Source organism: Phytophthora infestans, genomic scaffold (genome assembly GCF_000142945.1).
Source record: "Phytophthora infestans T30-4 supercont1.40 genomic scaffold, whole genome shotgun sequence".
NCBI lineage: Eukaryota > Oomycota > Peronosporomycetes > Peronosporales > Peronosporaceae > Phytophthora > Phytophthora infestans.
Genome location: NW_003303719.1, coordinates 523901 through 595161, shown reverse-complemented (window position 1 = coordinate 595161; position 71261 = coordinate 523901). Strand labels below are relative to the sequence as shown.

Sequence of the window (71261 nt, the reverse complement as noted above, 5' to 3'; positions counted from 1 at the left end):
CGATCCGGTCCAAGACCTCGTCAACGGACCGGACGGTGACATGTTCGCTAATGGAGAACCAGACGAGTCGTATTGGATCCCGGTGTTTAAGCGGAGGTCGTTTGTCGATGATATCTGTTTTGGAGGGGAGGCGTTTGACGCCTGCTTGGAGACACTGGACCGACTACTAGCCCGGTTCACAGAATGTCGAATTAGCATCTGCTTTACCAAGAGTATCTTTGTCCAACCCAAGGTTGATTTCCTGTCGCACGAGATTACGCCGAGTGGCATTCCCGCTGATGCGAAGAAATTAGCCACGATCGCCGAGCTATCCTTTCCGAAATCAAAGAAGGGGATGCAAGCCTTCCTCGGTGCACTTAACTATTACAGACGATTCATCCAGAACTTGGCCGTTTATGGAGCGGTACTCTATCCACTAAAGGACACGGACTTTGGTCCTGGGGGAGACTTGACGTCAGCAAAAGCGTCATTCGCCGAGCTCAAAAAAGGGGTAGCAGAAGCCCCAATTCTTCGCCATTTCGACTCGGCGAAAGAAGTCCACATAATGTTGTACACCAATGACTGGGCACTGAGCAGTACTATGATGCAGCCGCACGACGACAAGCTGCACCCAGTTCGCTTCTGCGGACGCGTACTAAAGGAGAATGAACTCGGCTATCATCCCGCTGAGAAAGAAGTGGTCGCGCTGCTACAATTGCTTAAAGTGTGCTACACTCTCTTGGTGGGAAAGACGCTACACGTCTACACCCGTTTCTCAACGCTGGAATGGGTGTTTAAGTCAAAGTCGTTGTACGGCCGCGCAGTAAGTTTCGCAGTTATGCTGTCGCCCTACGATTTGAAGGTGAAGCGAGTACGTGAACGCGATGTAGACTTCGCCCAGTTGCTCCAGGCGTCGATAACCCCGTTTATCGGACTCGACGATTCCTTGAAGCTCCTTGCACCTCCCTCCAAGAACTCGGCGACAGTTAGAATGAACCCGGAGCTGCTATACGCACGAATACCAGCCGACTTCGCGGGATGTGTACTGTCATTTGATGGCTCAGCGAAGACAGCTAAGTACGGCGGGTATGGAAGTTGTTTGTGGATGCTACGGCGCCTTCCGAATTAGGACGTTGAGATCGCTACGAGTGCGTACCTGTCGTCCACCACGGTCAACATCGCCGAGTATACCGGCATGAACAATGAAGACTTGGCGGCGATTGACCGAGGGATAACTGACTTAATTATCGTGGGAGACCCCCGGTTTGCAATCCAGCAATCCATGGGGGTGATAACATGCAAGAAGGAGACGTTGCAAGTGGAGTTAGCACGACACAAGGATCTCACGAAGCGACTCAACTCGGTCCGGTATCGACACATAGCGCGACACTATAATGCAGCGGCTGATTCTCTCGCTACAGAAGCACTCGTAGCAAAAGCCGGAAGAGTAATTCTCGGGACGGATAGGAAAGCAGAACTGAGAGCGATTAACCGAGTAGCCGAAGAGCTGTACGCCATAGACAGCCCAGCGGAAACCCCGATTGTCACGGCAGTCACTCGTAGCCGAGTACGCCGAGTTCACTTTGAGGATGAGCTGGATGAAGACTCGGCTAGAGCAAGAGGAGGAAGTCAGGATCGTGAAGCCATATCAACAAAACCTGGAGAATCCGCGTTTCATAGCAGTGGAGATGAATTCGAACGAGTCAGTAGGGCGTCGACTTGGTGGACTAACCGCACGACCCCGAATGTTGAAACAGGATCGCAGATGGAGTCAGCCCAGACGGCTCAGAATGCCAACGACATGAATCCAGTGACAGTACAGACTGAAAGGAGACGACGAATCGCGAAGGCACAAGACGAAGAGCTCAGGTGGGCCGATCTGAAGGCGTACCTGAGAGGTTAATTTGAGGCCTTTACACACCGTCGAGCTCAGAATACCGGCAAAGTCGCAGAAGTCTTTGTACTCAGCGAAGACGGCCTGTTATACCGTGAGATGAGACGCGCCGACAAGGCGAACTCGGCGAGCCGAACCTATCGTTGAGATTGATGATTCCGTTAGCTATGGGCGACGAGATACTTCATAACTGTCACAACTCGATCGAAGGAGGGCATCAAGGCATCGTCAGAACTTATCACCGAGTCAAAGCCGACTACTACTGGATTGGTCTTTACGCCGACGTGGTGAAACATGTTAGAGCCTGCGAGGACTGCAGTACCAGTAAGAGCAAGCCACAGTTGAGAGGTTACTCGCCGGGAAATGAGGTGTCAGACCATCCATTCCAAGTCGTGTCAATAGATTTCGTAATTCCCCTACCTCGAACTCAAAATCCGAAAGTACTGGCCGACAAAAGCGTAGAATACGATTTAAGTGGAGCGGTAGGACAACAACACAATACGAGAGGTGAAAAGTTTAGTTTGCTAGATAGACCCCATAAAGAAACGCTTATAAATTAAATTACGTTTAGCCATCCTGGAATCATCGTTACACAATCAAATAAAAACACCGCCGTCAACAATAACAACAGCAAGGCGTCATGGTTTGGCACGAGAAGTGATCAATCTTTAGTTAATTACAAGCTTAAACAGGCACTACAAGCGGGTACTTAGTGGAAACTGGACATGCCATTACTATAACATCCTTTGCATTGATGCGAGCTAAGCTTCATAGCGGCTCAGAAATGGCCTATGATATCGAGCACGACGCAAAGCTTTTAATAATGTGTGGCATTTGTAGACAAGTGCAGGTGATTCTGACAATGATAGCCAACAATATTAAAGGGACTGTGTCAAGATCAATACATGTAGAATAATCTTTTTTAACATGTAAGCATCTTACCCCCCTAGTGGAGTGTGGTGTCCGTCTGTTCGTCCGAACGGTAGGGCTCTAAAATGTAACGCAAATGCGGGCGCTCTACTGGCTGCCGAGCGCAGCGAAGGCGGCCCCCATTGGCTAAAATCGGCATTATGTTTTGTACACACTGTATGTGGACTACACATCGTACTTAAAACCACCGTTTCAATTTCATTTTGCTCTCATTTTCAGCTGTGGTTTGCAAGGCCACGCTAAGGGCGCTGTCTGTGTGCGCGTTAGCTAGCATAAAGGCGCCGATGAGCACATACGTACTATATCGTCGTAGGAGCTGTTGAAAAAAATTGTAGGCTTTGGTGGCTCATATTTCGGCCTCAATCGAAACTTTAGTACTTATTGGTTTTTAGAATGATATTTTAGGCTTCGTAGTATTCTCCTGATAATTACAACTTACAATACTGTTTTGCGTTGTACTATTTTTTTAAGACATTTTATATTTTTGGTTTGCAGTAATTTGTAGTAGTATATCAGTATATTAGCGTTAGATAATAAATCACAATTGTATTACTATAATTAATAATGTGAAAACTTTAAATATGACTATTGTGGCTTACACCCCTGCACCCCCCAAGCTGCCTCCGGGAGGAATATAATCTTCCTTTGTATTTGCGCGCGTAGTGTGTGACCTTAAGAGATTGTGTGAGCTTTCCAGCAATATATGTTGCGTAAATGAAACAAAATCAGAACAGCGTTTGTGATTAATTTAGCGTGGAGGCACGTGACTCAGCAAGAACACGAAACCCAGAGTAACACCGAGCCAGACTATGTATACGATGGTATACAACGAACAACACAAAGCACGGAAAACCGCGAACGATAAAAGGAGACTGAACCAATACAGGCTACAAAATTGTATGCAAAGCACGAACCACGGAACCAAACTCGCAGCCATGAAAAGCACGGAAGAAATGAAATGAAGAAAGCGTATGCGAGCTAACGAAATGACACCCCACTTACGAAGAAGCACGGACCACGGCAGAACACACACGTTTACAGCCACGGAAGAGCACGTAGAGTGAACGAACAGGAATTATTTCATACCACCACGGACGAGCAATGGAGAACGGTCGACGAATCAAACGTGAAGCCGAGGCGGACTATATATAGAAGATCACCGAGCATTGGAACACGATATTAGGGTAGAACCGGAGCCCCTCGATACCCACAGTACGATACTACGGTAGCTAGCGAAAGCACGGACGACAGACCAACCGTGACACCACGAGATAGCACGATAGCATGGACTGTGCCACCAAGCCATGGGGGAACACAGCCGTGGAGCTACAGACGAAATCATTGAGCTACAGACGGGAAATCATCGAGTTGCGAAGCGCGATACCAGTGTAGAACATGAGTTTACCGAGCCACGTAGGACAGTAGTACATTAGAACTCGATTGCACGAACGGCGGACCAGCCACGAAATAAACGAGAGGGCGCTTGGAGTGACCACGATTGCACACCTTGGAGCACGAAGCCATTAAAAAACACGATAACTTGGGCAACGCAGGTGCATCACGCGAGCACAAGACCACAGACAGCATTAACGCACCGCGATTGTACGATAGCGTGATAACGCGGTCCACCAGGAGAGCACGATACACGGGCGACGGAACAACACGACTGCGTGGGGGCACCAAACCACCGAATAGCACCCTTCAGGTAGAATACCGGCGATGGGAGGCCAACGGCCACGAAATACCAGCTATTACGAGCCCACGTAAACGTTTGAGAGCCAGAAATAGTTAGCAGCCACGAAATCGGCCATACTAAACTGAATGAACCCAAAAGAGAGGGCACATAACTACTAAGCAGCATGGACCACGGGTAAGCAGGGAGCCACGAAGCCAGGAAGATCACGGAAGAGCGCCGGCCACTGTAGGGCATGACATCCAACCTGTAGTACGGGGTAACGGAAGCGTACCAAACTACGATATTATACGGGTCCACATGAGACTACGGAATAGTAAGTGGTTAAGTACACGAAGCCAAGGCCTACTGGGGTGAACGACGCTAACAAAGTACGCGACACCAAGAAGCACTTAAATTTGCGGCCACCGCATCTCCAACAAACCATGCCACTCCGCCGCGTAGCGGCGGCGAACAGCTAGTCCTAAAGTATCAAGGTTAGCACGGTGTTCGTCCGTCCGTCACACGAAACGCTAAGATTTTGGAGCCTTCCCATTGGCTGCCGAGCGGAGCGAAGGTGGCTTCGATTGGTTAAAACGGAATTATTTAGCTTACATCAGTAAATTCATGTGGTTCACAGAGAACATATGGAGATTTGCACAGACTATCCATTATCCGATGGCGGCATCGTTTAAATACTACGAAGTTTTAATTTGTACTAATTTAATATGGGAAGTTGCTATTAATATTTGAGTTCTACTTATTTTCAGATGAAATAGCCCCAAAAGACGCTTCCTATGCTGCAAGGTGATTAGCGTACACGTAGTAATGCGTGTTTTCGAGGCCATACTATAATATACGTAATACTATGTTCTTAATAGTTTCTGCAAGTTACTAAAATAATAGCTACGACTGTTTTGTTGTAGAAATATTAAGAACATATCTGAGTGTGAGGTAACTGATTGAGCTGTCAAATAGTAGTACATGTACAACAGAAGCTGGCCGTAAGAACAACGCTGTGCCAATAAATGTTGTCACCTGATCCATAAAGATACATAGTTTTAGATTGAATAGAATGAACTCATATGTGTTACTGCTGTAACCATTGTTTTCTAAGAGACTGCTGTAAGCCATTGTTTTCTAAGAGCTGTTAGGCAGCAAAATCCGATACTACTTAGCTGGCGGACGGGTCGTCGACAGGGGCGTAGGATACCCGTATAAATGGAGCGGCAATACAACAGCAAAACACGAGAGGTGTTAATTATAGTTGGCTAAGTAGACGCCATAAGGAAACGTTAATAAATTTGGAGCCTAAATGACGTCCAGTAATCCTTGAATCATCGTTAAATTATCAAATAGAAAACACTACCGTCAACAGCAACAGCAGCAAGGCGTCTTGCGACACAATATCTAAGTGCTTCAATCATAACTGGCACAGATTCGAGTGCTAATTCTGAATCAGCACAAAACATACATTAAAAAAAGTAAAATTCGAATATTTTGTTTTAGCTTTCATATAAAAAAATCGATTTAGTGTACACATGGGTTCAGCGTTTTTTTTCAATAGTTATCCCGCCGAACAGGGGTTAATAGTACCGCCAAAAAGGCGGTAGCACTATTACCGGTAATGCTAGGCCATTTTTTTCCCGGTAATACTAATAATAGTATTGAAATCTCATCACGGTATTAATATTAGTACTATTATTACTAATAGTCAAAGTACTATTCTACCGCTTTCGAAGAGTCACGCGACTTGCGCGCGTCTTGCTTCATCATCACAATCTCGTTCCTGTTGTGCCGCAGTAGTAGCTGCTTCTCCGATCGCCTGCTATCTGTTCTGGTACGAAGCGGCCCCATAATTATTCCCCCCGTAGAAAACACTCGCTCTTGAAACGCCGACGATGAGATCTTGCCGAGATGAATACGTGCAAGCAGCGCGATTGAAGGGTATTGGCTCTCGCCTTCGTCGCGAAACCATTGCAGGACGTCTACGTGTTGGTACAACCCCAGCAGCGACCAGCACATACCCGTCCGACTGTCCGTTATCATTGCAGAGGACAGATCTTCCTTCTTGGTCTCAGGGTTTTAGCGCTGTGCAATCTCGAGCCACTCAGGCTCCATCTCGAGCCACTCGTTCTTGATACTGTCCGCTCTTGCATTTAACTCCGACTCCTTGACCTCCTCCCTGGTCTTACTTGTACGAATAAGTGCCCCGAGCAAGAGCTCGTCTTCGTCGTCCCAGCCTGTCGATGATGGAGAAGAGAGCGGGGAATTCAAGTCCTGGCTGAGTAGGCTGCTCTGCGATGAAGTCTGCGATAATGGCATCTTGCCCACCTTCGCCATCTGCGCAAACACTTTTTGATGCTCGTCTCGAAGGAATTCCAGACCATTTTTGTAAGTGGCCTTCTCCTCTTTGCGGGAGACGTTGCCAACCGCAGCAATTTTCTTGGCGCTGGACTTAGTACGAGGGTCCAGTAATATACACACCATAGCCTCCCTCGTCACTTTTGGGAACCGTGACTGCAGTTGTAGAAGAGTACTTCGCAGGCACGATTTCCCAGCTACTGTGAACTGGTCAAGCTTTCTCACTACCCGTCGATGACTTGCCTCGTTCCCATCCTTTGCTCGAGGGGCTTCAATAACCATAGTGTCAAACTTGAACGATTTCAGCTTCTTCTCGGCAAGTCTCCGGAATACTACCATGTATGAAGATACTAGATTCTCGCTTTGCACCTCAACCAATGCCAAGTTGGCGATAAAGTGCGTTACCGCTTCCATCTTGCCTGTTGCCGCACGCATCATCTCCTCGAAGGGGCCTGACCTGCATGCCGGATGAGGAATTCCTTGCGTAATTAGCCACTTCGAAATCAGCACGTGTAGCGTCTTCTCATCCGCCTTGAAGAAACGTTTCGCCAAAGACTTATTCCCCGCAGACGAACCAGTAGTAATAGGCGCAGAAGTAGTAGCATCATTCTCACCACCACAAGTCAAGTCTAAAACGACTCGGGTGTCATCTTCCGCACTCATGACATCGTCTTTCGCCTTTTGAGCTGTTGTCTGTTCTGCTAAAATCGCCAAAGGATGGTCCGCATGTCTCGACTTGATATGCTCCTTGGTGTTGCTCGTATTCTTCGTGCTGCGTAAGGCATCCTCCCAGCTGTAGGACGTGGTATTCTTCCGTGCCTTAATCTCCTCACAGCACAGCAGACAAATGTTGCGGTACACTTGGGTGGAAGGCTTCCACGGATTTCGCTTTCTGTAGGGTTTATCCAATACATGAATTAGGTCCCAGACAGAATCAGTAGTACCAACCTTCCTTGAGTGTGTCAATGAAAGCGGGACCCCTAAGTCAGAAACAGGAGAGGCCGGGGGAGGAGGCAGCACACTACGTAGGTTACCATCCAGAGGAGGTTTAATGGCCTTCACCTTGGCCACTTTCCCTTTCGCCGCAACCTTCCGACGCTTCACTGGTCGCACAACCGCAGTATCCGATGCCACGGCGACTTCAGGAGACGACACGAAATCGGAGTCGGATCCAGCCCAGATATTCCCCGACGCAGAAGAAGATGTAGCGGCGGGGACCGTCGAAGAGGTCGTCACGGCTGGTGTAGAGTCCTTAGCGGTCGGGTAAATCTTCTCTACACATGGTTGACTGCAGAATCTGCGTATCAACAGAGAAGAGGGTTAGACGTGGAAATAAGACACAACAATAAGCAAATTACATTTCATTCAACGACGACGTGTCTCCTTCAAATACCCCGATTGCACACAGGTGGTGAGTGGGCTTTCCGCATACGGTGCAAGGGTCTGTCTTGAGCTCAGGACCTTCCACACAGCCATGAACTGCACAAGGCATCTTCAGCCGTCGAATCCTGGTCGATCGCAATGGCGGTATCCAGTTCTTTTCTGAAATGGCAAACGACGCAGGACAGCCACAGGTTCGATGAGTGCTCAATGAGGGGCAGTTGCTTGTTCACTGGCTTTCTGGTAAAATAGTACTGTTCAGAGTACTATAGTATCGCCTCACCTGAGTAATACTAATACTAATAGTGAATACCACACTATACGGTATTAATAGCACTAATACTCAAATAGCATTAGTATTATTATTACTTTAGATTACTAGTTTGTCAAATACCCTTAACCCTCGCCGCCGAAGGCGGGGAGGGCAAACCGTGTAGAACTAAACCTAATTTACCGTTGCGTAGCGGCGGCGCTCGGCTAGTGGGATAAATATGATGCTAGGGCTCAAGTTTTTGTAGGAATAATTGCACGGCTTACTTGGAGCTCAGCATTGTGTAGCGAATGATCTAAATTAAACCCAGATTTATGGAATTAAAGAGGTCGATTTAGGCACATAGGGGTTCGGAGAGATTTTGGAACCTCAGAGGCGGAAAGGCATTGATCTTGAATAAAATCTAAACTACCGCCGCGTAGCGGCAGCGCTCGGCTCGTTAATATTAATATTAGATATTGATGCAGTAATATTGAGCTACATGTACTTTGAACTTTCTAAAAGAGGATTGCTACAGTAAACTAACATGTTCATGTGTAAAAAATACGAGACAATGAGTCGCAAATACGCAAATACGCCACGTTGGATAATCCCGAATACGCCAATGAACCTTAAACGAAAAGGATCACTACTGTAGACGGAGCATAGTGAATGACCATTGCTCAATGCTGCAAGTAGATGCTTTCGTTCGAGGCAAAAGGTCACCCCTGACGAGATCTCAACAAAACCTGTGACGTGTGACAGAAACTCAAGGAGCCCACTTCGATTTATGACGTACTGTCCGTCCGATCATGCTTCCTTTCGCTCGTGCGGTATCCACAGGTACACGAAACGATGGGTTTCCTCGCTTTTGGCATGACAAAATACTGAGCAGGGGCAATACCTTCCTTGCCTCTTCGACGTTGCAATGAAATTCCAGCTTGTGTTAAAAGCTTTCACGAAGAGCGAGGAGATTCAATTGATTGCCAAGTGGTCGCCTGTTGCATGTTGCAATGATTGTAAACGAACTTGGCGAAACGACGGCACAACCTCTCAAACCCGATCCCGACTTGCGTGGTAAACGTGGGGCTTCGTCACATTTGCGAGTCAGTTTTAGTGCGCGTGGAGGAAAGACCAGGTGGTTTCGAGGTTCATTCCTGCTACATGTATAAAGGTACATGTAGCCAAGAATGCAACGAATGACAAGGACCAACGACGTCGGTGGCAAACTTGCCCAAGTCGCCCTACTGTACTTTGCCACGCTCATTGCCGCAACCTCTTTGCATACATCCTACATGCACCTTTCCAACACCACCAATTTCGATGCCTTTGTGGATTGTCATGTTGCCCGGGCTATTCGCTGGTGTGGCGTGCGTAGAGGTTCTAAGATAGAAATTCAAGGTTTGAGCACCCGATCCCTCCGATTTAGCGTTTCGTAAAATTCTTTGGCGAAGAGCCTTTGCACATGCGACGCTGGCTCCTTTTGCTTCATGCTGTTTCTCGCGTCGCAGTGTACATGTACCAATTCGTATCGCAACCACTATGGATACGACTTCACATCTCCGCCACTTACCTGATGCAAGTCGTTGCCACCCTCCCCCCTGGCAGCTTGCCAGGGGGGGGAAACGTTGGCACCCCGATTGCCTTTGGTAAACAGCAAGGCGCACATTACCGGTATCAGAGATGGAGGTGGAGTACCAAGATAACCGAACTGGTCACACCTGCTGATTGGCTGGTTGCTCCGACCAGTTGTTTTGTGGGCCAGCGTTTTCCCTACTCCTACAGAGAGAGCGCCTATCTTACACACTATCCTCTACCGACGCTGGCTCTCACCACTCAGTCTGTCAATCGCACCGCTCTGTAGAGACAGCCACAGGAAGGAAGGCAAACGGGATCTCGCAACAGGAAACCATAGCAGCGAGCGAGCGTCGAGTTTTGGGAGGCGTGAGCGAGTGTGTGTATTAGCCTAAAGCGACAGGATACGAATTCTCGATTTTCCTACCCACGCAGGATCGGCAACAGGTTTTGCGCGGAGTATTAAGGCGTCACTTTAGGTGAAACACCAAAAGGCAACAAAAATGCGAGTGTATGTAGCGGCAATTGCAGCCGCCACCGCGTGGACTGTCGCAGCAGCGCAGACGACCCAGACAACTTCGACGGTGTTGACTTCATCGGGCAGTGGCACCATTTCGGCCAGTGCCGATTCGGTGCCATGTGTGTTCCGGTACTCGCTGCCGACAGGCACTAACCTGCCAAGCAGCGTGACCACCACGAAGTCGTCGACGTCTTCAGGCAGTGACTCGGACGACAAGCCCGACACATCTTCCGACATGTCTGGCAGTGTCGGCGACGGGTCGGACGACAACCCGGGCACGGTCGGGGTCGGTTCTGACGACTCAAGCGAGGCAAAAGACACCGGCTCGAGCGACGAGACTCAGGACACTTCTTCGGACACTTCCGGATCGACCACTATGACACCCACTACCAAGACGCCGACGTCCACGACGAAGACACCAACGTCCACGACGAAGACTCCATCGGCCACTACCAAGACACCTCCAGCAGCAACCAACCCGCCGAGCACGTCGACCGGGTCAACTACTTCGGAGGGATCTGCGGCCACTACGCTGGTTACTGTCGCTCCATCCGTTGAGACAACCTTAGGTTCGGACGATGGCCGTCGTCTTATGGGTGAGGCCGGCGAGGCCGGCGGAACCACGACGACTGCCGGAACTGCCGGCGTGTCGACAGCGGTATCGACGGAAGCTTCGGGCTCCACCGGCATGACTACGACGGCTACCACTGCGCCGACAGCTACCACAGCCACGCCTCCGACGGCCAAGACGCCGACGTCGACACCTAAGACGCCAAGCTCGAATGCTAGCACGACAACAACAGCAACAATGGCACCGATTATGACCGGGTCGTCGTCAATGACCGGAACGGCAGGTGTGGTAGGAACTAACACTACGACAACTACCACGACGATTGAGTTTAGTTGTGACTCTACTTTCTACAGTGCATGGTCTACAATGGGTCTCACGTGTGGAGGTACCCAACTGGATGTGACGTCCGCTGCTGCGTCCGCTGAGTGTTTAATCTACTCCGGCACTTCGTCCGGCACGGAGATATCGGACTTGGCTACATGCATGTCGGTGTGCCGGTTCCCGGCCTGCAACAACGGCACGTGGGACTACACAGCATCGGACGGTATTAACTCGGAGATTTACGCAGGGTTAGACTTCCTAACTCTCATGAGTAACGCCGGCACCCAAGCGGCCGCGTCTGTCGCTACTGCAGTGCAGCAGCCGTTTTCGAACCTCACGTTTGCTGCTACTACTGAGTGTGACTACACTAGTGACAATTCCTTCAGCTCCTGTCAATGTGCCGGTGTGTCGAGCTACACACCGTCGTCTGGTGCCGGCGGTACCGGCACGGCATCCAACTCGCAGTATTCGGTGCCGGCAAACAAGGGTCTGGAAGACGCGAACCACTGGCCTGACGGTACGGCCAAGTCAAATGTTGACAAAGCCGGTATTGCCTCGACTACGATCGGTAGCAGTGCCGCAACAGTGTCGGTAGTAGCCGGTGGTGTCATGTCGGTCGCTAGTGGCATCGTTGGCGGCACCTCTGCCGGTGTGGCCTCCGGTGTGTCGGCCGCAGCCAGTGTCGGCATCACAATGGCTGCTGTGGATATCTGCCAGTTCTCTATCATGCTTAACCAGATGAACGTGGACGCTCGGCCTCGTTTCATGGAGAACATGGGCAAGAAGATGGCTCCAGCAGCCTTCACCTTCCTCCCGTTCGGCAAGAACAACGCTTCGTCGTCGGATGACCACTCGACGGACCAGTCCCGGCGTCTGCTTACCGGCAGTAGCTCGAGTGGCAGCTCCGGCTCGGGCTCTTCGACGTCGACTACCGGTGTGCAGGGCATGGAGAAGTACGCGTCTCTTATCGGCGTGGACCCGGACATGTTGTTCTACTTGGCCGTGGCCGGCATTGCCTGCATGGTCGGCGTCCTGTTCGGTGCGTACGCGCTGGCAATGGGCGTCTGCTTCTTCTTGGTGCAGGACTTCCCCACGTTCAGTAAGAAATGGCTGGATAAAGCCATCGGCGTGCTCATGATGATCCTCATTCTGTCCGAGTATGTGGTCGGCGCCACGGCCATGTACCAGATCTGCTACTGCCTGGACCACGACTCGGTGGACGTGAGTTTCTTCCTGGCGATCCTGGCGCTGCTGGGTCTGGCCTTTGGGACGATTCTGTACGGCGTCGTGGTCATCAAGAACAACGAGGACGAGCTGCGGGACTTGGGGACCAAAGACCATTTCGACAAGAAGTTCCACGCGCGCTACGGGCCGCTGTACGACGAGCACAGCTTCGAAGGCCGCTTCTTCTTCGCGCCCAAGCTGCTGCTGGCTCTGCTGTGTGGCATGACCACGGGCATGGTCTGGATCCAGGGCTTGTGGCAGATTATCGTGCTCATCGCGCTGCACATCGCCTTCCTCCTGTACCTGGAGATCAAGCAGCCGTACCCGACGGCGTTCGTGCAGAAGACGTCGAGCTTCGTCATCATCATCAAGATCTCGGCGCTCTTCCTCAGCTTCTTCCTGCTCTCGAGCGCCACGAGCTTCACCGAGAGCATCCCGGACGATCTTCGGGAGGGCGTGGCCTTTGCGATTGTCGGCTTGCAGGTGCTCGTGCTCGTGTGTCTCATGATCCGCCAAGTGTACATCTTCTACCGCACGTGGAAGCTCAAGCGGGACGGCGCGGACGACAAGACGGTCACGGTGCAGACCACCAACGCACGGGAAGGCTCCGAGGCCTTCTTCGCACTGGGGGGCGAGCCACAGTACTACAACAATAGCAACAACAACAACCACCACCAGAGTCGAGGAGGCTCCATGGCCGTGCTGGGGGACGACACGACGCCCAAGATGCAGGACCCGCGCCAGTACGCGCAGGAGACCCCGTCCAACGCCAACTACTACGGCAACCGACCGCTAAGAGGGCTGCAGCCACAAGCCAACAACCAGATGCAACGCACCCACTCGGTCGTGCAGCACCAGAGCCACCGCAATAACGAAGTCGACCTGTAGAAAACTGAAGTGGTGCGGACACTAGACGCATGGATATTCGGCGTCCTGTGTTGAGACACCGAGCGAGAGGCTTTTGTTGTTAAGTTTTTGCTTCGTCTAATAAGCACTTTGTGTTCTTCATTTAGTAGTGTCGTGTTGCTTGCTGAAGTAGTATTTTTTTAATTTTACTATTTCAAGTCAACAGCAAAATACGATAAAGTTTTTTTTATCCTGAGCGAAACCCTAAAACAAAGCCCGCAGCGAACCCACTGCCAGCAGGGAGACTGAACTCCAGCACTTTCATCACCGACTTGTACATGGAGTCCAAGTCTTTCGTATCAAACACGCCGTCCTACAAAATATCGCACAATATCAGTCTCTCATCTGCACCAAACCCACGACTGCACTGTATCATACCTTGTTAATATCAAGATAGCTCTTGAAATCCCGCTCCAGTTTCTTGTAGTCGACGTCCACGTATCCAGAGTAACTCGCACATTGCAATAGTACGAACATCGACCCAATCGCCACAGCCCCCAACTTGGATACTTTCTTTAAAGCAAAGCCAGAACACGCGCCCATACAGAAACCCCAGGTGATCTGCCCAGCTTTGCCAGAGACCAGGAACTCGTCCATTTTCTTCTGCAGATTACTGTAATCCTCTGGTAGCAGCTCCGCGAGCTTGGCAATAACGATAGTGGATGCGTCCTGTACCATTTTCTTGGCCTTTTCCACGGGATCTTCGTCCTTATCGTTGCTCTTATTGGACTCACAAGCGGTAGGCTGGAGCGCCAGGGTGCCACACGCTGTGGCTGCCAAGGCCGCGGACTTCCAGTAACTCAGTACATTGCCATTAGCTGCTTGGCGCCACGTACGCTGCGTTTCTCCCAGCTCTAGACCTCTTTAAATCCAGATGTCAGATATAACTTATATAATTTAACATAGGATGTTAGGTTTGTTCACCTGAAGGCAATTACGGCACTGGGACGCGCCGCCTTCGTGTGCACCTTGAGCAGCGGGGCGGTGGGGGTCTGGCTGAAGCGACGAGCCTGCTGGATCACGCGCGTACGCGTCGGCGTGCCGCTGATAAGACCGCGCAGCATATTAATGACAGGGTCTGAAGCGGAGTGAACATGAACCCATAGGCGCTATAGAACACACACCAGAGAATTTTAAAACTACTGTACTGTACATTATTTTGATATTTAAGTAAAGACTTTTGCAAAAATTTAAACTGCCTGAAAGTGCTTGCGCAATTTATAAAAGTTTTGCATTTTTACCTCGAAGTAATTTTAATACCGGTACATTCACAAGTTCTGTAGTAATGGGAAACTTTTACTTCGAAGTAGATTAAATAATTCAAGCAATTTAAAGTTTTACAAGTCATTGCAATTTTCACTTTGCCTTAAGTTGCATCATAGTCCCACCACATTTCAGCTGAAGTTGTATGTTGCGGCAGCGGAAAGTGCCGTGTTCGTCACGCGAGGGGGGGGGGACCTCATGAAAATGGCGTAGGCTCACCACGGGACTAACAACCTCACCGAGAGATGGCTCACAGAGCTGTGTAGTATATATGCTCTACTATACTGTTAGCATTATCATTCGTGTAATCAAGCGTCCGATACCTTGTCGATCGGTTTCTTCTTTCAAAGTGCTGATTTCGCCTGGCTGGTTTGTTGTTAAACAAAACCAACAGACTCGGCAACCAGATATCTGTACTGTATTAATAGCCCCCTCTTGTTCAGTACCGGCTTCGGTGGGTCGCTTTACCGCGACGAAACTCTGTCTCACCGAGTTTCCAACGATCGGTGGTTGTTAGCAACACGGCAGCAACGCGACGGTATTGCTGAAGTGTCGTTCTCACACCATTCCGCCCTACAGGATGCACACAACACTTGTCTACACTGCTGAAGGCGAAGCTAGTAATTGGAGAGGCACCCGTGCATCGTCACATTGAGCGTGGGCAGCTTACATCACCACTGAAAGCTGTACCTGTACAGCACTGTATCATTTCATGTTTTGTGCTTGCTCGCTGTTTTACTTGGATCAAACGCGTGGAGCTCGCACTGAGTACATGTACTAGAGCTTCTGAATCAATTGTCGAGAAGGCGACGACAAGAGCGAACTGCGCTGGATCGCTCGTTGATTGCGGGCATTATCGATGGCCCAACTCAACTTGAGCTTTCCGACATCATGGAGTTGTCTTTCAAAGGCGGCTTCGGGCTTGGTTCTTAACATGGCGTTTTCGCGAAAACAAGAGACACATTTGACGAAGGCTGAGATACCAGGACAGAGAGCAGCGCGTTTTCAAAGAATTTCTTGGGCTTTTTGAGCTCTAAACAAGAAGCTTCACCCAGACAAGTGGCGGCAGGCGACGGTTCTGGACGGAGCGCGCGATCCAGGCGCATTGGATAGTGAGGCCTCCAAGCATTGCGAGCCTGTCAACCCTGAGAGCCTTTCAACTTGTTATCCATCCGTCAGTCGCCACCAGCCTTTCCAAACGAGGTCACGACAGTCGACAGAGACATCTTCGTCCTCGCAAAGAATGGAGTTTCAAGTGCTCCATGCTCGCCTTGAATCCGTCACCTCGTTCTGGAACGAGCTCTAAAGTGTGTGATCGCACCGAATTTTTGCACTGAAGGTTAAGGCACACAAAGACAAAACGTGGAGACGAGGAGCGATCGAACACAGCAGACATTGACCAATTTCTTAGGCGTCAAGAATGCTATCGCTGGCGACAAACTCTGGCGTTCGCACCCACATGAGTGCACATGCAACACTTTGGCCACACTAGTCAAATGAATTCCATGGCATACGCCAAGGTTTGAAGCGTTGCAATCCATTGCTCCTTCCCCCAAACGTCGTTGAAGATACATTTTGCCTAGTCCACCGATAAATCCGCATACTTTTGGCTCTCTATTTGATAAACTCAACTACCGTAGTGGATGAATCTATGTAGTACTATGCGCATCCGTTTATATTGAACTCTAATGGTGGCACCCCCATAGGATAGGTGCCGTTCCAAAGGCATGTTTGGTTCCATTGCGCAATGCAGACAGTGCGCATCGCTGACCCTGTTTATAGTACCGCAACGAGATAAGGGCGATCGATGGGAGCCACGCAGGTTGTATGCAAAAAAGATTCGTTGTCGTCGTGCTCGCACTTCGTCGTCTTCATTTACACAAACGACTCAGAGCCCTTAAGTTGTTCGGTCACTTTGACTAGGGATGGCCAAGTTTAATGTGCATGATGTGGCGTTGCCGGAGCTCAAACTTTCCCCGGAGCGTCAAGCTGCATTGATCGCCGAGGTCGAGGCGGTTGTTCAGAACACGCTCGAGCTGCGATCAGCTTTCGCCGCTGGCGGCCGCCAGCTCGACACGTCGGCGTGGAAGCTCGTGAGGACCAAGGACGATGTGCGCGCGTACCGCTCGCGTCGCGCATTGCACGGCGTGGATCCGTCCGAGACGCGTACGGAGACGTCGGACGCGCTTTCGTCATCGTCGTCTAACAGCTCTCGAACGACTATGAACAAGCTCACTGCTTCTAGCACTTCTTCCCACGACAGCGACCGTCTCCGTGCCAAGAAGTCTGCGCGCCCACCTGCCGTGGTGCTGTCCGGTACCGTCGACGGCACGGCCGAAGATGCCGTTTTGGGTATGCTGGCGGATTCCGAACAGCACTGCATGATGCGCCAGTCGTATCTAGGCACAGAGCTCGAGGACTCCCGTTTGCTGTATGTTTTAGCCCGTCCAACGCCGCAAAACCCGTTCGCGTTCATTGGCATCAAGTGGGGCCGACAGACGTACGGCCGCTTCAGTCAGCCACGAGACTTCGTGTTTCTGGAGTCCACAGGTATCACTAAGGACTCACGTGGCGAGATGGTTGGTTACGGTATCCGCCAGTCGACGGATCTATCGGACGTGCTGACGTTGCCGCGATCTCAAGATGTGCTTCGTGGCCAGTTGTCCGTGTGCCAAACGTTCGCCAACAGTGGCGTTCCCGTTGCCGGTTCGCGTCATCACTCGGCTGAAATGTTCTCTCGAGCGTTTCTACAACTGGACGGCGACGTGCCGGTGAGCGTGGCCGCCTCGGCGTTCGCTGAGAAGCTCATGGCGCTCGTGAACACTATGGAGTGTGCGACCGCCTACAAGCTCACATGGATGATGAGACAGTCTTCTCGTCAGGCTCGTCCGGGCACGAGCGTCCACGGCACAAGTAGCCACTGTGCCAACTGCACGCGCAGTCTCAACAAACTCACTAACCTGCTGCTATCGCGCGGGGGCACGTGCCAGGTCTGCCGTCGCTCTTACTGCGGCAAATGCTCGGTGTACAAGAAGATCTCGATCGGTATCGGTAACGAGGTGATGCAGAAGTCGATGCTCTTCTGTCTCGAGTGTCTCTTGGAGGCGAAGCACATCTCGGCTCGCGAAGTGGCCGTGGACCAGCAAAAGTGGTAGTTATTCCCCCGTAGTTAGACTGAGAGGGTGTAGCTCTCAATGAATGGGCTACACAAAGCTGCTACATTGACCTCGTGGGACGCTTGAGTAAAGTAGTCGTGTAGGGCTCTCTGGATAGATATGAAATTCATAGCAATTTAAAAAAAAACATTTCAGCAGAAAAAGTTTCTTGAAATTGCGTGGTGAAGATACCGGTATAGTCGAGATGAGAACATCGCGAAAGAACCAGCTCTTGGACAAATTGAAGATGCGATGACTGCAGCTCGCTTGAAGTGACCTTCCCCTCGATTTGTATATGTACGCCCATAGACAAACATCCTGCCCTATTAAAGAGTGACCAAAATGCGAGAAGCTGCTTCTTAAAAAAAAAGCAACGTTCGTGACGACTTGAAACCGAAAAGACGACGAAGAAAGTTGCTTGTGCGTGCTGGAACCGGACGCTCAGATTATTTCTCTGGCCCGCGCTGACAAGTAATCGGCCTGTCGGTTTGAGCCGGCGCCGGCTATGAGTGATCACGCGTACGTTTAAAAGTACCGAGAGCACTAACCGTCAAGTATGGTTTCGCGCATTTCGTGTACGAGAATTAGTGTTCGAAAAAAAGCGTTCGTCGCCTTCACAATATCAAACCTGAACTCCGGCCATGCCAGATCCTTTACATAATTTTTCAAATATGTGGCCACTTCAACCAAAGTCATCAAGCAAACTTCAGTGATTCACTTCGATAGAGTTCAAGGTTGCTGAACACTTGTGCTGAATTTATGTTCGGTAGCGCTAGAGATCCCATCTCAAAGCTAAGACCTAGAGGAACCTGTCAGATGCTGCAGATAAATACCACAACCTACAAGGAGCTTACGCTTGAGAAAGTTGGAAAGCAGCAGATGCCTCCATTAGCCTCAGCCAGCTGAAAACCTGGCTGTTTGGTAATGCCTTATGTAAAAAGTTACCAGCGCCACTGGCTGTGAGCTGGTGCCGCCAGCTCACACCAAATCGTGCCGGTCCAACAGAACGACAAGTCTCAGATATGCTATGACGCTCGCGTTCGAGCAACCCGATTTCAAACCTCACGTCAAGTTTGGCTTTGCTTTTCTCAAGGAAATCACTCAAAGATTTTGTCTTTCTTAGATAGCCATGAGTCGGCGTCGATCGACGCTCCAATGTTCAGAACGCCGAGCTTGACACGTGTTGTAGATCCGGGCGTGGACGGTGCGCTCAAGTCTCCACTGACATGCAATTGATATTGACGCACATCGCACTGGCAGCAGGCAAGATAAAGGCGATTGATGTGCCAGCCAGTGCTTTCCACCTGGAGAGTGTTGATGCCTGAACTTCTTCACAGGCACCACGGTCAGAACAGCCCTCATTAAAAGAATCTGCGCGTCGTCGACAAGTGATATTTACGATGCCCAAGTTTAATGTCAAGGAGGTGGATCTGCCCCCGTTCGAGATAACCCCCGAGCGTAGAGTAGCTCTGCTGGCTGAGGTGGACGCAGTCGTGCAAAATACTCTCGAGCTGCGAAGTGCCTTTGCAGCGGGCGGACGGCAGCTTGACACGTCCGCTTGGAAGCTCGTCAAAACCATGGACGACGTCCGCGCGTACCGCTCGCGTCGCGCACTGCACGGCATCGCGGATAATACCGATTCACGCGCCGACACGGCTGACGTCGTCTCGAGATCTTCCTCGTCAAACTCCAGCTCGCAGCGATCAACTATGGACAAGATTGCTAGCCTCGTGTCGTCTACCTCATCAGGTAGCGAAAACCAGTTCCGCAAACAGAAGAAGTCGGCCCGACCACCTGCCGTCGTCATCTCCGGTGTCATTGATGGGACGGCGGAGGACGCGGCGTTGGGTATGCTCGCCGACACGGAGATGAACGCCAAGATGCGCGAGTCATATCTGGGCACGGAGCTCGAAGACGCGCGTCTGCTTGCTGTGCTAATACGCCCGACACCTGAGCACCCACTCAACTTCATCGGCCTCAAGTGGGGCTTGCAGTCGTATGGCCGTTTCAGTCAGGCCCGCGACTTCGTGTTTCTGGAGGGCTCCGCTCTCACGACCGATGCCAAGGGGGAGGTCGTGGCGTACGGCATCCGCCAGTCTGTCGACGTGTCCGACATCATTAATCTGCCGCGTCCGCCGAACACTATTCGTGGCAACATGTCCGGCTGTCAGACGTTCGGAAACAGGACTGAGACGAGTGCTTCGCGTCACAACACGGTCGAGCAGTTCTCACGTGCGTTCCTTGAGATGGATGGCGACCTCCCTGTCAGCGTGGCGGCTGCTGCGTATGCGGAGAAGCTCATGGCCCTTTCCATCAGTATGGAGTGCGCCAATGGTCACAAACTTACGTGGTTGATGAAGCAGGCAACGAAACAGGTGCGTCCCGGCACCGGCAGCGTTTTGAGCCGCATGACAACAACCAGCCATTGCGCTAACTGCACACGCAGCCTGAGCAAGTTCAGTACGCTGGTGCTGCAGCGTGGCGGCACGTGTCAGATCTGCCGCCGTGTGCTCTGTAGCAAGTGCTCCGTGAGTAAGAAGATCTGTGTGGGGCTTGGCACTGAAGTTCTGCAGAGGTCGATGCTCTTCTGCCTGTCGTGTCTGCTGGAGGCCAAGTCCCTCCCAGCACGGAATGTGGCCATCGATAAGCTCAACTGGTAAACTCGTCGCTAACGTGTGCCAGCACCTGTGTAGATAGATATTGAATCCAGCTCCAAACGAATATGAATGTCGTGAATGCTCGCATTCCTCGTTATTGATACGAAATACGACAGCATGGATGCCGTTTTATCATTTTGACCAAGTACGCGAAGAGCTCACGACTCGTTGTTGAAGAGCTCTAATGGTCAAGTTGTTGAGCAAGGCGTTTCTGCAACACAGAAGCAGCAATCTCGGCGAGAAACAAGCCAAACAGGTGTAGAGGTGGAGCGAGCGAATCCTGCTCAACGCCGGGACGAAAGGTTGTGAGCTTCACCATGAAGAAAAGGCCTTTTGAGCGTCGATTATAAGCTCGAAATCTGTTGCACGGCACTCGTAACGATATTGCTCTAGATCCGCTACCCGCAGGATAATTAAAGTTATCCTGCGTCTCTGTTGAGTCCAATTGACAACACTTTGTGTCTTGTTTGCAGCGCTAGTGCTGCCAGGAATTGTCAGACAACAAACCAATCTGTACGCACGAAGTACTGTACATGCAGAGACCTCAATAACGGCGACCTGCTCGGGTGTTGTTGCTATTAGCATGACCGAGTATTGCTGGCCAACGAAGGCTACTGAGCGCATATCACACAGGGCGGACTGTAGCTGAAATCCCAAAGCTTCAAATCGTCGGCACCAAGAACCGTGATCTTGACTCAAGAATCTTGAGTCACCAACAAGGTGTGCGGGTCAACGTGTCACCTTCAGCTGCCGCTTAATTGTCGGAAAGTTGTCATCACGGTGCGACGGTGTCGCTTGAAAAGTGGATTACTTGCAGGAGCACTGAGGGGTTTCAGCCAAAAAACTACATGTATCTTGAAATTCAGCGATGGCCACAGGTGCCTGATGCATCGTGTGCAGCCATGGATAGGCGTAAGAAGTGAGCTGTCCGCTTGAAGTGGATTCCACACTGAAGTAAGACTCCGAGTCTTGCAGCCAAGGAGCTGCTTGTGGTTCTATGATGGCGCTCGACTCGGAGTCGTTCCTACAACACAACTACAACGTCACGACATCAGGTTGAGAGCAACACAATCGGTTGTTGTGTTGCTACGTAATTTATCTACGTTTTCTTTACTGTGAAAATTTCCGACTAAATTGAAAATTCGCAAGATCCAGTTTTCGCACTTAAGTACGATCCCCCCCAAATCATTTCCAGCCTCCCATTTTTGTATTTTGAATAAAGACACGAGAAACCAGCCTCCAGCTATTATGACACCAGCGAAGAAGGGTTGGCAGGCAAACGCGCGCCCCTTAAGCTCAGCGACGAGAGCTAAGGGAGGGAAGGACGTGACGAAGAAGAAGGGGAGACCGTCGAAGCCACCACGCGCGAGCTCGCTGAGAATCGACGCACCTGGTAAGTCGCGTTTGTATTAAGTTTCTAAATCGATTTACCAACACAACGCTGATGTCACTTTTAGCTACTGATGCAGCTACGTACTCTTCGCCTGGACCAATGGTAACCAAGCCTGCAAGCGCGCCCGGGCAGAACACGTCGGGTAAGCTGTTGCCATGTGACGTAGTGTATCGTGTCTGCTTACCCGCTTTGTTTCTTTTGTTTTTGCGTTGCATTAAGCGCAAGATGCGTCCTCTGGGCCGTTCGACACGAGCACACAAGCGCCAAATGCTACCCTACGCGAGCGTAAACCCATCGACTACGTGTTTGCTGTCCAAGGCTTTGCAGTGGACGATGACAATGATAAGGATTATGACCCGGAGCGCGATCCTGCCGACGGACGGGACGATGCTCTCGAAGATATCCTCAGTACTATTCGGACCGTCGATCAAGGACGTCACGCAGAAACCAGCATCGACAGGCTCAAAGACAATACGGACAATGCCAAGGAAGCCAACGATGGAGAGGACTTCGACGACAAAAGGAAGTGCGATGGCGAACAACATGTGACGGGTACGCCAAGTCAGTTACGTTACCTGAAAAAACTAATTGTCACTGCTCTTAATTACTAGGTTGTGAGGCATCCATTCTACGCTTTGTGCAAGCTGCGCGAGAGGAGGCCGAGAAAGCTGCTCGAGAGGAGGCCGAGAAAGCTGCGCGAGAGGAGGCCGAGAAAGAGGTTGCGAGCTGTCATACAGCTGCTGAAGACGACATGAAGCCGGTATCTGGACAGGGGCACATTAAGGCAATCGATGGTGCCACGGAAATCACTGTCGAAAATGGCACAGCGGATGCCAATACTGCGATTCGTGACGCCGGCGGGACCGTACTACACAAAGTCAACCTCAATGAAACCAATCAGGAACTCACTTTGTGTACGTTTACATTTGTGTTGCTTGTTAAGTTACTGCGTATGCTGTTGGTTATGTTGCTGACTATGTTGCTTATGTGTTGCTTCATATGTTGCTACAAATATTTTTGCTTTATTGTTAAAGGCTCGGGATCTGAAAGAAAGCACACAAAAAAACGGGTTCATTCCCAGATCGACGAGCCAGAAATGAGTACAGACCCGACAGCTAAGAAGACTCGTAAAAGCACAGATCCCGTTCCCAAGCCAATTGCGCAAGTCCACACAGCTCGCAAGCCTACACGTCGAACGAAAACTTGGCAAATTCGGGAAACCATGAAGAAATCCCACACATCAGTGACAAATTATGTGCCGAAGCTCCCGAAGAAAGCATTTAAAGACTGGAGTGAGTTCAATGACATACTGGCGGATTACGCGGCGAAGAACTACTTGTGTTACCGGGTTAGAAGCTCGGAAACCCGGGCCAAGTACAACAGGTACATGAACTCATTGTTTGATTATATTTGTGTTTTCTTACATTATGTATGGGTGTATGATTTTGTAGCCGACATGGAATTACACAGCTTCCATTAAAGATGACGCACAGTTTTAAGCGGATGTGGTGCACTCACGGATCGTCACAAGAATCCCGCGGCAAAGGCCGCCGTGACTACGATTTACGCTTTACCGGTTGTGAAGCAGGTTTCCTCGTTCGCTCTGAGCGTGTCGTCGTGGATGGTCAAGCCACATGGCAAGTGATCGTTGCACCAGGAACGGAGGTGAGTCTCTGTTTAAGTACCCTGTTAGAAAGAGATATTAATATCTGATTGATTCACAGATATCGCTACACAACCACAAGACCAATAAAACAATCTACGACTCGTATCGTGGGGCGAAGTCAATGCCACTCACCCCGCAAGTCCGCCAAGAACTTGGTCTTTTGACCGAGATGAAGACGCGCACGGCTGACATTAATCGATACTTGTCGGACAAGCTAGGTGGGTGCTACTATTAGGCCACTTGCAGTTGTATATTTATTCTGACGTATTTTTTTCAATTTAATGATAATTTTGATATGATTTCGGATACAGATATGGTGCTTACGCCTCAGCTGACAAGAAATCTTGTGCAGCAAGTGCTCGGCGAGTCGAGTACTGAGAGATCCAAGGTTATCCTGGGCAATTTTGCCGACGAGGATAGTGGTAATGATGTACTTCTCGTCCAGGATCAGCTTGATATTACTGCATCATTGCGATGCAATCGTCAATTCAGAAGACATGCTTCGAGTCCTGGGGAGACAGCTTGGTCATGGACTGGACACATGGACCAACAATCTGGGGTACCATTTAGGTATGTCCAACTCAGTTGTTTGTAGTTCTGATGAAAAAAACATTAAAAAATTAACTAAAATGTGTCACCGTTCTATAGGCAGTCTTGTTGCAACATCAGCAACGGGAAGAGGAATTCCAGTTATTGATTTCCTTGCTCTTGATCAGAAGGCAGCTACGATGAAGTACATCATCGAATTTTTCAAGCGGAAAAACCCGACTTGGCGCAGTGTTCAAAGTGTCGTCATCGATAAGGACTTTGTCGAATGGCGGGTTCTTGAGAAAGCTTTCCCGAACGCTAAGATACTTCTGTGTCAATTTCACGCGTTGACGTATTGGCGGAAGGTCTGCCGACGTCCCAAATATGATCTGAAGATGGCTCAAAGAGATGCGATGGAGACTGCCTTTGCGAAATTGATTTATTGGTAAGAATTTTTAATGTTGTGTTGCTTTCTGTGTTGCTTATTTTATTTATTACCTATGTCTCCAGCAACTCACAGTCTAGGTTTGACGCTGAAGTAGACGTGTTTACCCGGAGGTGTGAAGAAGCGTGCCCCAAGCTGCTTGGAGTATTTTCCAAAGAAACTGGAAACCATGTAGTTTCCATGTGGGCAAAGCCACGCTCGAGGAAAATGCTTCACTGCTGGTAACACGACGACCCAACCGCATCGAGCCTAATTGGAATCAGCTAAAGCTGCTTCTTGGGAAGAAACCGCGAATCGACTTCACGATTAGTGGTGTATTGGCACACCAGTCAACGGTTATTCGACAGCAGGTCGCTGCCATGCGCAAGCACTCGACCACTGATCGCCAACCAGTTCGGGTCCCCACGTTTCTTTCTCTTTTGGCGAAACACATGAACGACGACACGCTAGCGAAAGTGCGGGACCAGTGGGATTATCTTATGGTGATTTTGGCTCAGAACACATTTGCCAAACGACTAAGTGACGTGGGTCAATGGCTAATAAGCACGCAAGGAAGCATTTTCCAGTGTAACGACTTCGAGTGGAGCTGTTCCTGCCTATTTTATTGCACCTACCATCTACCTTGCCAGCATCTGATGTATATCGCCGCGCAAAAACACCAGTTTGAAAAAATGCCGGCTTCGAGTATTCGGCCACGTTGGAGCATGACAGAAATGGCGAAGCTTGATGAAGCCTTCAGCCGTGGGATAGCGTCGTTGCAGTCAGTTCAAGACAAGCTGAAAGATACACCCGAGTCATCCTCGCACAGCGACTTTACTCAATGCCCAGCAACACACAAAGCAACACACGGCGCTGAAGCAAAAAAGGAGTCTCTTGAAGCAGCACAAGTTGAGCAAGAGTCTAAAGTTTGGGAGCAGGAGAACAGTCCCGCTGGAGAAACAACCTCGACACTTCTCGCCTGTCAAAACGCGTGATTTACGTAAAAATGCGGCGTCGTGAGCGTGCGAATGTTGTCGTTCTGTCTTCTGAAGAAAAATACTGCTACGCCAAAGCTGTATTTGAACCTGTGCTGGATTATCTATCTCAACTATCTAGCCCAAAATTCTACATGGCACTACAGTCATGGCGGGAAATAGTACGCAGGGGTATGCGAGAAAGGGACACCACGTCATCGCAGAAAATGGCGGATTCCGATTCAGAGTCGGGCGACGACAGCGACGATTCAGAGAGTGAAAGTGCATCTGAAAGTGCATCTGAAATTACACCCGCCGATCTAATGGAGTCAATGAAGTTGATTCGACAGCTTGAAGAAGAAAAGAACGGAGAGTTTTCTTTTGCACCTGCGGCTGTACACACATCATCGTCTACAGTGGAGCTGTCCCTGCCTATTTTATTGCACCTACCATCTACCTTGCCAGCATCTGATGTATATCGCCGCGCAAAAACACCAGTTTGAAAAAATGCCGGCTTCGAGTATTCGGCCACGTTGGAGCATGACAGAAATGGCGAAGCTTGATGAAGCCTTCAGCCGTGGGATAGCGTCGTTGCAGTCAGTTCAAGACAAGCTGAAAGATACACCCGAGTCATCCTCGCACAGCGACTTTACTCAATGCCCAGCAACACACAAAGCAACACACAGGCGCTGAAGCAAAAAAGGAGTCTCTTGAAGCAGCACAAGTTGAGCAAGAGTCTAAAGTTTGGGAGCAGGAGAACAGTCCCGCTGGAGAAACAACCTCGACACTTCTCGCCTGTCAAAACGCGTGATTTACGTAAAAATGCGGCGTCGTGAGCGTGCGAATGTTGTCGTTCTGTCTTCTGAAGAAAAATACTGCTACGCCAAAGCTGTATTTGAACCTGTGCTGGATTATCTATCTCAACTATCTAGCCCAAAATTCTACATGGCACTACAGTCATGGCGGGAAATAGTACGCAGGGGTATGCGAGAAAGGGACACCACGTCATCGCAGAAAATGGCGGATTCCGATTCAGAGTCGGGCGACGACAGCGACGATTCAGAGAGTGAAAGTGCATCTGAAAGTGCATCTGAAATTACACCCGCCGATCTAATGGAGTCAATGAAGTTGATTCGACAGCTTGAAGAAGAAAAGAACGGAGAGTTTTCTTTTGCACCTGCGGCTGTACACACATCATCGTCTACAGTGGAGCTGTCCCTGCCTATTTTATTGCACCTACCATCTACCTTGCCAGCATCTGATGTATATCGCCGCGCAAAAACACCAGTTTGAAAAAATGCCGGCTTCGAGTATTCGGCCACGTTGGAGCATGACAGAAATGGCGAAGCTTGATGAAGCCTTCAGCCGTGGGATAGCGTCGTTGCAGTCAGTTCAAGACAAGCTGAAAGATACACCCGAGTCATCCTCGCACAGCGACTTTACTCAATGCTCAGCAACACACAAAGCAACACACGGCGCTGAAGCAAAAAAGGAGTCTCTTGAAGCAGCACAAGTTGAGCAAGAGTCTCAAGTTTGGGAGCAGGAGAACCAGTCCCGCTGGAGAAAAAACCTCGACACTTCTCGCCTGTCAAAACGCGTGATTTACGTAACAATGCGGCGTCGTGAGCGTGCGAATGTTGTCGTTCTGTCTTCTGAAGAAAAATACTGCTACGCCAAAGCTGTATTTGAACCTGTGCTGGATTATCTATCTCAACTATCTAGCCCAAAATTCTACATGGCACTACAGTCATGGTGGGAAATAGTACGCAGGGGTATGCGAGAAAGGGACACCACGTCATCGCAGAAAATGGCGGATTCAGAGTCGGGCGACGGAAGCGACGATTCAGAGAATGAAAGCGCATCTGAAAGTGCATCTGATATTTACACCCGCCGATCTAATGGAGTCAATGAAGCTGATTCGACAGCTTTGAAGAAGAAAAGAACGGAGAGTTTTTCTTTTGCACCTGCGGGCTGTACACACATCATCGTCTACAGTGGAGCTGTCCCTGCCTATTTTATTGCACCTACCATCTACCTTGCCAGCATCTGATGTATATCGCCGCGCAAAAACACCAGTTTGAAAAAATGCCGGCTTCGAGTATTCGGCCACGTTGGAGCATGACAGAAATGGCGAAGCTTGATGAAGCCTTCAGCCGTGGGATAGCGTCGTTGCAGTCAGTTCAAGACAAGCTGAAAGATACACCCGAGTCATCCTCGCACAGCGACTTTACTCAATGCCCAGCAACACACAAAGCAACACACGGCGCTGAAGCAAAAAAGGAGTCTCTTGAAGCAGCACAAGTTGAGCAAGAGTCTAAAGTTTGGGAGCAGGAGAACAGTCCCGCTGGAGAAACAACCTCGACACTTCTCGCCTGTCAAAACGCGTGATTTACGTAAAAATGCGGCGTCGTGAGCGTGCGAATGTTGTCGTTCTGTCTTCTGAAGAAAAATACTGCTACGCCAAAGCTGTATTTGAACCTGTGCTGGATTATCTATCTCAACTATCTAGCCCAAAATTCTACATGGCACTACAGTCATGGCGGGAAATAGTACGCAGGGGTATGCGAGAAAGGGACACCACGTCATCGCAGAAAATGGCGGATTCCGATTCAGAGTCGGGCGACGACAGCGACGATTCAGAGAGTGATAGTGCATCTGAAAGTGCATCTGAAATTACACCCGCCGATCTAATGGAGTCAATGAAGTTGATTCGACAGCTTGAAGAAGAAAAGAACGGAGAGTTTTCTTTTGCACCTGCGGCTGTACACACATCATCGTCTACACCTTTGCCAATTCAAACTCGTGGTAGTGTAAACCAAAACGGAGTGTCCCTTATTTAGAAATTTATTTTTTTAAAAAATTAGAAATCCCCAAAATTAATCCAGACCAATACGGATTTAGTGTAAAGCAAAATGATAAAGTATATCTTGTTCGATGGTCGCCTCGATAAGAGTATCTTGTCTTCTACAGTACTGCACATGCACCACGTACATTACATTAGTGCATTGGCTATAGCCACGAGCGCCCCGCACCGGACGCCGTTATCAGTGTACGAACTCCTCTTAACGCTGACCGTCCAGGCAAGGAGCCCCAACACGAGCGCTTGATGGCACGTCAATCGCTGATGCGCCGTTTTTGAGACGCAAACTCAGAGCTGCAACCCCTCTCCTTCCATTCCCCACGGCCGGTTAACATCTGCAAGCGCAGCCCAAAGCTCTCATCCTTGATGTACTCTGTCTAATCGGGTTGCTGGCCGTCTTGGTCCCTCTATCGATAATTATGCAGGCTGTACAAGCTGAGAGGTCACTGTGTGCACCCACACTCTCGTGTTCTGGCGCCCATACGCAGGTTCACGCCCCCTTAAATCTTTGTGTGTTATCCAGTCCGCAGCGCGCCCGTAGTTCGTATTGCTGGATGTGTCACTCGCGTTCTTGCCAGTTTGCACTACACTAAATCTACATTGCTCTAAAAACTAATTTTGTAAAATTATTCCTCAAATTTAGATGTTACTTCGGTTACTTCACTCCGTTTTGGTTTACACTACCACCAGTTTGGATTGGCAAAGGTGTAGAGTCAAAGCAGAATGTATGCTAAATCACCATGAAAGACCTAATTCGGGTCTTACAACGACGGCGCAGACACTGACACAGGATTGGCGGCAAACAATGGAGTCGCCTCCAGCCAAATGTGAGCCATCTAAAACTGTGGAGCTCCGAACAAAGCGAGTGGTCCATACAAGAGACGCCAAGCTCTCAAAGCAAAAGGCGCGGGAGCCAGGCCAGATAGACGTGTTAAGGTTTCCCCAATCTAAGCCTCGACACAACGAGAGAAAAAAAAAAGCAAGCTCGCTTGGCGGCATCCTCGAAGCCACAGAAACTGGCAGCCATTGAACTTCCTGACAAGCGCGTGCCATGTCTATCTCGACTACTGGAGTGGGCTCCAAATACTAAGGACAGGTATCACGTTAGCGAGCTGATGGCAAACTATCCAGTCATCATGGACGACGACTTCATGGGAGCGCGTTCTGCGCGCTGTCAGCGTTCGTATGTATGCGCCGATGACTACGACTACAACTTCGTCATTCCTAAGCACCTAGTGAATAAGCTGGACGCAGTGGTCGAAGCGGAGAAGATGAAACGAAAGAAATCCAGCTATTTCGGTAGCGATTCGGAAGCCGATCACCCCGAAGGTACCACGAACGAGATCATCGCGTTCTTTCCTGGAGGCACTCCAAAGTTCACCAGGTTTGTTGTCTGTATGCTGTGTTGCTCATTGTGTTGCTTACTATGTTGCTTATAATGTTGCTTGTATTGGATACATGATGCAAATTAAAATGTGAACTAGTGGCGCTGTCTACCGCATGAAGGCGTTCTACGAGATCCGTCGGAAGTGCGAAGCTTGGCTGGCAGATATGGATTGGGTTCTCTCGACAAAGTGGAAAAAACCCTGTCAACCCCAGAACTGTTTGATGAAGAGACGGACACGGACGGGATGCTACCTAGTGAGTCTGGTGAAAAACACAAAGAATTTGCAGAAGATGTCGCGAGAATTCTTGGCAAAGCATGCCTTGGGTCCATGTTTCGGTTGTCGGGTGGCGATGCCACTGTCAAGGTGGACCATTTGGTCGGCATGTTGGCAAGAGACCGGATGCTGAGTGATATTATCATCGACTTCAGCCTCCGCTGTATCTGCAACTCAGTTGGTGAATGTTTTGCTATCGACTCCTACGCTCCGACGATGGGTTGCCCAATAACTCCAGTAGGGCGCATTTCGATGTACCATTACGCTGTTATGCCCGTTCACCTGAACAACAACCACTGGGGAATAATCATGGTGCGCATGAACTACCGTCATGATCCACCCACCTTCACCCCCTACTGCTATGAGCCTTTGTGCAACGGCGATGGAAGATACTTACGAAGTGACTGTGGCACCGTTTCTGCGAAACTGGCATAATTCCTCTATGCGGCTCACCGAGTCACCGCTAGAATCAAGCGCAGTATGGCTTGACGCTCCAAAAAAACCAGACGGAACGTCGTGTGGTGTGTTGTGCATTGCTCAGGCGTATGCGATACTGAGAGATAGCTTCAGCTTTTCCAGAACTGCTGTCACACGCGATGATGTTGCTGCCATGAGACTCACAATACTTTGGATGATTCTTTCGCAGCCTGAAGTGACAACTCGATCCAACAAGCTCGATCGAATAGTGAATGCTACGGATAAAGCTCTGCTTGCAACACTAATGGAATAGAATAAAGCTGTTTGGTTTTGCATCACAACGAATAGATTAACGTGCTTCACTTTTAACGCTGACTCACTAGTGCCTATCAAGCATTATATTGCAGCACTCCTCCAGCATCAAACTGTATGACATCACGTAGCCTCAGTCCAAAGCGACGGCCCCAACTGCAACTGCTAGGCGTGTTGCATCACCTTTCTCTTCGGCGAGCATTGAGGCGAGCTCATCCCGAGCTTGTATTAGCTTCTCCGAGTGATGAGTCAGCATCTGCAACTTCTCTTCCATGCGTTGAATTTGCCGGAGGTTAGAGCGTAATAGCTCTTTGCACAACCTCGAATTGTGAGCTCGAGAGTAGCTATGGCGTGTGGCAGGAGGGGATGGAGGCGATAGGGGCGTTAGATCTTCACTAGCGGTGCTGGTACAAGCGCCTGCATCTGTGTTGTCTTGATTTATTTATCTCTCAAGTCTCTTTGTTTCGATCGAATCGTCGCAGAATGTGCCTTCTCCTATCACAAATTTTGTCAAAGTGGAATCGTAAGTTTCGAGGTTTCTGAAATATATCACGAATAGATTACGATCGACCCTTCTAGACTTGCTTCTTGTGGCACTCGTTGTGGTGCTATAAGCCCATTGTGTTGCTGCAAGAGCTGTCGTGACGTTGTACTTGTGTTGTAGGAACGCCATTCCGCTCGACTAGACGACTCTGTAGTTGTAACTCGCCATACGCACACTTCCTCCATCCTCACGGATTTGAGCTTTATCCATCGCTTCAAGATGTCCGCCATATACGTCACACGCCCCAGATGGCCAGTCAGTCGCGACGCCACGCCGAGAGGCAGACATCACTCCATGAGTGCACATGCCAGTGACAGAGCGCTGGCAATTGTCGCCGTCCCACCACTCTTTTCGTTCTTGTCTCCGTCACACTCTTCGAAAGTCTTAGGTCGACACACAACGCCCTATTCTGCCTTTGGGCCGGTCGACCCCGACAGCAATCTCCATTCACCGAAACAACCTTGAGGACACAAGCCGATCGTTATGGGCAGATTCAGTCTCCCAGAAGCAGGACTACCAGACGTCCAGCTGTCACCCGAACGACGGGCGGCTTTAATCGCCGAGGTGGACGCGGTGATCCAGCACACATTAGAGCTCCGTGGAGCGTTCGCAGCCGGCGGACGTCAACTTGACAAAGAGGCGTGGAAGCTGGTCAAAACCAAAGACGACGTCCGCGCCTACCGGTCGCGTCGCGCGTTGCACGGCGGCGTGACGCACCATGACCGGTCGGACGTGTTGGCATCGTCGTCGTCCTCAGACTCGGCTACGCATCGGTCAACCATGGACAAACTCACGGGCACCGCGTCGTCTGCTTCATCAGGTGACAGTGATCGGCTCCGGCTTAAAAAGACGTCGCGACCGCCGGCCGTCGTGCTGTCCGGCATCATTACCGGCACAGCCGAAGACGCCGCTTTAGGCATGCTAGCCGACACCGAGGCACACGCTATGATGCGCAACTCGTACTTGGGAACGGAGCTAGAGGACTCGCGTCTGCTTGCGGTTCTCGTACACCCGGACGCGGAGCACCCGCTCAACTTTATCGGGTTGAAGTGGGGGCTCCAGTCGTACGGCCGGTTCAGCCAGGCCCGTGATTTCCTGTTTCTCGAGGCGTCAGGTCTCATGAAAGACACGAAGGGCAAGCTGGTCGCCTACGGTGTGCGTCAATCTGTAGATATTTCGGACGTGTTGAAGCTTCCACGCCCGTCCGATTGCATCCGTGGTCAAATGTCCGGGTGCCAGACGTTCGCGAACACAGGCCTACCACCTGCAGACCCCCGTCACCGGTCCGTCGAGATGTTCTCTCGTGCGTTCCTGGAGCTAGATGGAGACGTGCCGGTCAATGTAGCAGCCACGGCATACGCCGAAAACCTTATGGCTCTCGTGAATTCCATCGAGTGCGCCAACGCCTACAAACTCACGTGGTTGATGAAAAAATCTGCTCGCACGACGCACGGCCGTCTCGGATCGGCCGGTCACTGCGCCAACTGTACGCGCAGTCTCAACAGGCTCGGAAACCTACTACTTCAACGCGGTGGCACGTGCCACGTCTGCCGACGCGTTTTGTGCGGTAAATGCGTAGTGAACAAGAAGATCTCGGTCGGTATCGGCGCCGATGTCATGCAAAAGTCCATGCTCTTCTGTCTCGAGTGTCTGCTTGAAGCCAAACAGACCCCTGCTCATCAGGTTGCCGTGGACATGTTGAATTGGTAGCTAGATGTCCTAACAACAGGGCCGTCCTCCTTTATTGTAAATAAAAAAAAAACAGATGTGAGCCGGTCAGTTCCACTTTTAACTCAACTTAGAACATACTTCGTGACGAAGCGAGCAATGGGCAAGGGTGGCACGATCACGCCAATCTCTCCGACCGCTGACGGTATTCCTGCTTCCCGCAGACCGATCGTCGTGAGCTCTAAAGTGAGCAATATCCCTAAAAGATTTCAAGAGATAACGCGAAGATTAAGTCGTCGCCAGTTACTCGAGAATGACGTCGTGCCGATGAGCATTCGGGAGCTGCAACCGCTCAAGCTAGTGTCTTCTTGTTCCGTAACAATCAAGCACGCGCGACCAGCTGAAGCGTCTCGAGCTCGTGTTTCCGTCGGCATTTGTCTACTCTATTTGGCTCTTGCTATCACGTCTGCCCCACTTTTTGACGGATCTATTGATGCAGAACTAGTCACGGACGATATTGGCACTGTCGTGAAGAAGAATGCGTCGTTCGCTCCTGCTTATTTCTTAGAGACTGGGTTCTTAAATGCGCTATGAACAACAACGCAACTGCAGTCTCGTGGTAACGTTACCCACAGAAGGAGAAGAAACCCACAAGTTTCCTGAATTTTACGTTTCTAAACCAATCTACTTTCTCGAATGGAGCGTGCTCTATCTTGGACTCTAATGGACCGGAATGCATCCTAATGACGGGACATCAAGGTGGTGTGAGTGCCTATGGACTCTGTCGTAATGGCTCTGAGTTTGTGAGTGTACAGTACTGTATGTCCAAGTCTTGGTAACTCCAGCGGACATTGGAGGACTGGTAGCTTCTGGAACATGGGTAGAAAACGGTCGAGAAAGTGTTTTTGTTGGACTGAAAAAACCTCCAAGTTGTGTAAACGAGAATAAATTGCAGATCATTCCCGATCTTAGTGATATTCGAGGTATGTCAGGAGCGTTCATTGCCGCAATTAAAGGTCCGACGACTCAGTGGTTTGATTTTATGGACATGCCGACTTCAGTACGCGAGCGGATGTTCTACGTGGTATCCAAGCAAGGTACAGGCCAAGGACTCACGATTCCATCCAAAAAGAGGCAGAGTTTTGACAGAATTATCGCATCAAATACCTGTGGATCGACACTGGCTGATAAACTGGAGATTGCTACACCTTATCAAGACAGCAAGTACGTGAATGTTATTCTGTATCGGATTGCAGGAGCATCAATCACTCTACCCAGACTGCAATTTACGTTTGTAGTGGCTGCCCAAGCACTGGCATTATTGGTGTTTATGATCCTTGTCAATGCGCGCAATGGGGCATTAAATACGTATCATTTGATTCAGCAACTCTTACGGCTACCGACGTTCTGTATCATTGCCGTACAGCTCGTGTATGTGTTGTATTACCAAGTCTTTGACATCATGTACCTTCGTGGGAACAGTAACAGTGCACTTCGAGCTATCTACGACAAGAAAATCGTATACGTTGCCGGTGTGAGCTTCATTCTGCTGCATCAACTGGACGTGCGTGCTGCCGTTACTTTGTGGCCAAAAATGGCAAATAATGACGCCTACTATTTCTCTCGAATGGCGTGGATGGTTGGATCTTTATCCACCTTCTTGTGGAGTCTCACAAGAGGAGATCCGACGCACTATATGGTGGCTTCTTCGTCGTCTTGGCCACAGAATGCTAGCGAATGTAACGTTACTTTAAATGCCTTGATGCAACATTACGTGGGGTTGGTTATTTTCCTAGTGTACCCGATTGCTTACGGATGGTACAATATCGTCAATACCGGCATGAGTATGAGCCTGCTGATAAACGGGCACATGATCAAATGACGTCGTTCGAAGGCTACGGCTGCTGAGGCCCACTAGGCATGTACTACTACTACAACACGCTAATTACTCAGACAAGAGAAGACGGTACGCTCTTGTTCCTCACGTCCTCGAAGGCTGTAAGGGATGAAGGGTTTGTACTGCTAGGTGGGAGTGACGTCCTCATTCGAGCGAAAGATCTGTACATCATCATGGGCATGAAGTTGTTTACCGAGAAGATGGCTAGTACAATCAACTTGTCTGTCGTCTTGGCTCACATTGTGAACGGCCGCTTGACACCAATGCGTAGAGTAAGCTACATCGCGCTGTACCTCGTATCGAGACGCTGGAATGGTCGTATCTCGTACCCAGGCATCAGCTGAAATCATGCAATTCCTGGTTTTTAAGCCAGAGTTTCTCCACTCGCAAACATATTTTCTTTTGTAGAAAGTATTGTCAATTCCTGCCGGAAGTGTCGGAGTCTTTCACATACCGTTACAACCACCTCAAGCCACTTGGAATCGTATTTAAGGCTGGGATACTAGCCAACCGGTTTGGAATTTCCGCTGATAAAATCGTAACAGGATGTGAAAATCCAGTTATTCTACAAATAAAGAAAATTGTTTCACGTTGTACGTCTCGATATTTTGGAAATTACTGACCTTGTTAAATAGAATTTTGTGACCTTATTATCCGTTGCAAAACCCAATGTCGGCAGGACACATTTTTTAGATCTTGTATTTTCCGCGCTCGTGTAAACGCGACGTCCACCGCAACTTTTTAGCGGCTTGCGATGGCCCTTATCAATTCCACGCCCAACACTGCAAAATCGTGTGCACCTTTGCCCACTAAGGCCCCACCCACGTCGCGAAATAGGCTAGCGAATGAACAGCGGCGACAGATCTGCCCCAAGAATCCATCATTGAGCCAGGTCCAGCTCGCGTTTTGGGCTCAAAACGTGTTTCAGCTACAGCGCGCTGTGTCACAGGCAACGATAAGAAACATCCTGAAGCAGGAACGCCTAGTCGAAGTCACACCATTGAAAGCTCTGACTACAAAGTCGCACCGTTCGGTTCGCTTTCCCGAGTTAGACTCAGATCTCACAAATTGGGTCGGCTGGCTGGCAATGCATTTACATGCAATGAGGATGGAACGTTTACCGCCTCTTTTTGTGGGAAATCAAAGAGGATGTCACTGCTATCAATTTAAAATCGAACTTGACAGAACGGACCAAATCAATAGTTACTTACCACTAACTAACAAAATCCGTTATTTTCGAATTACTGTTTACAAATGAGAGGAAATAGGTCAGTTAATCTTAAGTATGTATGTTGGGGGGATCCTGAATTACTATTGGGGATTTCAAAACAGAGATATCGTCTGTAATTGTATTATCGACGTAATAATCCAGAGCTTCTCAGTGTGCGTTAGTTACCTGTGAAAAGCTCTCAATGGCACTCGAGACACATGTTGGTTAGCGTGTGTTGACATGTGAGCACCATTGTAGACGCCCCTGCCGTCGCTGTCCAACTGTGATAATCTTGGCTGGTGTTAGTATTAAAATCTAGCTTGTACTGTACGACCTACAGGTAACGTACCGTAAATTACGCTCTTTAAATACGTGTAGAGTTAAAAATATAGCTTTGCAATTTTATGCTTTATTCACTGGAAACACAGACTTGAATGTATTACACGTATATGTTTTCGCTGATATCCTCCGGTAGTCTTTTTCCTTTCTAATCACAACGACGGCGATCACTCTATACTCTTTTTACATTTGTTCGTCACATTGCTATCTAAAATCTTAAGGTATTCATACTTACCGTATTCCGTATGTGATTGGCGACACTCGGTCATTATTATAGTGACAAATCCAGCAGCCAATCAAATTGATTTAAATTGCGCTTTATGTGCTTGGCGACCAATATAATTTTGAGCATGTTATATAGTTTTTTCTATGCAGGTGTCTTTTATGCTGGCAGAAAGGCTGGACCACCTCAAGAATTTGACTGTCGCCAATCACATAAGGAATACGGTACTGCAGTCAGAAATCGATACATGTACTATATTGCCAGCAGTAGAACTATGTAACAAGCCGGACGAACCCCGCGTAGATTTTCTAAATCGTATTATCAAAAGTACGGAGTACTTCAAAATGCTTCGTTTTGACTCGGCTGCAAACACTCTACCCGGCATTTGCAAAATAAAGCTCCGTGATGCCATTTCACTTTTTAAACGGGGTGGTATGGGCGGCGGCATATTATGAAAGATCATGGCTGATCAAGCCTGCTTGCTTCTGGAATAGCACGACAGATGCGAAAAGGCTGCTTAACCCTCGCTGCGAACACTGAGTGTTTATATTTAAACTATTTAAAACTGCTTTTGACGATGTCGTTTATTAACAGTGTCAAGGCGTGAGGAAGACAAATTAGAGCGCTTGGGTGTTACCGACCACGCGGACTCAGCTGGAACGAAGATGAAGCGAACCAAGCCCCCCCCAATTTGTTGCAAACCGGTTAAACCTCGAGAGCCTGTTTCTCGAGGCTAAAAATGGTTGATTTGACCCGTGCTAATAGTCGGGAACATGTGTGAAACGTCCGAACATGTTCGTTTGAAGCCCACTTTTCGACCTTTTAAGGAAGCACTGCGCGTCATTATCGGGAGCCAAGTTCCAGAACGAGCCTGAAAAACCTGAACTTGCCAAAATGGTTCTCTGATTCTCGAGGTTTTTCAAGTGAAGATGAAGAGCCGTCATACCAGCTTCGAATGAAAATACACTTGCACGAGAGCTTAGAATGGGGCGTTTCATGCTTCGGGTTGTTGTAGTCCATTCCAGCTGAGCACACGCGGGGCTCAGTCTCTGGCGTCACCCTTGGCGCTCAATTGCATGTACTTCGAATACAATACCTGTATTAAATATTACTTGTGGTAATCCGATATGAAGATGCACGCGGAGGTCATTGCAGCTTCATGATTAAACTTTAATCCGGTCTCGCATATTTGTCATTGCCAAATCTTCGAATAAAGTTCTTTATCTCGAAAGGTTATCCCCTAGTCCATGCAACCTTCTACCGAATTCCTCGATGAGTTGGCCCCCTCAAATTTCACCGAAGAGCTGCCCCCCCCACCCGGGTTTCCTATACTAAATGATAGGCAACATTTGAAGAGACTTCCTCGATGAGTTGGCCCCCCCCCCACCCGATTAACGTCCAATCACAGACTTGCAGCCGACACTGGTCAGAAGATCCGTGCAGTTTTAACCAATGATATGCATGTGTGTCTGAAGGGTCTTCATCGATGAGTTGGCCCCCTTTGCTGATGTACCACGGGGGGCAAACTCATCGAGGAATTCGGTAGATCAAATCCTTTAAGCTGAGGAATACTTGAGAGTTTTTCTGGTATTTACCTTATGTTGGGACGCGAGCGTTAAAACTAAAGCAGTATAGTATTAACTCTAAGCACCATAATACCGGAGATTAATGAGAGGGTAGAATATTGGTAGGGTTGCGCGTAGGATTAACCCGCTTTACCTAATAGTACTGTCTCTTAAGTAACCCGACACATTATGTACATAACGGTACCGGTAAGTAGGATACATTATGTAGATGGCAACCACCGTATGTACTATTAATACATACGGTGGTTGGCATCTTGGGCTTTGCTACAGTCCAGGAAAGTCAATACTGGTACACGTACTTTACAGGTACCGGTATCAATATCGGTACTGCATTACATGTACAGCAGCAGACCTAAGCTACAAGTAGTATTAATACATGTATTAGTATTATACTACCTCCGTTAGAAAAAAAATCACCTTACCAATACGATTACAGACTGCTTAAACTCCATACCCTTGTAAAAGTGTTTAAGCAGAGTGCCATGAATTCCCGCGGTACCCCGTCTAAGGCGAAATATTCCCTGCAAAACTGTTGGTTGTTTACATCTCCCGCCCATTTGCCATCGCTCACTTCGCAAGATCAGCAGGGACATAAAGAGCGACGCTGCTGGCGCTCGTGCGGTGGTGAACGGAGACCCATACAGCTAAGGGTGACAGGTGAGTCAGCAAGGGCATCGCTTTCGCTATTAATGATCCTAATCGTGTGTCAGTCGTGACAGACGTTGATGTGCGCTGGACTGCCTGCTGAAGGCAACGTTAGCTGCTAGACACCATGCAACGGTCCCCGATTATTGCATGTGATAGTGAAGATATGGACACCTAACGTGTCTAGTTTGCTGATGCCGGTCAAGGCCTGTGTATCGAGCGGATGAAAGCGACGAAGTCCTCACGCTTGCTTGTCGCTCAACGACATCTACTGTCGTGAATCAAGTCTAGCACATGCTCGAGGCAAAGGTCTCTGCAGTGGCTCACGGATTCAGTAGTCTTTACGAACTTGCTGCTGAAATGGCGAACAAGAGCGCCTGCAGCGACACTGATGTGGTGGAACAAGCCTAAGCAAATTGAGCATTAAAGCCCGGGTCTATTATCGTTTCAAGAGGTCAAAGCTCCTTTAATACAGTCTTGCTTGTCACAGCTAGTAGTCAATGCATAGTGGGCATCCACCTGTTTTACAGAAGGATCAGCAGCCCTCCGCAAACTTTATAATTATGAAAAAGAACGAGGCGGAGCGCTGCGAAATATTTTTGGAAAGGTTATTTTCCGAGCACTACAGTGCGTAAATGAAATCACTATTGCACGGGAGACTTTGACTTTTTGATCGACTCAAGCAAGACTGTTGTTGTTGTTAAAGGCAAATGCCGAAGTGAGTAGATTAAATCTGTCCTCTAACCTTCAGTGCTCCTGGCCATCCACCAGATTAATCGGTTTGGGACCGGTCCAGTTTGGAACGTCACGCCGGATAGCCGAACCGTGCAGAGTCGGTGCATATCAACACTCCCACTCACCGCTACTGCACGTCGTTCCTCTTCTTGATTCCACTTGCTTCGCGAAGGAACGCTAGCGACTTCGTTCCCAGTGCTTTCGTAAGCATGTCAGCTAACTGCTGCTTCGTGTCGATGTAGGCCACCTTGATTGTGGAACGTTCCACATTCTCTCGAATAAAGTGGTGACGGATATCCACGTGCTTAATTCTCGCGTGATATCCAGCGCTGCTTGCAAGTGCAATAGCACCTTGATTGTCTTCCCAGACCTGCGTCGCTCCCACTTGCTCGTGACCCATATCCTTCAGCATGGCACGTGTCCACAGTACCTCTTGAGTACAAAGGCTTAGTAGCTCTGCTTCGGCTGAGCTAAGCGCAACCGTCCTCTGGTACTTGGATTTAAACACCACCGGGGCGTTCCCAATCATGATCATGACGCCAGACACTGAACGTCTGTCGTCAATGTTGCTTCCCCAGTCTGCGTCCGTAAACGCTTCTGCCTTGACAGCTTGCGTTCCAAATCCACTTAATCCACTTTTGTAAACGATACCATGATGGCGAGTGGACTTCAAATACTGCAGAACACGAATCGCTGCCTTCCAGTGTTGCGTTCCAGGATCCTCTAGGAAGCGTGACAGCTGCGTGACAACGTAGGCAATGTCCGGCCGAGTACAGGTTGTGATGTACATGAGGCACCCGATTAAGGAACGATACGGTCGTGACCGCATTTCGGCACGTTCCTTTTCCGTAGTCGGCGACATCATCTTGGATAACTTCAGGTTTGCTACACAAGGGTTCTCCACCATCTTGGCGTTCCGTTGATTGAATCGTTCCACAATGTCGTCAATGTACCGAGTTTGCTTGATCATCAACGTTCCACATTCTCTATCGTGGTCAATCTCCATTCCCAAAATGAATTTGGCCTCGCCAAGCTCCTTCATCTTGAATGCGCTCTTCAGGGCGTTTTTGACCTCCCGAATTTCGTCGCGCGTCTTGGCCGATCATGACGCCAGACACTGAACGTCTGTCGTCAATGTTGCTTCCCCAGTCTGCGTCCGTAAACGCTTCTGCCTTGACAGCTTGCGTTCCAAATCCACTTAATCCACTTTTGTAAACGATACCATGATGGCGAGTGGACTTCAAATACTGCAGAACACGAATCGCTGCCTTCCAGTGTTGCGTTCCAGGATCCTCTAGGAAGCGTGACAGCTGCGTGACAACGTAGGCAATGTCCGGCCGAGTACAGGTTGTGATGTACATGAGGCACCCGATTAAGGAACGATACGGTCGTGACCGCATTTCGGCACGTTTCTTTTCCGTAGTCGGCGACATCATCTTGGATAACTTCAGGTTTGCTGCACAAGGGTTCTCCACCATCTTGGCGTTCCGTTGATTGAATCGTTCCACAATGTCGTCAATGTACCGAGTTTGCTTGATCATCAACGTTCCACATTCTCTATCGTGGTCAATCTCCATTCCCAAAATGAATTTGGCCTCGCCAAGCTCCTTCATCTTGAATGCGCTCTTCAGGGCGTTTTTGACCTCCCGAATTTCGTCGCGCGTCTTGGCCGCAATGATCATGTCGTCCACATATAGACATACGTACACGAATGCGTTTTTGGAACGCTTGACGTAGACACACTGGTCGGCTCCGCAACATTTGAAACCATTCTGCAGGAACACGCGATGAATAGTCTTGTTCCATGCACTTGCAGCTTGCTTCAAGCCGTAGATGGCCTTTAGCAGTTTGCACTTCATGCCTTCAGCATTCTCGAGACCAAGTGGAACGTCCATGTAGATTAAATCCACCAAACCACTGTTTAGGAACGCTGTGTCGGCATCCAGTTGCTCCATAATGTAGCCGCACGTAACGCAAACAGCGAGTACAACTCGAATCGAGTTCATATTCGCAACTGGGGAGTACGTCTCAAAGAAGTCTATTCCAAACTTCTGCTTGAACCCCTGCGCTACTAGGCGTGCCTTGTAACGGATAACCCGGCCGTTCTCGTCACGCTTCTTCGTGAACACCCAGCGACATCCAATGGAACGAGTTGTCGCTCCACGTGGGACGAGCGTCCATGTTCCGTTCCGGGAATGCGAATTCAGCTCTGACTGCATAGCACGACGCCACTATCCTGCTTCGTTACTGGCAATAGCTTCTGCGTACGTGTTAGGCGCATCTGGAACGCCACCGATGCTGGCCGCGTACGCCAACACTGCCTCTGCGAGCAAACCATCTTCGTCGATTCTGGCACGCTTAGGAGATGACGGTCCATCACTTCCACGTTCCACATCTTCATCGTCACCATTCCCAAGTAGAAGTAACGGCTCACGAGGGCGCGTAGATCGTTCCGTTTCAGGATGGAAGATCATCCGGTCCTCATGGAACGATGGAGGCTGCGAATGGAACGTTGCCAAATCCAATCCATTTAGCCTGGGTTCCTCCGGCGCGGGTAGCTGCTGTATTTCTGCGCTCCGTTCCGGTTCAAGGTCGTCCATCTCAATGTCTTGAGCAGGCTCCTCTGCTTCTTCTATCGGTTCATCCTGAGCAGGCCGACGTTCCTCTCCCGATATTGGAACGATCGTATCATCGTTCCTCGTCACATGGATGACCGTTCCTGAAGCTGGCGACTGCGTGTCATAGATTCCGCCCACCTCACGCTCGTCCAGCTTGACCGACCGTGTCACCTTGACCTTCGACGCATCCATGTCGTACACACGATATCCTTTCACGTTCTCAGCGTACCCGAGGAACGTGCACTTGAAGCTCTTGGGTTCCAGCTTCGTTCTCATCACGTCGTCCACATGAGCGTACCCTTGTGACCCAAAAACACGCTGGTGTTCCATCCGTGGCTTCACCTGGAACGACAGCTCGTACGGCGTGACATCAGAGTTTGATGTGTTCGTGGAACGGTTGATGAGATACACTGCAGTACTAACCGCTTCCGCCCACCACTGCGTCGACATAGACTTGTAGTGCAGCATGCTTCTTGCCTTCTCCATGATGGTACGGTTCATGCGTTCCGCCACTCCATTCTGCTGAGGGCTGTATGGAACGCTATGCTGATGCACGATACCGTTCCGTTTGCATAGTTCCAAAACTGTCTTGTTCACGAACTCCGTTCCATTATCGGAACGAAGACATTTTAGACGTTCCCCCACTGTGCTTCGTACAATGCCTTGAACTCCTTCAGTTTGCTGCCCACCTCGCTCTTGCTCTTTATAAAGTACGCAACGACAAACCTTGAGTAGTCGTCTACGAACGTCAGAACATATTTGGCACCACCCTTTGAGATCGTTCTCATTGGGCCCATTACGTCCGTGTGTACTAGTTCCAACACACGCGTCGTTCTCGTTAGCGATCGTGACAGGAACGTCGTCACGGTCTGCTTTCCCTTCATACATCCACCGCACAAAGTCTCGTTCCCATTTTTCACATGTGGGATACCAATTGTGGAACGTTGAGTCTTCGTCAGCGCGTCCTTGTTGGGGTGACCCATGCGAGCGTGCCAAAGCTCCCACTCGCTGTCAGGACCGGCGTATTGCACGAAGTGTGCCTCCTCCTGCTGACAGTCCAGCAGGAACGCCTTACCGACCTTCTTCCCTGACGCTATCGCAGCGTTCCGTCCCCAAATTACACAACTGGAACGCTGGAACTCCACGCTCATGCCTCGTTCCGCGAGCTTCCCGACCGACAATGACCGTCTATCGAGCCCCGGAATGTGGAGCACGTCCACCATTCGGATGCGTTTACCGTCCAAACCAGTCAGCTTGACCGTTCCGGTTCTGCGACGCGCAGCTTCTTGCCATCTGCAATCGTCACGTTGATGCCACTGTCTAGTGCCTCGTACCCAAATAGGTCGTTCCGGTAAGGGGTCATGTGCGACGTCGCACCACTATCAATCAGCCACCCGGCCGAGCGTTCCCCACCAACCGCAAACACTGCATCTTCTTGACTGCTCTTCTTCGCAGCAGGACAGTCTCGCTTCATGTGACCCACTTGGTCACAGTTGAAACACTTGCCCTTGAAACCAACGTTCCGTTTCGGAGCGTTCCATTTTCGATCGCTCCGTTTTTAACCGTTCCCTCGGCCGTTCCGGAACTTGCCTGCGTTCCCATTCACTTGGAACGCCTTCTCCATGGTTTCCTTCTTCTCGAGTCGCTCGTACTCCTTCAACAGCTTTTCCTTGGCCTCGATGAGCGTCACACCCTTGGCGTTCTCCACGATAGACGAAATGAGCTCGTACTCATCGAGGAGGCTGCTCAGCAGCACCACCAGCTGGCGTGCCTCGTCCATGGGCTCTCCTAGCGCCTGCAACCCGACGATCAGCTCATCAAACGCATCCAGATGCTTGGTCATAGTCGATCCACTTTCCATCTTGAACTCGTGGAGGCGACGCGTCATCGTCACGCGGTTGTGGAGCGTGGTGCGGTTATAGAACTCTCGCAGCGTTCCCCAAGCTTCTATGGAACGAGTGGCCGACCGAATCTTGGTCTGATGCTGGAGTTCCACTCCCTGAGCGATGATGCCGAGCGCCTTGGCATCATTGACGAGCCACGCCTCGGTGATCTCGTTCTCCGGCTTGACGGCTTGAATATGCGCAAGCAGGCCCTTCCTGGCTAGCGTCATGCGCATATTGTACTCCCAGTGGAAGTAGTTCCCACTCCCTAGGAGGACTTCGGCGCGCTTGGTCGTCGTCATGTTTTGGAACGTTCCGGTAGAGTTGAGCGTTGCAGCTGTTAGCCTGTTGTTGTTGTTAAAGGCAAATGCCGAAGTGAGTAGATTAAATCTGTCCTCTAACCTTCAGTGCTCCTGGCCATCCACCAGATTAACCGGTTTGGGACCGGTCCAGTTTGGAACGTCACGCTGGATAGCCGAACCGTGCAGAGTCGGTGCATATCAACAAAGACTTTTACGAATATTTCTTTACAAAAAATCACGAAAAGCACTAAAAGCTTGGGTGCACTTGGGTAAAACGTTTAAGGTGCCATTATACAATGTAATGTTCCTTGTACACAGACTTTACGGCCAATAGAATCTTCACTATGGTGGTTTCAGCTTTGATGTTAAAAGTTCAAGTACATGTAAGGTAAACATATTGTGTATATGCTGGATTACTGTACAGGTACATGAACATTTAATGATACATGTAGTAAACATCTAAGTCGTTTACTAAAGCAGCTCGACGTAGCGATACGCACCTTCATTGAACGTTTAAAAACCTAAATAGTATCTAGATTCAGTATCTATTTTAATACAGTGTTAAAATAATGTAGTCCATTATTTAGTTAAACTAATCATAGCTTGTTTTCAGCACCGCATGACAGGCTAAGTATTTAGTTTAGAAAACCTCTATGTCAGCTTAACCAGCAATCGAGCTTCCATGTTAGACTTTTAGTAGAAAAATAGCAGCATTAGAGATAAACTGTGTGGCAGCTACACTTAGAAAGAAGGTGAAACAGGTCGATGAAGGGTAAATTTGCACTGAAAAGCCGTTCCTCGTAGTTGAAAGATAGATTGCTGTTGCTTCGTGCTCTACCGTTTTTAGCTGAAGATTCTTATCTGATAGTGGTGAAACCCGTACTTTGTGGGGGCCAAACGCAACGGAGGGGTACTTAAAACTAGAGGATTGGTAGCGCTTGGAGTTAAATGTTCAATTCGGTAGAGTAAAACAAATTTAAGGGAAGGTCAATCCTGTACCGGTAGCGAAAAGAGAAAAAACGTGGCGTGAATTTGCAATTAAAGGGCCAAATATTATATGTTAAGAGAGCCAAACATCAAGGGAACTGAAGATCTGTCTTTTCAAATCTCCCCCATTCATGTTACGCGAGCAAAGCGTTCGGCTTCTTGTCGAGATCGCTGAGCTAATTCAGCATGTTTTTGAAACTAAACGCCTCCTCCAATCCTGATTGAATGAATGCCCTTGTAAAAGTGATCGACGATTGTACTGATTGAGCGAAACTAGTCTGGACTATTAGACCAAAGCTTCATAGTTTGATACATGTGATCATCTGATGCAAACTGTTGTTTATATAAGCTGTCTAACTAAAGATGTAAATCTTTGCGTGATGTATGACATACATTTTTCTTGGCGAATTAAAGCCTTTTGGGCTGTACCTGAAGCACTACCAGGATAAGTATATTTTCAGATCTGGCGGAACACGAAGCTGTCACTGGAAGACTCTGAAGTTGACACCAAATTAACCTAAAACTTGTAAGTTAGTAGAAGCTAAAACAAGGAATTGAATCCATGAAGCTGATACATAGCTCACCCAGTCCAACCAGGATTTATCGGTAGCCATTTTATAAAATAGAGCTGCACCTGTGTTAAAATCATGAGTTTTAGCAGACGATTTTATGGATTATACCCCTGTTACTTCAAAACCTACAGAAAATCGTAAGAGTAAACACCTTAGTGTTTACTCTTTTTTCTTCGGCTCGAGCCGTCTTGGCCACACGTAGCAGTGAAATATTCAAATCTTCCCAGTGCTTGATTGGATGGTCAAGTACCGCCTTACCCCTCTCATAACCGACGTTTTCTCATTGCCAACAGACCATATTAGCCAATAGAAACCTGAATGGATTTCATATGTTGTGACCTTCTGCCCGCACTAAAAGGCTATACCGACACCGCTAAAACGGAGCTGACACCCACTTGCGATTCTGCTTCGTGTCGACATCGAACATCTTGTATTTCCAGGTCTGTTATGGGGCGTCAGTGCACCACTGGTACGCGTAAGAAACCAAAAACTTACAGCCGCACGTCATTTACCTACAAGCATAAGCTGGAAGTGCTTGATTTTCTGGACGTAATTCATGACACCGGTAAAGCGATAAAGAAGTTTTATCCATCTGTGACTGACCAAGGAGAACGGAGAAAAAAGATGCAGCCTATATCGGACTGGAAGTCGTCCCGGGTCCTCATCGAACTGATGTGCTTACAAGGAAAGGGTCACTACGAAAGGGCGCGCAAACTTGGCGACGGTACCATTCTCCCGGACGGTGCAGAAGCGTACATCTCGATGTGGATCAGCTCGTTAAGGCGAGAAGGTTGTCCAGTCTCGGAGCAGATGCTGCATTTTAAAGCCCGTGAGGTAGCCGCTGACCGAGGCATTCCGTCGTCATTGTTTAGCGCATCTCATTCTTGGCGGAGGGGTTTTAGGCGGCGCAACCGGTTCTCCATTCGCGCCAAAACCCGCCAGGGTCAAACGACACCCGAAGATGCACAGTTGAAGGCGGAAGAGTTCAAGAAAGAGGTGAAAGAGCTGATTCTCGAGCACAACATCACTACAGTGCTGAATGCGGATCAGACCGCGGTGTTCTACGAGTACTTGCCTACAAAAACGATCAATGCAAAAGGAGAGAGAACGATCTGGATTAAATGTGCTGGCAAGGATAAGGAGAGAGCGACAGTTATGCTACTGGCAGACTGGCACGGCAACAAATACCCCCCAATAATCATCTTCAAAGCGAAGGATGCAAAAGATAAGTGCAGACAACGCAGCAACGATGAACCAGCACGGCTTTGGGCCAGTTTTGTGGCCCAAAATGGATGCCCTTCAGACGCAGCATCAGTGTTAGATCTATAACAGCTCAACTGCTTAATGGAATTCGCAGATCTCTCTCCGTTTCTTGGAGTATCACTTCGCAAACCGCCTCAACATAGAAGACAAGATGCTGCTACTCTGGGATGACTTCTCGGGGCACTGGACCCCAGAAGGCGTAGAGTATGCAGCATCTATCAACATTGTGCTGCATGAAGTACCACCACGACACACTTACGTCTGCCAGCCAGCGGACGTAGCGTGGAATCACCCGTTTAAGAGTAAATTGCGCAAGTTTTGGGTCGACCGACTACGACAGCAAGTCGCAGATCATCACGCTCTTGAAGTGAGTCGGGCAGCGCAGCGTCTTGGGATCATGGCCCGTACTAATACTGCGTTTCGATTGAAGATGCAAGACGTAGCTCGAGAACGCGTCGCAGACATTCAGCGGGAGGCACCGAGTTCTGTCTTTCGGGTTACTCCTCCTGATAAAAATGATATTGTGTCGTGGGTCTGTACAAGCTGGAACAGCTTGACGGCATCTATCATTGTAGGGGGGGTTGCTCGAGTTGGTATTCTTGGTGATACACGGGTACATGAAGACGAAGGTGATGAAGCTAATGATGAGATTCCTGCTCTGGTCAAGGAGCTGAAGAAATTGGGGGTGGTGCGAGAAGAGCAGGACCTTACGCGCGATGAAGATGAGGACTAGATAAACCTTTGTGTGGTCGCATCTAAATCGTAGTAAGATTTCCTTACCCCATTACACATACTTGCTATCACCACAATCCCCCATGTCGGCAATGACAGGGGCGCTGCGGTATTGTGCATTTCAAGAATTTTGTCCTTTTCACGTCTGATGCTCGATTTATAATAAATAGAGGTCGTTTTATTAAATCGGGGTCTATAAAAGGTACAAATCGATCTAGCTAATAGACTGGCTGATAAATCGAGCTACGGCGCGATCAACCACCAAATCCACATCGATATCCTGTAAATCGACCCTTTTTGCCGTTTTAAAATGGTAATTCGATCACAGATAAAACAAATCGATACCTGCTCTTCCCATCACATTTTTACGCGTGGTTTTATGCTCATAAAACGGATGGAAATTCCATCTGCAAAGCACAATAATTGCTCTGGCGTTAAAACGGAGCTCCTTGTCACATTTCATTTTACGCCGAAAACATGTCAAACAATAAGGACGTGTGTGCTTTTGTTGTTAGCTTCTGTTCGAAAGCACAAGGGCTTGTGCATTTACGTATACTTGGGGATCGATCCGTTCTTTATAGCAGTGCCGAACAGTTCTTCCTGCTCTAGCACAATTATTGACCCTCACCTTATTATGGCTGCTTTATCCTGTTTCCCGCAGAACTGTAATTATCATCGCAGGTGCTGCTACACAAAACACGTAGGGCCTTCGATTGCTCTGAAAAGCGTAAACCTTTCTGTGCGGAACGAAGCAACGATCTGCTGTGGTCCATCGTAGGTTACAATCAAACCATACAGAAGGAAGAGCTACTTCGAAGTACTCATTTAAAAAGAACTCCCTAAACTTGTACATGTATTAAAATATAACTTGCTCATCCTTCAGGCTTTGATTTTTGTAGTGCAGATACTAGCGAGTGTTATTATCGACAAAAGACATTAGAAGACCTCGTCGTAGGATACCGTGGCAAATACTTCGAAGTACAAGACGACTTCAATTGAGGTCAGCAGATGCAAGAGTAAAGCGATTCAGAGGATTCCATCGTCGCGTTGTATCCTCATGGCTTGAGACAGACTGGTAGTCCTATCACAAGATATATTACGTCCTAAACAGGTGTGTGAGCCCCCTTAGACTCTAAGATAGAGAGGATTCGTATCGGCTGCGGTCCATACAGTTTACGATCCTCGTAATCGTAGATTGCCTTTCGCGCCTCGACGCCTCGATCTAATCTTACGGGTTAGCATAAGTGGTTGCACGGTCATCCGGCATTCTTGCGATTTTTTTCTTCTCTCACTCTGCATCTTGCACTGCCAAGCAAACACCACGTCACCTACTTCGTCGATCCAGCATGAAAGTGCTACAGTTGATCGCTTTGACTGCGCTTGTGTCAAGCTGCGTTGCTGCGTCGGCCGCCGACCCAAGCGGTCTTGCGAAGACCAAATCGGACGTTGATGTCCTCTCTCGCGTGCTGGCTGACCACGAGCAGACCAACCGATCTCTACGTCGGTACGACCTCGAAGGACTGGATTCCGTCAATTCTAATAGAGAAGAGAGAAATTCAATCACGATGGTTGACGATGTTGTAACCAAGGCTAGTGGCCTGGTCGACGACGTCATGGGGAAGACAGACGACGTAGTGGGGAAGGCAGGGCAGTTTGGAAAGGTGCCCACTAAACTGAGAGATGTCGCCACGAAGAACATGGACAAGATTAAAGAAATGACAGCACGCTCGGCTCTAGTGAAAACACTCACTGGGAGATACGACTACGCTGAAAAGCTGAGTCTGTCGGCGCTGAAGCAACTGGATGATATCGAAAAAGTGAGAGCGGTGGATATCAAAAAAGGTATCAAGGGCTCTAAGGAAACGCCCGACGGCATGCGAAGGGTAATTGAGCCTTTTGAAGGCATGAAAGTTGCCCCCAAGAAGTTCCTAGAGTCCCACGTGGGCCGCGCAGACCAACGTTATGGCAAGGACGGCAGCCGGCTGCTGTCAGCTAACGTGGTAATGCGTTTAAACGACAAAGGCGAGAAGCAGATTCTTCTCATTTCGAGCTCAAACCCGAAGAAAGGGGATTTCTTACTCCCCAAGGGAGGCTGGGACAAGGGTGAGGATGTTAAGAAGGCAGCGCTGCGTGAGGTTATCGAAGAAGGAGGAGTACGTTGACTTCTCTTGTCCTGTTCCCATTTAATCAGTGTATTAACTAACGTTAACTTGTGACTCTGCAGGTGGGTGGCCAACTTGCACACGGTCTAGGCAAGCTCAGGTTCGCGGAGGGCAATAACAAATACACGTACCAGGCGTTCCTAATGAGAAGCAGCACAGTCTATGACGATTGGGCCGAGAGCATTCGCTATCGCTTATGGGTACGTTTTGTTGAGGAGAATTATTTGGATAGCTGTCAACAACTAAGCGTGAACTTGTCGTAATTAGGTTTCGATGGACGACGCGATGGAAATACTTAAAGGACGCCCCAAGATGGCCGAAGTCGTCAATAGAGCGAAGCGCGTTGATGATAGAATCGTGGCCGGAGAATTGCCCGCGCTGAATCCCAAACTTTCCCAAGTCAAGCTTGACTTGAGCTAAGAAGTACCTATACCTCTTATAGTCATAAGCAGGAATAACTTTGTCAACATCAAAAGATATCAACTGCATCGAGGAAAGCTTTCTTGACATTTTTATCATTTGTTTTGTCGGATTTCGAATTTTCAAGTATCATTTGACACTGCTCTCGCAGACTAAATGCCTCGTGTAATAATACAGGTCAAATGTGTCAAACACAGAATCAAGTCAAAATACAAGTTGTTCGTTTCGGTACGATTCAGGAAAGGCGCACCTAAAATTTGCGCAGCCAAGAAAAAGGTACATGTACAACGCCAACTCAAATTCCTAAGTTGGGCGCTAGACGGTAAAACTCAATAATTTACAAAAAAAATTATGCTCGATTTCGTTAAAGCCTTTGCTCGGCAAAATGAAAAGGTTTCCTCGATGGTGTCGCGGACTGTAAAGCCATTTCACGAATGCAAGACCAGACAATAGGCTGACCGCATGAATTTACAATTGTACCGACGTAGAGCGGTGCAGTTGGCAGGGATATATGAAGTCGTTAGTTTTTATATAAGTGACCTCATTTCAAAAACAAAACATTTCACGATTGCTGCAATAGATACCCTTCAGAAGAATTTGTCTTACTACCAGTAGAAGTATAAACTCAAATGAATAGTTTTACTGTGCTTTATACTAAAAATGCATCAAAACTGTATCAGAACATTACATCACTGAAACCATTATGTACGTAGCACTAGACACCCCAACTAAACAACAAAACATTCAACTGGATCAGCTGGGGTAATGTTTACTTTTTAGCACTAATTATGAGATTTGCTGGTAATCTTACACGTAAACGGCGTTCGCTTATTAATCGGACAGGGTATTAGCATTTACCTGCAAGCCACAGGCATGCTCGCCTCTCTCGCTTCGGTACTCTACGCGCTTCGCGCGAGAGCCAATTTGGCATTTTTTCTTCGTTGTGGCGTTTATTCATAATGCTAAACTTCCGAAGATGCAAGTGCTCGATTTGGTGGCACTGGTTATGAACTGCTTACGGGACGCAAAGTCTAAGCATCTCTGGGTCTGATGAACCAGGCAGGAGAATGTGTATAAGAGCGGATTGATTTTCTATCTCGACTCTGCGGAAGTCCTCAAAAAGTTTCCTCGTAAATGCTTGTAAATAAAAGTTAGAAATGTTTAGGTTTTTCTATCTCTACGCTGTGCATAAAATTTAGACCGGTACTGAAGGATACAGTGCTGCGGAAGGAAGTGTACCGGTAGGTTACCGGTATAGTCAGCCTTACCAATAGATGATGAGACGGGAAAAGTGACTAGGCTATCTCCACTCGTAGTTGCTATCCGTATTGCAATCTGTCGAATCTGATTGGCTGTTGCTATTCGCTGCGATAATAGAAATAAGGATTTTTCACCAACTCCAGTCGTCTGGAGGCTATTCTATCGGCTAGGGAGGGCAGTGACGAAGAGTTTCTCCTCGCTGATGACGATGATCTTTTAGCTGCTGTTTTCGCTGTAGTCTGCGCGGAGCCAACAGAACAAGCGACGGCTCCTTCACTTCGTCAAGGCTCAAACAAAAGAAGAATCAAGCGCCTCGCGCGCGACATTGCGTCTGGACACGCAGCCCTGGTGCGAGATTATCTTGGGGACAACCCTCTACCAGGTAGCAGGTAGCTGGCCAGCTGAAATGACTTTGTTGTCGTGGTCCTCCCCGACGCCTTCTGACTTTGTGACCGAGCTCTCGAAAGGGACGACCCCAATATCCGTGAAATATACCTCACCAGGCTGTATTCCAGAATTTTTTTGCGATGGCCTCAACTTTTATTGGTAGCATAGCATAACAAACAATCGATAAGGCGCTGGTAAAAGCGTACCTAAAATGTATTCTAAAACGTCCTAATTGCTCTACTAAATATCTTGGTTTCTCTATTCTGTTAATTGTACCGACCGTACACTGTCTGAACTTGCCTTCGCCGGAGTGAGCACCAGGTTATAAAGCCCGCTTGCATTATCAACCACAGCAATGACCAACCGCGCTTCGCTGGACTGGGAGTCCCTTCGGCGCCCCCGTGGTTCTCCTCGCTCGCGGATTAAAGATTGGATGTACTGAGAGTTCAATCCTCGGCTCGCTAATGAGCTCGGCGCTGGGCCCGCCTCCGTAAATACTGTGCGGGTTTGCTGCGGGTACGCGACCTCGCACCTGCTCACCTCAGTTGGAAGACCGCTATCGCGGCATGCTGCATGTCCAGCACTTTACTTATTTTTAGTACCCATTACTTTAATTCGATCACTTTAGAACGATTTTAGAAACATTAAATGAGACCACGCAAAACAAAATGAAACTTACGAACCTAAGTACGAATCGCGATTTAAGCACTCTAAAAGAAAGCGGGCGTACCCTTTATCTCTTGAGCCCTAATGAGCTACGGAATGCTTAAAACGAAAGAAGTTGTGGTTGCTCAAAAATATTATCTCCAATTATGGGCCCTCGAAATGACAATACATTTAGGAGTATAAGAATTCAAGTATTATTTAAAAGCCCTTGCTAAAAGCAATTGAATAAGGGTAGTTTCCATATATATATTTTTATGGATGTCCACGCCAAATGTCACAGTCCCGGTTCAGTTTAAAAAATAATTGGCCTCGATTATCTCGACAGTTCCAAAAGGTTCGTAAATATCATTTTGTTTTGCGTGGTCGCAGAAAAAACAAATTCGGGGCCCATCCATAGTAATTACTGAAAAAAAAACGGGGCCCATAGTAATTACTGGGATAGTTGCTCGGGCTGATTGATCAAAATCGTGGCCAATTGAAACTTGTTACTTTTACCAAGCATCCAGAGCACGTACCTCGTCGTTGGTCTCCCCAGTTCTGCTGGCTTGCTGTTTATTTTGGTGATGCGTCCTGTCTGTATTGGTACAATATCGACACAAAACTTTAATATTTGACATCCACAAGTCCTACGTAAAGCTGTTCTAGACAATAAAACCTAACGACCAAAGTTCGCCGGCCACTTCCTCCTTTGTAAGCCCTTCCAACGGCCTAGCTTGTATAGATAGGGTCAGTGATGTATGTACGCAGAACTCAAATAACTTAATGCAGAGCCCCCTGACGGTAACTGTGTGGACGTAGGTGCTCTTTAGCACGTCATGTCAGTAGCGAGCCGCGATAGTGACAATCGACCTGACGATGGACGCGGACTAGTAAGGTGCCACACAGACGAAGTTTTCGGGGATCAGTAGTGTAGTGTTCGTGATGGGAAGCGTGATGGGAAGCTGCGGGCACCGGAGGTGATCAAGGCACGTTGAAGCGGCCGCTGGCGTGCGAAAGAACGCGAGGAGAGCACACACGGGAGAGTAACGGACAGGGACGACGATCGCCAGGCGAGGAGACATTATCTGGTACGTATCCAGCAATGCCGATTCAATCCCACTCATAATGGCTTTTAGGCGCTTTAGTTTTTGGTGATGTTTATACTGTCGTACAGCATCATCGTCTTTGGGCTTCCGTCGATCACCAAACAGCCCCAGTGAACACCTTCAAAGTTGAAAGGCACCAATACAAACTGGCAAACTGCAATACCCATAAAAAGCTCCTAAAATTGTACCTTCTCAGGAAAAATCGCCTTCACATTAGCGGGCTTCTTTCTTGGCTGTTCTTTCAGTGGAGGCATTATTATGGTCGCATTGCTCTTGTAGCGCTGTAGAAAAACCACGAAGGCGCGAATGGCGTCGGCATTTAGCCAGAATCCAGAACAAGCGGTAAGGGGGTTGTTTTGCGAGGGTGTCTCTCTACAAAGTCCAAGCTGTAGCTATAGGCGGTAGTATAGGCGGTGGGGACTTAGGTAGGTGAGCAGTGGGTGAGCATTCTGGCGCACTGCCTTTCCGTTTTAATTTGGCCGAGAAGTGTTCAGATTAAAGGCTAAATATAATTACGCGTACGGTGCTGCGGCGAGGGCAGGCATTACCCAACAACACACGAGGTTTCGAGCGCTCTTCCGTGGAACGTTAGTAAAGATCACCGGTGTCGCAAAGCAAGCGGGGAAATCGTGTACGGCCAATAGAAGGTTGTGCATCAGTAGTTAAGTGTGGCGAGTTATGATGTGTCAGCGAGGCACAGGGTGGCTGAGAGCTTGTTTAGTGATCACGTGAGCGCGAGGGGACGGGACATTGACCGCTTGACTGTAGAGCACAAGACCTGGAGCGAGTGCGAGTTTACCTCCGCGCAGGAGGGTCCGAAGTCACCTGTGTGTTACATCTTCGGCAAGTAGTGAGGCACGAGAGCGGGCTCAAAAACCTGCACCAGTTTGCCAGCTGCCTAAAAATGCTATTTTCCTAAGCCGATTTCGGTTGAGGCTTACATCGGGTGGACTACCCCGGTGGTTCGTCACTGGCGACCTGTTGGCTCTAGATCCTGCTCTTGCAGTGATCCTCCCCTCTGAGTTGGATCTACCAGCGTAGTGGCAGTAAAGCCGACAACTGCATAAAATGGCAAAATAAAACGCACTCTTTGGCATGTAGAGCTTGCTTAAGTACTTGGTGTCATACTATAGAATGACAGTTGCTAAACTAGAATAAAGTGTTGTGCATTACTGAAAGTCTTGTACTTTGGAGCCCTTACCATTTTCTGTGACAGCCTAACCCTTTTAATAGATTGGGTAGCAGAAATACATATCGTTAAACCGTTCAGAATGCCTTTGGGCAGTAATTACAAGTAGGTCCAAAAACGGACGATGAACCGGATATGTTAATAGTGATAAAGTGAGATAAATATTGTTATGGGGATTATATTTGAGCTGGCTCGTTGCCACCCACTAGCTGGCGCTGACATCCCGTGGAGGAGTAAGAGCATGTTTTTCAAACTATAAGTGACGCGTGGTAACTCTTCACTAAGTTTATTCGGTAGGTAGGTAACGTGTTGGGGGTGTCAGGGCCGGCCGTTCGCCGCTGGCTCGCTCAGCTCGAGCTGACTGCGCATGTACTAGCAAACGAGAGAGAGTCGCGCCCTGTATACCCACTGTCACAGTCTCCTTCTCTTGTCGGGGTCGTGTATCTTGTGAAAGCCGACGTAGGAACTTAGACGTATTAGATGTGTATAATATACTTGTTTCCTTTTTGTTTTCTTGAGCACTTCTCGTAAAAGAAGGAAATTCACGACTGAGAGCTCCCTCACCAGCTCTCTACCTTGCCAAAGTACCTCCTACCAACACTAGTACCTCTAGTTGTCGTTCGTAAACGGAGTCAGCATACCACTGTCTGAACTCCTTCGTTCCAGTTTAGACTAGGGACGAGGTAGTCGATGACGGGGAACGGGGCTGATCGGGCTTGACACTCTCCTTACGCCGCTCGCTAAATTGCCGTAGGCAGTCGTCCAGAATAGCGAGTCCTTCCTCTAGCCGAAGACCGTGACATCTCTCCCCGACTGCAGCTCGGAGTCCTCGCCGAGCCTCATCCTTTCCAGCACGTCCAATCGCCGAGTCGACCGGCAGATCTGGAACGATCGACCTCGTTCCAATCGAAGTCGAATCCGAATTTCCTAGCGCCACAGGGGCCGTATCATTAGGACCTGCACGCAAATGGTCGAGGCTAGCTCTCTCTCTCTCTTTTCTCGTAGTTCCTTCCGACTTTCAAGCTTAGCCCAACCCTTCTGTGCGGCCTCAATTCCAACGCCGTCGACAGTCTTCACCCTCGACGCCCAGTAGTACTTCGTAGCGTGGCTATAACAGCCCAGTACCAGGACGAACACGTTCCCAATGAGACTCGCGACCGAGAATTCCAGTATCATGTCCACCATGAGAGTAACCAAGGCAACACCCATCCAACCGCATAGGCCACCTTCCACGCCTTCGTAGAATACTCTAGGCAGGTAGAACACAAGTGATAACAACAGTTGTCCCACCAGACACACGCCCATCAGGTACTCGCCCACTCGATCGATCGAGGCTACTGTAGCCTCAGCTATCGCCTTCGTGTAACGACAACACGACGTCCACACCAGTTGCATCACATCGGGAACGAAGAGACAGATCGAGTGGTGCCAAGCCTCACACCATCTGAGACACAACAGTCCAAAAATGCCGAAGCGGGGTTCATACTTTCGTAACACCGCCATGGGAACGAGGAACATCAGCGTGACCAAAGTGCACGCATATTCTCGGGGGTGCAGCTCTTGAGCGTTGACACCCCGGACGGTAGTGACAAATCGGTCACTACAGGTATACCAAAAGAAGCAGATGGTGGAACCACAGTCCACCAGGCTCGCGCTGAAAGCCCATCCCACATTGCGTAAAGACGTCGTGACCACCCACACTACTATCCCAGCTATGGCACAGACCATCATAGCTCCAGTTTCGATCTCCGGGAACGTCACGACAGGAGCCACTGCTTCGATTCCATCGACCCAGCTCCTCAGCACTTCCATCATTTCAGACTGGCGCCGCGTCAGTTAGGAAAGGTCATCCTGGCGTCATCCGTTGACACCCCTTCCCAAGTGGCGTCAGTGTCACCCAAGTCGTTTCCTTTCATCTCGTTCCATTTTTGCACACAGTCGCGAGAGTCCTATTTCCAACGCCTGTCAGCCATCATCCGATCAAATGCGACGTATCTTTCAGTTTCCAGCAATCTCCACGTAGAACACCTCCCAGCTACAACTTCTCAGCTGCCAGCATGTCCAAGCGCCTTACTGTCGCGGAGCGCCGGCGATTCAAGCGATTCTTCGACGCGGCACTAGAGCACGACGAGCATGGAACGCCAGGGGACGACGCTAAGACCATCAAGCGGGAGTTCTGGGGCGCGTTGAAGGCGCACCTGGGCGGCAACGGCCTCTCCACTGGTCTGGAGCACATGGAGCGATTGGTTGACGATCTCCTGGAAGGTCGACCCTCCATCGCATTGCGCGGTGCTGTCGTAGCGATGCCGTCAGCGCCAGGAGTCTTGCCCGAGTCGTCCACGCCTGCTAAATCTTCTACCTCCTCCTCCACTTCGTCGGCAAAGAAGCCTGTTCGCGGCAAGCGGAAGACTCGCAACGGGCCACCCCCAATCAAGTCGTCTAAGAAGCTGCGGAGCAGTGACAAGCCTGACAAGCCGACGTCTTCGCTCGTTCCTTCTGCCGAGTACAAGGCGCTGGTCGACTTGAACCTCGACGCCCCTGACTCGGTAAAGGCGGCAGTCTACTTCATCTTGGCAAAGGCGGAAGCGGCCGGAAAGAAGCCTTGGTGTCTCGCTTATCCTTGGACTGGGCGACCGCAGTGATACAACCCGCTTCGTTTTACGCGCGATCTACCGGGGTCACTGGCGCTTCTGGATGAGTCACCGTCGTGCGTTCTGGGAATGGGCCTTGTACGCGCCCTTGGCGTCGGAGACGGCGCAGAATAATCGTCGTAAGGCCAAGATGCGCGCCGTACAGGCTCGAGTGGCCTTCATGAGTTTGTGCATCGAAACTTGGGGCTTCTATGGATTCCTCACGCTCCTTGACAAGTGCCCGTTAATGTTCTGGATGGGAGGTCAGCCTGGTCGTGACAACAAGAAGTGCCTGCACTACGACGGACCTCTCGCGGACACGTTGACTTCGCTCGAAGACAAGGATCCGGATCGATATCAGGCTACCATCGACAACGCTCTAGCGCCCGTGCAGATCGACGCGTACGGGTACCCGAGTATCCGCGTCCTGTTAGAGACGACCGAGGCCTTAGGCCCTACGGCCAAGCCGGCCAATCGACTCTCCATGGTGGCTTTGGCACGCATCCGGCTCGATCTCCAGTCCTCCGCGACGCCACGTGACACCTGGGTGGGGTCCACTAGTGACGAGCCCTGGAAAACCCTTATGGACAACGCTCTGGTGAAGCAAACCCAGCTGACTGTCGCGACCGAGTTGGAGAGTGGCTCGTACCAGCTCCCCGAAGTTAAGGGACCGACCAAGACGGAACGCCGACGTGCCGACTGGTCCGATCTCGAAGAGGACGACGAAGACGAGGCCAAAGCGGTCGTTCCAACTTCCACGACCGTGACCGCTACTACTGCTAACTCCCCTAGTGCCGATGACGACGCTGATGACGGCGAGGACGACGATGAAGAAGTTGGGAACGACGACGAAGACGACGACGAAGACGAGTACAAACCAGAGGAAGACGACGAAGACGATGACGAGGAGGATACTGCTAAGGCCGCCGACGGGGAAGACGGTGAGAAGGTCGTACCCAAGAAGGGTTCAGCCGACAAGGGGAAGACTACCAAGAAGTAGCCTCTCGTTCGGATTCGTTCCACTCTCTCGTTCCGTTTCTTGTTTCTTCATTTCAAATATATCCGCTTAGTCTCCGTGTTATAAGTCTTTACCGTTCTTCGATGTCCAGCTAGTCGACCTTGTTTCTCGTGACAACTTTTCTTCGTTCCAACTTTGTCACTCCCGGGCATAACCATCCCGTCGAAGGGTCTTTAGCTCCGTCGATACCCCACGTCACTTTCCCAGTGTCCCTTTTCGTAGCGTTCCAATATGTAAATGCAAAATACAGTTCCGTGTTTCGAGACTCACTCGTTCTCAACCACTAACAAGAGTGAAGCGGTCCAGCTTCACTCGTTCCAACCGGTCAGGGGACCAGTTCGAACAACACTTCCGCGTCGTCCACATCAGCGTTGGCTTCGACCAACCTGACGCTCCGACGTATCTCCGGGAGACCCTTCTTCTTGCGGTCTGCTTCCTCAAAGACGCTTATCATGGTTCCGAACTCGGGGAACAGCGCCGCTCGAGGTAACCAAAAGGTCTCGTATGTAGCCGTCAGCACTAGGTACTGCAGCTCACCCTTATCCACTCTCTTAGCAACGACGTCCACAATGGGCGACGAGACGCCGGTGAAAGCTGTCTCCCCTCCGATCGACACTCGTTCCACAAAACTCGACTGAGGTAGATCTTCTTCTTGTAGTGGTCCCGGCTCCAATAGCAATCCGTTCCCTGCTTCATCCTCGATGGTCGCGTCACTACTCGTCTCGATCCCAGTTGCCACATTCTCGCCGTTATCACTCTTACTGGCCACATTCTCGGCTATTCTTCCAGGCACTTCGTCCGCGTACGGTCGACTCCAGCGACCACGGAAGCGTTTCAACCGATTCACGTTCACAGCAACGACCCGGTCGGGGTATTTAGGGATTGCGATCTTGTAAGCATTCTCCCCGACTTGGCCGACAATACGGTACGGGCCGTGCCAAGAAAATGCCAACTTCTTCGTCTTGTTTTCGCCAACTTTCGCCCTGAAAAACTGATAGACCCAGACGGGATCGCCTACTTCGTACGTGACCCTGACTTGCTCCCCCAATCGCTGCTCGTGACGATTTTGGGCCTTTAATAGCTGTCGCTCCACCAGGCGCCTTGAGTCACGTAACGACAGATACAACTTCTTCGGTACGAGGCAATCTCGTTGCTTTTCCAGTCCTTTCCGGTGTTGAGGAAGGCTAAGTCGATCGGCAATATTGGGTCACGACCGTACAAACTGAAAAAGGGAGTATCTCCAAGACCTTCATGATAGGCAGTCCGATAAGCCAATAGGACTCGAGGTAAATAGATATCCCAATCGGTCTGAGTTTCACTCACGAACATCTTAAGCATTCCTAGCAGCGTCCCGTTGAATCGCTCTACCAGTCCCTGAGTTTGGGGGTCGTAGGCGGCTCCAAACAACTTCTTTATCCCTAGCGTCTGGTATAATGATCGTGCCAAATCGGACGTGAAGTTCGTTCCTCGGTCACTAAGCAGTCGTTTCGGAACGCCGTGACGGCAAATGACTCCTTCGAGCATAGCGTCCACAAAAATGATCGTGTCCAACGACGCCACCGCGAAAGCTTCAGCCCATCTCGTGAAATAATTTACAAACACCAAAATATACTTGTTCCCTCGTGGAGTGACCACTAAAGGACCGACGGCGTCAACCACTAACAACGAGAACGGTCCCGACAACTCCTGGATCGGCATCTTCTGCATTAGACCAGCTCTCCAGGGTCTCCAACCCTTACCACCACTACAAATGGCACACTCTTTCACGTACTCAACCACGTCCTTTCGCCATCCGTGCCAGTAGGCATGGCGCCTTACTTTGTCCAATGTCTTCGTCTTTCCCAAATGAGCAGAGAATATGTCCGCGTGACAATAATGGAGGGCCGTCTCGATAAACGGTAAAGGGACGACAGGTACCGTCACTGTCCGCGCAGGACCGGCACGAGCCCCAAAGTGCACGAGACGCATAAGGACCTCGTTCTTCATCAAGTGGTGCGGTGACATTTTTAGCACCGTCACCTTAGTTGAGGATCCAAGGCCAGCGCACCGTCCTTCAGAAATGCTCTCATGGCGCGCATCCACGGCACCCGCTCTTGTTCTTTCACAAACTTGTCGTAGTCCAACCCGAACACATCGATCGTGGAGGGCAAGGAAAGTGGAGCACCAGCTTGTAGTTCTTCCTCTTGTTCCTCCTGGGTGAGCTCGTTGGCAGGGGCCGCCTCTTCGTTCTGCTCCCCGACTGGAACTGAACCGTCGGTCACGTTTGAGCCCTCGTTCTCATTTGAAACGATCGTTCCTAGCCTGTCAGGCGGATCGCTCCTTTCTTCATTCAAGAGATCTTTCATCGTGATGGCCCCTATTGTTCCCTTTCTCGCGCGATGATACAGCCTCGACAAGCCGTCGGCGTGCCCCATGGACGTTCCCGGCTTGTGATACAATTTAAACCTCAGTCGAGACAACTCCGCAGCCCATCGTGCCAACTTCGCATTCGACGTCCTTGTGTTGTCACTAAAAATCCACGTAAGGGCTTGATGATCCGTAAACAGGTCAAACTCACCGTGGTCGAGATAGCACTTGAACTTTCGCGTCGCCCAGACGATTCCCCAGCACTCAATCTCGGTGGTGCCACAGGTCTTGTTGATCCAATTCCTTTGAGATCCTACCAACATCTTACTCGCGTAGGCAGACGCTCTGTCACGTTTGTCGACTTCCTGCATCAGACAGGCCCCTACTGCCAAATGGGACGAATCCACATAGAGCTTGAACCTCTTGCTGAAGTTGGGATATATCAGAATAGGAGGTTTCACCAAAGCCCTTTGTAGTTGTCGGAACGCCACTTCGCAATCTTCGTTCCATTTGAAGTCCACTTCTTTCTGCTTTAGTCGTTACAAAGTGGGGGCAATAGCAGCAAACCCTGGTATATAGCGTCGGAAGTAGCTTGTTAGTCCTAGGAAAGCACGAACGGTGTGAAGGTCGTGCGGCCTCTCAATATCCATCACTGCCTTCGCTTTCTCGGGGTTCGGTAGTATACCCGTAGGCGTAGCTATGTGTCCCAGGAACGCTACTTGGTCACGTCCCCAGTGGCACTTCTTCATTTGCAGCTCAAAGCCCGCCGAGCGGAATCGTCCCAACACTTGTCTTACTCGAATTAGGTGAGTAGGGAAATCGTCACTAAACACCACACAGTCGCCCAGATAGACGAGGCACGTTCTCCACTTCAGGTCGATTAGGACGTTCTCCATTAGTCGTTCAAACGCAGGAACGGCGTTGCATAACCAAAAGGGCATAACAAGCCATTCGTAAAGGCCAAATTTGCTCGTAAAAGCCGTCTTCTCCATACTGTTCAGTTCCATCGGGACGTTCCAGTATCCTGAAGCAATATCCATAGTGGAAACCAGCTTGGCGTCCCCAAGGACGTCCAAAATGTCGTCAATCAATGGCATCGGGTAGCTGTCCTTGACCGTGACCGCGTTGAGCTTCCGATAATCAATACAGAATCGAACCCCGCCGGTGGGTTTTTGAATCATCAGTACCGGGCTAGCCCAGGGACTATTTGAGGGTCTGATTAGACCAAGCGCGAGATATTCTTGGATCTCCGCTTCCATTACGTCCCCTTCAGCCTTCGAGACTCGATAGGGCGGCTGCTTGATCGGCACGCTCGTTCCCGTATCGATGCTGAACTTCAAAAGGTCCGTACGCCCCGGTCTCTTGGACGTCTCTACGAATAAATCCTTCAGACCACCTAGCATCTCGGCAAATAGCCTCCTTTGTTCCGCTCCCAGCGACGAATCTTGGAGCTTTACTTCAAAATCGTCGTCTTCTTCGTTCAGCATTGCGGTGGCTATTTCAACGTCAACGGGTCCTACTTCCGCTCCTTCGTTGTTGCCAGCGGCACTTATCGCCGCGCTTACTTCATTCGTCGTTCCACTTCGGACCTTCGTTCCAAAAGCAGATTGAGGAACGAGAGTTACAGCTGCCACGTATGCACCCGACGGAATTTCAACTTCTCCGGAGGACGCGTTACAGACTTCCACTAAGGCCATCCCATTCCGCACGGAGCACAGCGTTCGGGCCACTCGCAAGTTCTCATCGGTCCCTGGAACGCCTTCTACCAGTACAGTGGAGCGATCTCTCATCGTTCCACGAATTTTAGACTTGACCAGCGCTAAGTGACCAGGCTTCAAGCGAGCTGCTGAAGTCGTTGTGACTGCATAAGTCTCCTCCACTCTCGAGATGCCCAACGGGATTACATCTCCCGTCCCTTTCAGTGTCATCGTTTGGTCTTCGAGATCCATCACTGCTCGGAACGAGCACAACAAGTCCGTTCCCAATATGGCATCCACGGACAAATGGTCGACTACCACAAACGGAAGAGTCATATCGATCGTTCCAGGTGTTATTGGGAGTTCGACCACGCCACGTACTCGTATCTCGTGTCCCGAAACGCTGTCTAGGCTTCCAGTGTAGGGCTTGAGGGGTTCAGACGCCCGACCAAGCCGTTTCAGCACTCGCCTGTTCACGAGACTCGCCACAGCTCCCGTGTCCGCCAACATTTCAGATGGGCAACAGTCGATGAAGCCACCGGTCACAGCCTTCAGTCCTCCCACACTACAAATGACGCGCTTTCCTTCCGGCACAGCCCCTGCCCCTTCCTGAGAGGCATCGTCCTCACTCACTGCCCGCAATCCCGGCGACCTTCGCGGCCGCGGAGCCCTTCGCGCGTAGATGGCATAGATGTCGGATTGTTCATCGGCTATTTTCAGCCTCTCCTGGTCCCGCGCTTTGATTGGAAGTTCAAACGTCACCTCCTTCAACCGATTTAAGGCAACGACATCTGGGACGGGTTCGTCTATTTTTAGAAGCTTTTGGTTTGTCGCGCAATTTGTCATGGATGGTAGAAGCCTCGGTCCGGAAATAGGAACGAGCCCATGTCACCGCACGATTTAGGAACGAAAAAGTCGTCGTTCCACCTACTTTCGCTAGGTGGCCTCGAAGAGACTCCTCGTCCAACGCGACTCCTTGGTCTTGTCTCGCAGCGGGGGAGCATCAGCCCTCGTTCCGCTTCCTTCCGCCGGATCAGTCTCTTCCTCCCCCCTTTTGCCGTATTCGTCCTTTTCCAGTTTGAGCATGTCGTACACCCTCTTACGAATTTCGGAACGCCACCTAAAAGGTAACGGCACTCCGTCTTCATCTCCGTTTATCACAGTAGAGGACTCGTCGAATCCGACGCAGACGTTCCGTATAAACTCACTCTCAGCGGAGTCGCCCTCCGAAGCACTGTCACCGTTTTCTTCTTGGGTGATAGCGCCGACGGGCGACGCAGTCTCCGTCGTTTCCGTTTCGTCCTTAAAGTTACGATTAGCACGCCTAACCGCTGCAGAATTCTCCAGTGTCCTCTCGTACCAATCTAGCCAGTACTCTGGTTCCCTCATCTATCCCGTAGAGACTTCCCTTGTGCGCTCTAGCACTTCTTCCGGTATTCCCAGCTGCTCACTCAGTTCTGCAAGTGACGGTTTCTCCTGCTTGCTAGCGTTCTGTGTTACTCGTGACTGAATCTTCTCGTCATCCAACGGAAACAGTCGCTCTTCCAGCTCCTTGTCGTACTCCTCGGGTTCACTCTGCACTATCGGATCGTCACCGCGCTCGAGCATATCCAGCTCCTCATCGGTAAACAGACGATCATAGTCGTTTGATGAGTCCGTCGCCTCGGTACGTTCCGTATTCAGTTCAGCGCTGGGAACTTTAACGCCCTCCTCAGGAGCATCCACTACTCCGATCACGGCCAAACAGGTTAGTTCTGACGCCTACCACGTCTTCCGTCTTTGTCTCGAGTGCCTGCTCAGCCCGTGTATACTTGTCGGACAACTCGTCCGCTTCCGCTTTCCCGTTGCACTCTTCCTGGGTCTTCAACGCATCCTCGGGACGTCCCGTTGTCCCTTGATCGGCGTATTGTGCCCTATGGGAACGATCCTTCGTCCCATCTTCACTCTTCAATGTCACCAAAGAGCTTTCCGCTGCTCCTTTCTGGGTCTTTAACGCATCCTCAGGACGTTCCGTTGTCCCTTGATCGACGTCCTGTGCCCAATCGGAACGATCCGTCGTTCCACTTTCACACTTCCTTGCTATTAAGGAGCTTTCCGTTGCTCCCTCCTCTCGTTCCTTCTCGTCTTCCGGTCCCCTCGTAGAGACTTCCTCTTCTCCTTCGTACTTCGAACCAGTCCGTTCCTTCAGACTGCTCGTTCCAATCACAACATCTGCATTTTCAATCGCCACGCTCGCAACAGGAACGTTCCGAGCGTTTACCCCAGTATTCACACCAACCTCGGGAGCCTTCTCAGGTCCACCAAATCTACTTAGCTGTGAACCTTCATCTCCTTTTGTGTCGCCAACCTGGCAAGAGGAAAGAGCGACACTTCTTTCCCCTCCCTCTTGCCCCCTTCATTGTCGGGACATTCCAGTCGGTGTAGCCGAACCTTGAGCAGTCGTCGTTCCACTTGCTACGGCATTCCTCGAGAGACTACGTAGTTTCTCGATCTCGGGACAGTTGGTCACGCCATGACCCGGCTGTCGACAGAAGAAACACTCCGCAGTCCGACGATCTCCAAATCGATTTCCACTCGTTCTCCTAGGCAAGCTACACTCCATGGAGTAGTGACCAAATTGATTACAGCGATTACACAGGCCTCTCGCACGAGGACACGTCTCTCGACCACACCCTTTTCGTTCGCAGCGTCCGCACACCACTTCTCCTTCTGCGGTACGAGTATCGGGGCCCATACGAATGTTGGGAGGCCTCAGTTCAGCACTCACTCCGCCATTGGAAGGACTAGTCGGTTTCGGATCGTTCGAAGCCACCGCGCCTATGTACCCATCGCTAGTTCCAGAATGTTTTTGCACGTTCCGATTTAGCAGTTGCAGCTCTTGAAGCACCTGTAACTCCGTCGAGGGTACATTCTTCGAGCCCAGGGGTTTCATTCCTTCCTCTGGAAACTCATCGTCTTCTTCGATAGGCAGGTGGAGATTCTTGAACAACAGAATACGACAGGCTTGCTCAATAGACCCAATCATATTACCGCTCAGCACCGCTCGCATCTGTTTGTTCCTTATTCCTTCCAGGAAGAACTCGAACCTCATGCAAAAGGTTCGGGTAAGTCCAGCGCGTCGCATATTGTCTCGAGTCGATCACCCCATTCTTCGGCCGACTCGCCTCGTTTCCTTGCGGCAGTCTTAAGGCGGGTCCAGGTTTGGGCCGGAGTCAGACAAACGAACCGGTTGTGAAATCTGGAACGAAGGGACTCAAAGTTATGGATCCTCGAGTTGTACCACCATTCTTGTCCCTTCTTGCCTTTCAGACACTGTTCGAAAGCCGTCAAGCGCAGCTGATCGTCCATGCCCATCGTACACTTCTCGAACGAACGCCAAAACGCCGCAGCTCGTTCACTTGAGGCCGTGTCCGAATAAATCGGAGCGATAACTTTGACTGCGTTCCTCAATTCGTTCGGGATTCCCACCATCGGAGCGAGCCCTCGGCCATAGTCATGCGGCTCACGTTCCGCATATTGAGCTATGGGAGCAGTTGGGTGAGGCGTCGCGTATCTCGGGTATCATTCTCGGTCAAACCCCACGTTTCCACTGAGTCTCGGGTCTCCTTCGTGACTTTGGAACGATCTTTTGTCGGTCGGCTTCGTTTCCTAATTTAGCGCCCTCGCCGGTCTCGTTCCGGCCTGCATTGAAGGCGTAGTCATAGGCGTGGACGAGTAAGTAGGAGGCATCTCAATCGGGTTCCAGCCCGGCGGTAACATCGGACCAAACGGACTTGAGAACGAATATTGTCTCGGCGAGCCATAAGCTCCACTTCCTTCGTACACTCGCTGTGCTCGGTCGGAAGCCTTCTCATACAAAGGGATGGGAGTCGAGGGTCCGCCGATTCAAACCCCAGGGTTAGATCGATACACGGTTTCTCCTCTCCCGGGACTACGGGTTCCACTCCTCGGGGACTCCAGTAGTCGATCTAACTCGTTTATCGAGTGTCGAGGTGGAGCCTCCCACTCTCTCGACCCTTGCCCTTTCGACGAAGAGGGTTTGGCCCCTCCGGACACACTTGACATAGCCATTTGCTGCATGGCCTGGCCGATGGTGTTGACGATAAAGGCTTGAAGAGCCGGGTCCACCGTCGTCGTCCCTTCACGCGTAGGCGTCGCTCTGTCCCTTGCAGGGATCGCATCCGGACTCGTGGGCGTCGTTCCTCGGTTCGTCGGCGTCGCGTTTGGACTAGCAGGTGTCGTCCCACGGCGTACCGTCGTGGTAGGAGCTGGCAAAGTCGCACTTGGCGCCCAGTGACGTTCCACTCTGCTCAACGGTTCAGCTTGCAAGTCAGTCGTACTTCGAAAGCGCGACCAAGACGCAGGAACGTCGCTCTCATACAGTCCTCCAACATCCTCCTCCCGCGGGTACTCAGCGGTCGTCGCCGAGGGCGCCTCCCGCCCAGTCTCGTCCACGTGCGTTAACGACGGTCGGGACGGATCCAGCGAGAACGACACTCCCCTTCGCGTTCCAGAACTTGTCGTCTCGGTCTCTCTTGCTTCTCGTGACCGCGTCTGCTCCTCTCTGGGAGTCGGTCGATCCGCTAAAGTCCCGAGGAACGCTTGGAAGCTGGCTCTGCCCTGGGGTGTTCCCAACATCGTCATGAACATTCTTCGGTTCTCTTCGGCTCGTGGTGACGCTCCAAACAAGCTTTCGTCGTCCTCCGGGGCCGCTCGTTCCCTCAGCCCTTCTGCCGCTCGTTCCGTTCGGACCTCAGCCGTCTCTCCGGATTCACCATGCGTTCTGGGATCCACTTCGCCGCCTTCCCCTTTCTCAGCTGGGGCATCAGCGATCTGGTCCTCGTCAGCATCCGCCAGGATCCGTGCGAGGCGCTGCTCTTCGTCCCCTATTGGATCGTTTCAGTTTAGGGAGCTCATCTCGTCCCGGCTCCCTTGCACCTTCGCTCGAGTACTTTGACGCTAAGGTATTCCAAGCGGCTCTCTCCGCTTCTTCTCTATTACGCTCCTACGAAATTTGGCTAGACGATACCCTGCTTCTCCACCAAATTGTCGCGGTCTCCTTCTCTTGTCGGGGTCGTGTATCTTGTGAAAGCCGACGTAGGAACTTAGACGTATTAGATGTGTAAAATATACTTGTTTCTTATTTGTTTTCTTGAGCACTTCTCGTAAAAGAAGGAAATTCACGACTGAGAGCTCCCTCACCAGCTCTCTACCTTGCCAAAGTACCTCCTACCAACACTAGTACCTCTAGTTGTCGTTCGTAAACGAAGTCAGCATACCACTGTCTGAACTCCTTCGTTCCATTTTAGACTAGGGACGAGGTAGTCGATGACGGGGAACGGGGCTGATCGGGCTTGACACTCTTCTTACGCCGCTCGCTAAATTGCCGTAGGCAGTCATCCAGAATAGCGAGTCCTTCCTCTAGCCGAAGACCGTGACACCACCTACAGCTGTGTTATTCGTGGCTACGTACGCTAAAGAGCACCCTTGTTGGTACATAGAGGAACTATTGACAGAAGTGAAGAGGCGTTTTCCTGACCAGAAGCAAGGGCTCTCATCGACGTGCTTCATCTACTGCGCTTCGAGCTGATCCTGTCACGGAACGTGTTTAGCATCGGGCAAAAGAGGCGGTGCCATTCGGGATGGATATGTTTCTGGCCAAGTTGCGAATCTTGTACAAGTACCCAGAGCAGCAATTATTCCCGGCCGAGACGCCCGAGGAGTTACGCGTGGTCTACTAGAGATGCTAAAGGCTGTTGTTCAAGTACCGCTCACGAGGGGCAGGCGTGTGTTTATTTTGGATGCCTGTGATGTTTGCGGATCCGTGGCGTCGGAAACAATTACTGGGACCTTCACTTGGTCGTGTTTCCACCGCGCCTTTTCGAGACAGGTGGCAAAGCATCCAAATCCTTGGTCACTGTCAAGGTCCTGCGCGATAATGGACAACGCTCTTATACACATGTACAATGATGTCGAAGACGTATACGATCGCTGTAGAGCTAGGCTTTTATGCCCGCCTTCCTATTGCCTCCATCTCACCCCCACCATGATATTGTTGGTCGCCTTAAGCGCTGAATACAGCGGCACTCCAAATTGGTTTTTGCAGATGAGCGATTTGAGATTAATCAGACTAATGTATTTTTTTTACCTAAAACTAAGTCGTTCAGGCGCTAAAGGTACATGTGATCGACGTCTTCAACATATTCGTCAGGCTCCGGGGGAGGCACAAGCGACACGAAGACGCCACTTTCCAGGCGATTGTGGATGGGCAAGCCAACAACGTGCCGGAACTCTGCAACGTTGAATGTCAATGGTCGGTCGAGATCCGATAAATTCCATGTTTAGCGTGCCCTCATCGCTCTCCTGTTCGACCTTCTTGTCGGCCAACATTGAGTCGAGGTGCTTGGCCTGGGATAAGGTCGTTGTATCCGATACCGTGACGGATGCCCCCTCAGCGGGCCGCTGGTGCGAGACGAACCAATGTGTCCATGCAATCTAACCCACTCTGGGCGCTGGCCTAAGTAGCTGCTGATAGTAGATGCGCTTCTTGGACCCTGAAAACAGTCGCTCGTCTAGTCCCAGGTAGCGCACGGCGCTGTTTCTTGGCTGCTAATACAATAACTCTATCTCGAAAGGACCAGAGTCATTCGTCCTCATCTGATAGTTAATGTAGGCTGCGGCTACCAGAAGGACAAAGTTGTCTGAGATAGAGAAACCCAGCCTCGATGACGTGCTGCCTGGCTTGACGTAGCTGTTGGTTCCGGATCTAATAGCATTCTTGCGGTAGCTGCGCAAGCTATCCATGGCCTTGTCCTCGACATACCTGCAGAGCGCGTCGTAGTCCTCCCTCTACTTATCGAGCGAGAATACAGCCTCCCTTACGGTAGCGTCTGTCCAGGTTAAGGAGGTAAAGATTGTAAAGTATACCTTACCGTATTCCATACATTTTAAAACCTTAGGCAGTAGCAAAATATGGATTTTGTTGCCATACAATATGCAAATCCATATCAGTGTGCATTACTTAGCCTGGTACTGTATTGCAATGGAATTACACTGTGTAATTTAAACTGGCTAGTAGTTTTTCTAAAATTGTACTCCCCCCGTACTACGACCCATTCATTTTGGAGAGTAATTATATTACCACCATGTAGCATGGCATTTTATGAAAAGTATTATCACTCACCCATCGTGGTATTATTGCAGTCCAAATACACTAGTATGCGGGGTCCTTAATGAGCAAGTATAACCCCCATTTCGCAATCTTCCAAGTATGTGGCTCTCATTCATGGGGGGAGGCAAATTTTTATACAAGGAATCATGTACTGCGAAAGGTTTCAGGAGGGCAGTGATCTAAAACCAAATTAATGTACTGTATGTACATGTGCTGCATTGAGGTGTTTGAAAGCCCTGATTAGTCGTAAAACGAAAGGTAGTAGGCTCAATTTCATCTCCGTTCTATGAAATAATCAACACTAATACAACTTCGCAGATTTTGTAGCGTCATGACGCTTCAGCATACAGACTTCAATATAGACAAAGTCAGGTGCTGTACATCAAGTTCAACAAACCGGGCCAGACGAAGAAGGAGCATACACACCAATGTCTCACGCTTATCAGTGGCGGGATAAAGTGATACTGCGCTCTCAGGCGCACTCCAATGTGAGCGCAAAGAGGGACTTGAAGTGACACCATTGAGTGTAGCGCGTCCGATTGTACCACCACTTCGTCCGACAAAACTGAAGGAGCGAGACCTCACCAATAGCAAAGTATAAACGAGTCATGGTACGTCTTTACTTATGATTAGACTTTGTAAGAATCCCGACGGTTGGTGCTTCATTTGACTTGCAGATAAGCTTCAGAACCGATGCTCGTGATACGAATTAGCCTGGCTTCGCCTGTGAGATTACTAAGCTAATTGCTTTAGTGTGTGCTGCTTCCACAGTGGTTTTAAATGCGCCTCTAGGGTCGGTTTCATTCAGCTGGCATGACAAAGCTTACGAAGCTGAACAAGGAGTGAGGGTACCAAGCACGATATTGCATTGGCTCATATCGAGACGCAGAGGGATGATAAGAGCGATAGTGAGACGAAAAATCAAACCCAGTAACTGGAAATGTGCTTGTAGCTAGTAATCTGATTGCTGTCACTGTGTGTCATTGAATTTATGATACCAATGTTAAGTTTTTTTCTCATACTCAAAAGTGGCCCCGGGTGCAACGAACGATGACGATGCCGGTGACAGGCACTTCAAAGTAGACGTCGCAGAATAGAAAGTCGTTATGTGGCTCGAGTTTTCGTAGTAG

The 71261-nt window shown here is 49.8% G+C and overlaps 8 protein-coding genes across 8 annotated transcripts; 7 read left to right on the top strand and 1 right to left on the bottom strand.

Moving 5' to 3' along the window:
- Positions 1–11501: 11501 nt before the first annotated feature.
- Positions 11502–13568, top strand: PITG_15688 (uncharacterized protein; the record flags this gene model as incomplete). The annotated part of the gene is made up of 2 exons (XM_002897922.1): positions 11502–12295; positions 12347–13568. 2 exons carry the CDS (start codon positions 11502–11504, stop codon positions 13566–13568), a joined length of 2016 nt encoding a protein of 671 aa, XP_002897968.1.
- A 351-nt stretch (positions 13569–13919) lies between these two features.
- PITG_15687 (uncharacterized protein) lies at positions 13920–14662 on the bottom strand (the record flags this gene model as incomplete). The annotated part of the gene is made up of 3 exons (XM_002897921.1): positions 13920–13931; positions 13965–14448; positions 14511–14662. 3 exons carry the CDS (start codon positions 14648–14650, stop codon positions 13920–13922), a joined length of 636 nt encoding a protein of 211 aa, XP_002897967.1.
- Positions 14663–16774: 2112 nt separating this feature from the next.
- Positions 16775–18016, top strand: PITG_15686 (uncharacterized protein; the record flags this gene model as incomplete). The annotated part of the gene is made up of 1 exon (XM_002897920.1): positions 16775–18016. One exon carries the CDS (start codon positions 16775–16777, stop codon positions 18002–18004), a length of 1230 nt encoding a protein of 409 aa, XP_002897966.1.
- Positions 18017–19404: 1388 nt separating this feature from the next.
- Positions 19405–20664, top strand: PITG_15685 (uncharacterized protein; the record flags this gene model as incomplete). The annotated part of the gene is made up of 1 exon (XM_002897919.1): positions 19405–20664. The coding sequence occupies one exon, from the start codon at positions 19405–19407 to the stop codon at positions 20662–20664; it is 1260 nt and encodes a 419-aa protein (XP_002897965.1).
- Positions 20665–31923: 11259 nt separating this feature from the next.
- Positions 31924–33150, top strand: PITG_15682 (uncharacterized protein; the record flags this gene model as incomplete). Its single annotated transcript, XM_002897918.1, has 1 exon — positions 31924–33150. The coding sequence occupies one exon, from the start codon at positions 31924–31926 to the stop codon at positions 33148–33150; it is 1227 nt and encodes a 408-aa protein (XP_002897964.1).
- Positions 33151–33435: 285 nt separating this feature from the next.
- On the top strand, positions 33436–34842 carry PITG_15681 (uncharacterized protein; the record flags this gene model as incomplete). The annotated part of the gene is made up of 4 exons (XM_002897917.1): positions 33436–33683; positions 33764–33891; positions 33954–34740; positions 34788–34842. The coding sequence occupies 4 exons, from the start codon at positions 33436–33438 to the stop codon at positions 34840–34842; spliced, it is 1218 nt and encodes a 405-aa protein (XP_002897963.1).
- A 28-nt stretch (positions 34843–34870) lies between these two features.
- PITG_15680 (uncharacterized protein) lies at positions 34871–35349 on the top strand (the record flags this gene model as incomplete). The annotated part of the gene is made up of 2 exons (XM_002897916.1): positions 34871–34952; positions 35018–35349. The coding sequence occupies 2 exons, from the start codon at positions 34871–34873 to the stop codon at positions 35347–35349; spliced, it is 414 nt and encodes a 137-aa protein (XP_002897962.1).
- A 14097-nt stretch (positions 35350–49446) lies between these two features.
- Positions 49447–50262, top strand: PITG_15679 (secreted RxLR effector peptide protein, putative; the record flags this gene model as incomplete). The annotated part of the gene is made up of 1 exon (XM_002897915.1): positions 49447–50262. The coding sequence occupies one exon, from the start codon at positions 49447–49449 to the stop codon at positions 50260–50262; it is 816 nt and encodes a 271-aa protein (XP_002897961.1).
- Positions 50263–71261: the final 20999 nt, after the last annotated feature.